General features: G+C 33.2%; 4 protein-coding genes across 4 annotated transcripts in view; all 4 read right to left on the bottom strand.

Annotated features, from left to right (window-relative positions):
• Nucleotides 1–7294, bottom strand: part of LOC149898338 (uncharacterized) — a 7466-nt gene extending 172 nt beyond the window's left edge. The window contains exons 1-3 of the mRNA XM_090115363.1: nt 6736–7294; nt 5265–5345; nt 1–3691 (exon numbers count right to left, since the gene is read on the bottom strand). The exon at nt 1–3691 is cut by the window's left edge and continues 172 nt beyond it. Of these exons, the coding sequence (XP_089971489.1) occupies nt 1078–3691; nt 5265–5345; nt 6736–6806 (2766 nt within the window). The 5' untranslated portion in view covers nt 6807–7294 and the 3' untranslated portion in view covers nt 1–1077. The remainder of the gene's footprint in view (nt 3692–5264; nt 5346–6735) is intronic.
• A 14669-nt stretch (nt 7295–21963) lies between these two features.
• On the bottom strand, nt 21964–26548 carry LOC149898337 (uncharacterized). Its single transcript, XM_090115244.1, has 4 exons — nt 26535–26548; nt 24863–24963; nt 24368–24417; nt 21964–22121 (listed from the first exon to the last, which is right to left on the bottom strand). Exons 1-4 carry the CDS (start codon nt 26544–26546, stop codon nt 21964–21966), a joined length of 321 nt encoding a protein of 106 aa, XP_089971370.1. The 5' UTR covers nt 26547–26548.
• A 20517-nt stretch (nt 26549–47065) lies between these two features.
• On the bottom strand, nt 47066–51297 carry LOC149898336 (putative G protein-coupled receptor No18). Its single transcript, XM_090115579.1, has 4 exons — nt 50853–51297; nt 49549–49777; nt 48988–49174; nt 47066–47824 (listed from the first exon to the last, which is right to left on the bottom strand). Exons 1-4 carry the CDS (start codon nt 51265–51267, stop codon nt 47252–47254), a joined length of 1404 nt encoding a protein of 467 aa, XP_089971705.1. The 5' UTR covers nt 51268–51297; the 3' UTR covers nt 47066–47251.
• Nucleotides 51298–54933: 3636 nt separating this feature from the next.
• Nucleotides 54934–56776, bottom strand: LOC149898335 (uncharacterized). The gene is made up of 2 exons (XM_090115366.1): nt 56444–56776; nt 54934–55162 (listed from the first exon to the last, which is right to left on the bottom strand). The coding sequence occupies exons 1-2, from the start codon at nt 56740–56742 to the stop codon at nt 55123–55125; spliced, it is 339 nt and encodes a 112-aa protein (XP_089971492.1). The 5' UTR covers nt 56743–56776; the 3' UTR covers nt 54934–55122.
• Between the last annotated feature and the right edge of the window lie 7999 nt (nt 56777–64775).

The following is a 64775-nucleotide window of genomic DNA, read 5'->3' as shown; positions in this document are numbered from 1 at the left end:
GAAAAATCGATCTAGTTAGGTCTCATGGAAATCGTTTTAGCCGTATTTTCACGCACAAAGATTTACCCGCGCAGTACGTTTCGTAATTTCACCGGTATTCTTATAAAGAATCTATAGGTACATATAATAAATCTGTAGAAGGGTCAATTCTGTACATTGAAAATATTGAAAAAATAAATAGCAGGGGGTGTTACTGGATCGATACCAAACCCAAATATGTGATTAAAAAAATTTTTGTCTGTCTGTCTGTCTATCTGTCTGTTTGTATGTGAAGACATCACGTGAAAACTAACGGTTCGATTTCGATGAAACTTGGTATAATATATACCTTATTATCCTGGGCGTAAAATAGGATACTTTTTATCCTGGAAAAATACGTAGAAAAAAATTATCTTAATTTTTCAGTTTTATCTATAGACGTTGTTCTGTAGAACCGCGAACACACGTTGCGTATTATTATAGGTCGAGCCGTATTTGGTCTTTATAATAGATATTTATAAGATGTCATTGTCAGAGTTACTCAAAATGGAGAAATAAACCATCCACGCGAAGACCGACATCCGCGCGGACGGAGTCGCGGGCGGAAGCTAGTATAGAAATAATTGTTACGTAGCCGAGCGGTTATAAGTAGTGTCGGTTCCGGTTTTTGCCATTCAACTACGAAATGCTTCAAAAGATTGAAAAGGCTTCTTTATAATCATCAAAAAAATTAAAATAAAATTTGGGTGAAATTTTAATAATAAAGGAAAAAATAAACAATAACAAAAATTATTTTTATAGATTTATTTTATGAATATTATTTATACATATATATTTAATCTACACTAATATTATAAAGAGGAAAACTTTGTTTGTTTGTTTGATTGTAATGAATAGGCTCATAAACTACTGGACCGATTTTGATGAAATTTGGCACAGACAATCTTTAGACCCTGAGAAAGAACATAGGCTACCTTTTATTGCGAAATATGTACCACGGGCGAAGCCGGGGCGGACCGCTAGTATTTATTAATAACAATTTTATAAATAGCTCAAAAAGATTTTAATATTGAAGAATGGAAAACAGCGAACTGGAAATTAAAATTCAATAAAATCTACTTTTCGTGTGCTAGGTCCAGGTTCATTTTCATCGACCCATATATTCCTCAATGCTGGGCTTGAGTCTCGTCTTAGAGGGCCACAGTCCTCATGGCGCTTCCCTCCGTGTTGGGGACTAGGATCTGATAACAAATCCAGATTGTTTTGTGTTACAGGTTCTTCATTTTCCTTATTTTCGGATGATTTGTTTTCTTGTGTTATATTTCTTATGCCCATACCACGCGTATGTCTAGGATTTACAATTTCGGGAAGTAGGCATTTATGGTAAAACTGTATTAACTTGGTCTCCATCTTCGATTTCCAAAATACGTCATCTTTTTCAATTATTTCTATGTGGACTGGCTCTTTTTCTCCAGCCCAAATACCAAGTAGACATCTCTGTCGTCTTGCCACATGCAATTGTCCCTGGATTTGGTAGAACCAATTACTATTTTTATTAAGTGTTACAGTGCGCGTTTTTTTATTAAATTTTAATATTTCGATTTTATTTTCCTCAATTGCTTTTTTTGTGCCAATTTTCGATGCCGAAAAAGGACATTTGACTTCAACTAGAATATCATTTCCTATGAGCCCATCTGGCGTAGCACCAATGAATGGAAAATCTTCATCTATAAAGAGTCCACAAGGCTCAATAGTCACATTTTCTTGTACTTGTATTTTGTGCAATGCTTGCTGCTCATTTTCAATGCCATAAGCAATTGATGCAACATGGCTTAAATTTTTTTTGTACAATATATTTTTTACAAGCGGTGCGGAGTCTTTTGATATTTGCCTTTTGCAAATAAGGCCAAAATTAGAGGCAGTTATAAGATTTTTTCGAATTTCTAACCATTCGCTACTGTCTCTCTGTAGTATTGTATTACGCTCAATCGCGTCCTTGTCAGCAGTAAGAATTTCTAAATTTTTTAGAAATTCTTCTTTAGCTACTTCTATTTCAGACTGGGACATATCTGGATCTAAACTGCCGGGGCCATAGTCATTTTGTTTTTGTTTCGAGTCTATCAATTTCCTGATTTTCTTTCTAACTGGACGTTCTGAGTTATTTTTTCTTTTCTGAGCTTCTTCCCTTTTCTTTTCTACAACTTCAGCTAATCCCATTCCGGGTCGATTTTTATTTGTTAATGTGTTTTGCACATGCGATATGGCTGACTTTTCATTAAATTTTATGACTGCAGCATTACACCTCCCTTGGTACCCTCGTTTCAAGGCAAAATTTATTCGCTTTCCTCCTATAAATTTCGCAATGACATTGTTGAAACATTCAACAAGATTGGTATTCACGTTTTCTATTAAACTTCGTGATTTTGCTGCCACATTAGAAATAATCGAATTCATCCGGAACAAAAATGTTGAATTTTGAATCGTTTTCAGCCCGTCGCTATAAACTTTTTCTTTGTCACAGTTATAATCCTGGCACATTCTGTGATCGCCGTATGCATGCGCTACAGAATTGATGATATCACTGTGAAGAATCGTTATAGCATTGTCCTTTCGATTTTTGTTATGGTGTATAACTGACCTTACTATTGCTTTCCTCATGGACATAATTTTCACAACTGTCAAAGTTTTTCGGTGAGCCAAAGGGTATTTTGTTTCTGAAACCAGACTACGTAATTTTTTGCACAGATTTCTCAAAATATGATTTCTACACTCAATTTTTTCCACCGTAATATTTTGGTCTTTATATGGATTTTCTTTCAGTATTTTTGCGTATGTCGAGGCGTCTCCGTCTGCAATCATTCTTTTATAAATTATGCCATACATTGAAATTGATAGTTTGAACCCCTCGGCAATTATTTGACCCTCCATAGAACACGATGAACCATCGAAGTTTTTGAAACAATTGTGCTCCTTAGGAGCGACATTTTTGTTATCTGCACGGGCGCACACGAGGCAGTATTTATTTTTTACAGCCAGAAAAATTATTTTACCGGTTTTTCTACCGATAATTGCCGCAGTTCCAGAAGCAGCTTTATAATTTGATCCGTACGATCTAGCACACCAAGAAGCATCGACGTAAACGTCAATTACCGGTATGCCATTTTTGGTGCGACCTTCTGCGATAGCCAATTTTTTTTCTTCTTCTGCTGCATCTTGCATCGATTCGGCTGCTGTTTTTTCATAACATTCGTACACTTGATCCTGGAGTTGATTGTAATATCTTGTAGAAAATACAGGAATATTCATTGCAGAAAAAAGCTCTTCGAATTGTGAGAAGCCGATCCCTGTTGCGATGATGCCAGTAGTAGCTGCGATATTCACATTAATATTTGAGTCAATATTTTCTGATTTTATAAGGCAAATTTGTTTACAAATATTGCATTCAAATTTAAATACTGAAAGTAAGCCAACCCTTTTTTCACTGATTAGCTGAAAATTTCCAGCTTTGCAGTCAAATAAGTTGTTGTGGCGTGCTTTTTCTTGTAATTGACTTAATATATAATTTATATCACAAATGCGTCTTCCTACCAATGGTTGAAACTTATCTTCGACAAGGGAATCGTCTTCGTCTTTTCTAGTTGTCTTCTGAAACTTGTCTTCTTGATTTTTAGCTGAAACGACAAGGGGATCATCTTCGTCATTTCTAGTTTTCCTGAAACAATGGAAAGTCATTAATGAAAGGGATTTGGTTTAAACTATCTGAAATTAAATTTATCGAAAAATAATAATCAATATTTGTAAACAAATATTAGGCATATAATCACATACATTCGGAAAATACTGACTCAAATGTAAATGCAAATCGCTAGTCGAACCCTGGCGTTGAGGTATTGTCTAGTCGCTGACGTATCGTAGTGATGTATTTCACTAGTCGTACGAGCGTAGATATACCGTCAAGTCGCCATCTGTATGTCCGTAGTGAGTTGACTCGCTAGTCGGATTTGAGCGTTGAGGTATTGTCTAGTCGCTGTTTTACTAACGAGTGCGTAGAAAAGTATGGTCAGTGTGGCCGAGGCAGTGTATTTTTGAAATCCCGAGATGAACTACCGTTGTATTGTTATACGAGAAAAGGCGTACGAGGACGTACGATTGTCAGTATGGCCGTGTTAGACGTAACTTTTGATTTAATATTTTTGTGGATGAATAGTCTATACTCTATACTAATATTATAAAGAGGAAAGGTTTGTAATTATGTAAGTATGTATGTATGTATGTATGTATGGTTTTCACGCATAAACTACTGGACAGATTTCAAAAATTCTTTCACCATTAGAAAGCTGCATCTTTACTGAGCAACATAGGCTATATTGCATTTTCGAAAAAATTAGAGATCCTTACCAAAAATGCAATAATGTAACCCAAGGTGTAAAAAATTCCTTAATAAAAACTCTGTCATCGCGTGCGCTGCGGAATCTATTGAAGATAGAACAAAAAAATGTTCTACGGTATTATAGAATGGATCAATATCTACAAGAAAGTCCGCGATACCATATGTCCATCTTCAGTAGTTATGTTACTACAACAACTTTTTTACGTTTTCAAAGTAAATAGAAGTGCCGACAGTAATCAAACCATGTTATCCATACACATATATTAATCCTTATCCCATTAAATGATGTTTTATTATAGACTGTTTCAATACCAGCAAAATACTTTTTAAATGAAAAAAATTGGATATTCCATTCAAAAGATATAACGAATTTTCAAAAGTGTCAATCTACAGAAAATAGTAGGTATACTGTTCAATACAAGAAGCAGGCCGTAGTGCGGGACGGGGTGAAGGTGATTTTCATGTGATTAAAAATTAAACCTATAGTCCGACCTATAGTAGACTTTTCACTGTCACGATATCGCTATCTATGCGGGTGAAACCGCAGGGCATTGCTAGTTGTCAATATAGCTATCACTGTCACCTGTCAGAACATGCTTAGCTGTCATTGCCGCTTTCCTTTGACTCGTGGCGCAATCGTACGGATCGTGCCTAGGGGCTCGGACGTTGTTTATACGACGTTTGACCCAACTACCTTCACTTTGCTAATAGTCGTTAACTAGCTGCGATTTGTTAATCAATTAGGTAGCTGTGTAGAATCGCAGTACATTCTAATTACATTTCAAACTAATATTTAACCCGGTCTCTCTTGTAATTTCTATTAATATAAATAATAGGTAAAACTGCTCCTCCCTAGTATATTGTGTAATATTATGTATACATATAATGTACTTACGCATACTGCCTCTCCTTAGAGTGCCCATCAGTAGTTTCTTTGGACATTAAAGTACCTTTTTCGGTACGAGATCTCAGAGATCTGGAATGGAATAAATAAATGAAAAAAAACGAATTACTATAAGTTAGAATGTTACTATAGGATCTAGTCTGTGTAGCGAAAGAAACCTTAGAGCATCAAACCAACCGGAGACGACACGCGCAATTCTTTTATAGTCAAAAAGTCTGCCATTATCTGCGGGGGGGGGGGGGGGGGGGACGAGTCAACACATACAAATCGTGTTAACACTTACGCATTTTTGGATTACGTCGCTACACACGCACACAACAAAATAATGAAACACCAGCATAGACTAAACACACATAAGTACAAACCTGGGTAAAAACACACACATAGACAACTAAATAAATATTTGTGACATAGTGTGTGTTTGTCTTGACATCTAAATATTTATCACTTAGATTTATCACGAATAAAAAAGTCGTGCCTGACTTCAAAACATAGCGGTTAAAAAAGTGTGAGAGATTATAAATCTATACAACATAAATTGCATTAGGTACCTATACTTATTTAATACGAGGTAAAACTGTACTTTATCGGACGTCGAGTTGAAATGCGTAAATTTTTTTGTGGTTAGCTATTGTCCTATGGAACATAAATATGAAATTTCAGTTGACGGAACCATTTACTTTTTGAGCTATCAATTTTTGAAAACCAGAAAATTACTATAGAAAGTTACTTCATGTTGTTTTTGTTACGCATATTTGTTTACAATTTGGGATATTTCGCTCCTGTTTTTACACGTTCACTGACATTAGCAAAATGGCGGTAGGATCGCGTCATTTTGTTTTATATAACCGCTATAAACGGCGCACTTTATGTGTTTTTAGGCCCGAAAAACTGACATTCTTGTTTTATTGGAAATATCTAAGGAGCTTCTCTTTTTGAATGCACGAGTAGAACACCCAGAGTTTTATTAAAAAATATTTAAAATATTGGAATTTTCGCGGCCGACTGATCTAAATAAATTCGTATAATAATAGATAATTTATTATGTTGCTAATATATGTCTAGTGTGATTACAGGCGCAAATTATCCCTTTTTGAAATTTTCGATATTATCCATAGAGGCGAAAGTTAAATTAATTGATAATCATTGAATTCGTTTGGAAATAGCCTGTACTTTGTAATTTTTAGTGTATAAATAGATATTTATAAAATGTGGTGCTCATTTTTTTTTTGTAATATATTATCCCGCTAACGCTATTGTATTTTCGTTGTTTTATTTCAAGTGAACACCCATACAATTTTGTCACGAACCGCCTCTGGTTGTTGCTCTAAGGTAAATTGTAAAATGAAAATAAAAATTATCATACAGATTTAGCTAGTCTATGTCCCTGTTAAAATAGATAATATCTAATTATTCGAATATGTATTTTTTTATTGTAAATGGGAACTTATTAAATACTTACGCAATACACTTTCTGATCTTCTTCACTTTAGGTAGGCTTCTTTTCCTAATTTTGCATTTTTTATTCGCCATTTTAATTAAATCACAACTTACAAAAAGTATTTATTTACAAACACTGTTTAAAAAAATAGGTTATTATTGTGTACTTCGATACGAGTATTTTTTTAACTAATTTCTATATATTACACTTATTTTGAATAAACTTAAATATTATATACGCGAACGGCGACTACAACGTGGTCGGGAGCAAAACTAGCACAGGTCCTCCTTCGATGACGTCCGGCTGGACTCTGGCGGCACTGACGTGGTGCGCGCGAGTCGCATTTTACGTATTATATTTTATATAGAAAAAAATAAGGGCTAAATTATAAATCTATCCAAAAATTTCCCTGTAAAACCTGATTAGTAAATGAAATGTAAAATTTTCATAAACATAGCGTTCCCCTAATTCTCATAAAACTGATTATGCTTTCAAAATCGATGTTACTTCTGATTTTTTTTTGATCGAGTTAAATGTTTAATATTGTGTTTTTATCCAAAAAAGTCACTAGATCAAACGTTTATCTGTGCTATATATTTTTTTAGGATTTTAAATATGATGATTTCTATCCAAAAACCATGATTTAGAAACATACATTTTGAACAAGGGCGCCTTAAGACCGTGAGTGCTTGAGCACGCAAAAATATAATGGTTAACAAAAATGTGTAATTATGTACATATTTATCAAGAAAATTGCTGACCGATATTCATTTGAAGGAATGAACCGTTCCTAAGTGAACGAAATAAATAGCAAAAGTATATCTTAGGTATACAATCCATTCTAATATTATAAATGCGAAAGTAACTCTGTCTGTCTGTCTGTTACTCAATCACGCTTAAACTACTGAATCAATTTGCATGAAATTTGGTATGGAGATATTTTGATACCCGAGAAAGGACATAGGCTACCTTTTATTGCGAAATATGTACCTACCACGGGCGAAGCCGGGGCGGACGGTATAACTCTAAATACATGACGTTTCAGGATTTTGATTGATGATGAAAATGATTGGTGTGAATTTAGGTCACGTTTATAATCTACTAGCTTTCCGCCCACGGTTTCGCCCGCGTTTTCAAAGAAAAACCTGCGTATCTCCCGTTCCCGTGGGATTTCCGGGATAAAACCTAGACTATGTGTTAATCCTAGTTACCCTCTATATGTGTGCTAAATTTCATTGAAATCATTCAGTAGTTTGTGCGTGAAAACCACACATACATACATACATAATTACAAACCTTTCCTCTTTATAATATTAGTATTTAATATTATTTCCTCGATATTTATACACATAATATTTCAATCCAGATAAATCACATAGCAACAGCCATAAATAAAAACAATATTTATAGAAAACCTAAAAATTATTGTCTGTAAAGGTAGTTTTACGAATATTATTTTCACAATAATATTGTTGACAATCGTAAGTCGAATCACGGATTCGCTTTTCGTATCTCGCACGTGACAGTTTTAAAAATATTATGTACGGTCAGCAAATTATGTTGCCAAGGGTTACGCTTAATTCGTTGGATTTAATCTTTGACCTTAATTATAGGATAAGGGTTGGGAAAAAGAATAAAATACCTTTGAGTTATCTATTTTTATTGAAGTGAAATTTCTTAAAGCGTAGCGTCGTGGCAATACCATCACGTCATGGAGTAAGTCGCCGTTTTTGGTATCTTTGAATCTTGTCAAAGAAGTTTCACTTCTGACACGTGTGTTCGGCACACACGCTCTTTTTCGTCAAATCTGTAAAAACAAAATTGAAACTTAAAAATTTAACACAAGACAAAATTTTAAATACATAATACCAAACAGAATTCTTTCAAAATATCACTTCGCTTTCTATATCGCACCGCTACCAGCAGCACATTATCGCTAAGGTATGTCATCAGTCATTCTGATCGCAAAAGACGTATTTATTTTCACCAAAGCATGTTTTCCCAATGGTACAAATTACACTGTTAAGGGATTTTCAACTCTATCCCGTTAGTATAAGGTTGAATATACCTCGTTGAAAAATGTTTATTAGAGGCAATGATTTAGCTTTGTAGGGTCTTGTTAACGGAAGTATCACGAAAGAAATCATTCTTTCTAAGCAATCTGTGTCTTATTTCATTGTTGAAGGCCTGTACTCCTAGCTACCTGAAATCCAATTTCCACTATCTTGCTTCCGACTCCTATACACTCCGTTCCTCTAATAACTGTCTTCTTCGTTTCCCTGTGCATGGCACTAATTTATACGGTACATCGTTTACGGTTTCGGCAATCCGCTTATGGAATGCCCTTTCGGAAACGATTCGACGCGCCCAGACGTTACGATCGTTTAAAAAGATGCTGAAAGACTACTATCTATCTATATAAGTACTGTTTATGTATACTATAATATATTCAATAAGTATGTATGAATAATATATTTAGTATAATATTATAATATTATGTTAAGTATGTTTATGTACTACTGTACTACTGTAATACTGTATATGTATATATATTATATTGTAGTTATATACATATAATGTTTTATGTATTATGCTTTGTTTTAATTCTAGTTTTTTTTCTTCTTTTTTTAAAGTTATTATTGCTAATTGGCTACCTTAAGTTATAATTTGTCTTTTGCCTGAAGGTTGCCTGGCAGAGATGGCTTTGAGCCATAAGGCCGCCATTTGGACATTTTAAATGGTTTTGTTTTATGTACTTTCATTTTATATGTTGTACAATAAAGAGTAAATAAATAAATACTTATATTAATTATCTTGTATATTACAGAAATACCTTTTCTGCATCGTAAATAATATTGTTATTTAACAAATTGATTAATTGATAAAAGTAATAATATCACTTGGTTGAGGAAAAAAAATGTTGTTATTTTTTTTATTCAGGAGTTTCGTTTGAGAATATTTAGAGAACAGATAAAAATATTTTCTTTTGTTTATAAAAATACTAGCGGTCCACCCCGGCTTCGCCCGTGGTACATATTTACGTTTTCTCTACATAAGAACCATCCTCGTACTTCAAGGAATATAATAAAAAAAGAATTATCGAAATCGGTTCAGCCGTTCTCGAGTTATGCGCTTACCAACACATTTTGCGATTCATTTTTATATATAAGAAGATTAACTCATTTAAAAATGACAAATGTTATCTTGAAAATATGAAATACTAGCGGTCCGCCCCGGCTTCGCCCGTGGTACATATTTCGTAATAAAACCGGCCAAGTGCGAGTCGGGCTCGCGCACAAAGGGTTCCGTAGCAGCAAATATAATAAATTACAGTTAAATCAACCTATCTCAAAAACTATAAGAGATACTTTGATCAAACCAAAAATCGTTGAAAGAGTTAATTAGCATGCATCACCTCTATTTTTTTTAGAATTTTATACCCCGTAGTTATAAAAATAGAGGGGGGGGGACATACTTTTTACGACTTTGAGAGCTGATATCTCAAAAACCGTTCACTTTAAGAAAAATATTTTTTAGAAAACTTTATATCATTTTAAAAGACCTTTCCATTGATACCCCACACGGGTATGTACATCGAAAAAAAAAATTTCATCCCTCAGTTACATGTATGGGGGGCCCCACCCCCAATTCTTTTTTTTACTATTTAGTGTCATATTTTTGTAGCGGTTCATACAACACATATTCCCATCAAATTTCATCACTGTAGTACTTATAGTTTCCGAGTAAATCGGCTGTGACAGACGGACAGACGGACAGACGGACAGACGGACATGACGAAACTATAAGGGTTCCGTTTTTGCCATTTTGGCTACGGAACCCTAAAAAGTGGCCTATGTCCTTTCTCGGGTATCAAAATATCTCTATACCAAACTTCATGCAAATTGGTTCAGTAGTTAAGGCGTGATTGAGTAACAGACAGACAGACAGAGTTACTTTCGCATTTATAATATTAGTATGGATATGGCTAGATGCAAAGGATAACTTATTCGAACACCTTTTCTAAAGAATGAAAAGTAAAGTGAGACCCCGAGTACAGTTGCATTTCACATCTGTTTCTCTGATCGATTTTATTTACGAGAAGGGAAGTATTATTTTGTTAGTTTCTAGAGAATAAATTTTTTTCTCTGTTTTATTTGCGAATTTTCGTGTCCAATTTGTGTGAATGTTGTTTATTTGTTACTAGCTGTGCCCTGCGGTTTTACCCGCGTTGCTCCGCTCCTGTTGGTCTTAGTGTGATGATATAGCTTATAGCCTTCCTCGATGCCTAACACCGAAATAATTTTTCAAATCGAACCAGTAGTTCCCAAGATTAGCGCGTTCAAACAAACAAACAAACTCTTCAACTTTATATGTAACTAGCGGTCCGCCCCGGCTTCGCCCGTGGTACAAAAAACACATCTTTTCTCTACATAAAAATCATCCTCGTACTTCAAGGAATATAATAAAAAAAGAATTATCGACATCGGTTCAGCCGTTCTCGAGTTATGCGCTTACCAACACATTTTGCGATTCATTTTTATATATAAGAAGATAATATAAAGTAGGTAAGTAGGTACCGATAGATTTTTACGGTTTTGGTTCTTATCCCTAATAATAGTTGTAGGTTTATTAACACGTATATGTGTTTAGCTGTCTTTCTTATAATTTTAATATTTATAATTAAACAGGGTTCCAAATATCAAATGAAACATGCATGATTTCAGAACCAAAGCCATTACAAAGGTATGAACAGACAAATCGATAAAAAAGCCAGCTAATTCCCCAGATACTAAAGTTATAGCACAATAATTAAAAACCAGGAACCATTTAACAACCCGAACAAAGTTTTCGGCAAAATAAATAAGGCCGCCCATTATTTTTTAACTTGCTCGGAAATCGGAATATTTATAGAATAACCCGTTTAAATGGTGTAAAATCAAATAAAATAATCTACCTCTAATATTTTAAATGCGAAAGTAGTTATATCTGTCTGTCTTTACGCCTGAACCAATCTACTGATTTGGATGAAATTTGATACAGATATTTCTTGAGATCTGAAAAATGACAGGATAGATTTTATCTCGGAAATCGCACAGGCTCGGGAATTATTCGGGTTTTTGTTTGACTACGCAAGCGAAGCCGATTGCTAGTAATCAATAAACGGATTATACTGAATTGATTATTATCTATTGAATTAAATTAATTCATTGACATAATTGCATTGCATGATATTGTATATTAGGATGTTTTTAACGTCTCATCTTTGTGGAACTAACATTGATAAATTGTTGTAATATTATCTAAGTTATCTATATTTAAATCTACATCTACGTCAAAACCAACGTTTTTGTGTGTATCGTCAAATCTATTTTTGTAATAATTGTATAGTTTTTATGAAAAGTAAATATTAAGCTGCAACGCAAATATGTTATTATTTTCCTCAATGAGCGATTAAAGACGCCTCCTGTATTTTAAAAACATTTGTATTTTACACTACTTATATTTTTTTATTACATGGTGGCAAATAAAACGCTTTCTATTTCTATTTTTATTTACTCATCCAAGATTTTTCTAGATGTTTAGATTTTCCAAGTCCTACTCTACCTGAAATATATAGAACTAGCTTTCCGCCCGCGGCTTCGCCCGCGTTTTCAAAGAAAAACCCGTTCCCGTAGGATTTCCGGGATAAAACCTATCCTATGTCCTTTCTCGGGTATCAAAATATCTCTATACCAAATTTCATGCAAATTGGTTCAGTAGTTTAGACGTGATTGAGTAACAGACAGACAGACAGAGTTACTTTCGCATTTATAATATTAGTATGGATTTAAGGCTTATACATGCGCTAATAACCTTGACCATACTTGACGGATCTCAAACCTCTCCCGCTGCACCTTCTTTTTTCCTCGCATTTTGTATTTAAAAAGATACCAATCAGTGAAACAAAAAATCCTCGTCAGGGACTGTTGAGTAACTGATAATTTATTAAACATAAAATTTTCAGAGCTCTAAGTCAGCAGGTTACGAAGTTTATAGAGTATTTGCGGAAAAATCGATGACCACGGCACATTTTTTTTCTAGAAATCTATTAACGTTGGAAAAAAGTCCTCGCGAGCAATTAAAGATCAAAGACCATCCTATTTTATATATTTTTTTCGGTATTGTGCTTTATGTTGTACCAGACTTTATAGAGGTTGAACATAGTCGAAATTGCCGGGTAGCGCCTTAATAAAGAAGAAAATACATGTCCATATTAATTATTAAAAAATGCAAAAGGTATATCATATCATATACATTATAACTTCAAAACAACTTATAAAGCTTGAATTTTTGAATTGAATGACGTCAATCAAGCTCATCGACTTTCCATTATGTAAAATTTATTCTACATTCATATTATAATCTGTGTTTTTTTTTCCAATTACGAAAACAAACTTAAGTTTTTATAAGTAAGATACTAGGACAGGACCTGTGTTATTAAGCAATAAATTACTAAAACGACTTTACCAGAACACGGTAAGTCGTTAAAACTTATATTGTCGAGAAAGAATGCTAATAAAAATACTTCAAGATAGAAGATTGCATCTGCAAGGTCAAGTTTAGATGCTAGACAATGAATAAATTATCATGTTTAATGCGGTCCCTAGACAGTAATGCAAAGCATGACATGCGTAACGTGGTGTCATGCATGCATGAACGCTTGAGGGTGCTTCGCTTCAGACGCTAATCGCTTCAAACTTCAAACTAAATGAATCGTACTATTGGTTATTTACAAACACATTCCTACCTACACATCCTCGCACATTAGATATTAGTGGAAAAGCACCCCAATGTTCTCTCTTCACAATGGGCAGTGTTGGCCCAACAATTAATGATCGATGTTGGCCGCCATTACGGTGATTATGAAAAAATATTTACAATGACGGCCGAACACATTTAGACCCACGACACTATCGTGATTTCCTATCGCCCAACGCTGCCCATTGTGAAGAGGGCCCATAAGTCGCTAATAATAATAATCCCTAGAATTGTATAAAAATGCACGATTTGATTGTTTTGATCATTCATGCATGCATGACAATTCACGTAAACGTATGTCATGCTTGCATAACAGTGTAGTGAATACTTTAGACTGAACTTGGTTATGTTCTTATGTTAGCTAGCTACTAGTTATTATTCTGTGGTTATGTTATAATAGTATCTAGATTAAGAAGGTCAAAGTGTGATTATTAAGTTTCGTTAGATGGAGTTGTGAACTGTGTTAAGAGTGTATGAAACTTGCGTGAAGTTATTTTTCAATAAAGTGCTTCTTCGATCAAATTGTTATTAAAAGAAAGTTTCTAACATAGAGATAAAATAACACCCCGGAAAGAAAATGCATGTACCTATTATAAGATCATGAAAATCAACGCAGCAGTTTCTGTGATACAGATTATAAATTATATACAAAAAGGGTTAATTTGACTGTGACATAGATATTTTGGCTTTGAACAAAAAAAAATATTATAACAAGTAAACGAAACTAGAGACAATTAAAAACTAAGCACTCTTGAAACATTTTTATCCATACTAAATATTAAATAATCTTCTACAATGTACTAAATAATACAGAACAATGTATATACAGTGTAAATATAATGTTACATACATTACAATAAAATAGGTACTTTCCTTTAATAAAAGTAAGTATCTTTATTTAATATCGAAATTAACAATGCCAATGTATTTATGACTAGCGGTCCACCTCGGCTTCGCCCGTGGTACATATTTCGCAATAAAAGGTAGCCTATGTTCTTTCTCAGGGTCTAAAGATTGTCTGTGCCAAATTTCATCAAAATTGGTTAAGAGGTTTATGCTTGAAAACAATACATACATACATAATTACATAATTACAAACTTTCCCTCGTTATAATATAAGTATAGATACATATATTATATAGCTTATCTACATGACTATTTCATTTCAATTAGCGTTAGTTAATTTTAATGTTTGTAACAATTTCTCAGAGTTTATAGTTTCGGTTAGTGAAATGGAAAATTGGCTCAATACGATTATATTGGAAATATTATTTTATGGCGTAATATTTTTGAGTTTAACGACTCGTACATAAAGTTGTTTGGTAAATATTATGTTATCTGAAAAATATGTAATTGCACATGCATTTAATGCATCCATATGCATTGAAATAAAATTGAAATGCCATTTTATCGTCTAGCTAAAGTTAAAAATTCATTTATGGGCCAAGGTATACTTTTTTACAACAGAATTCCTCATAGTATCAAAGAGTTTAGTAGTGCTAAATTTAAAAATTATGTGAAAAACGTATTAGCTGTTCAGAGAGCCTATTACAGCATTAAGGAATATATGGAAGATAAAAACCACAGGACAGTTCTCTGGCATATTATGATAATATACAGTTACATATTTTGTAAAATTAAATTGTAATACTGATATGATTTAAAAGAGCAACTATGGAGTTTCTTGCCGGTTCTTCTCCATAGATACTGCCTTGATACTGCTTTCCGAATCGGTGGTAAATGTAAAAAATATGTATTGACGTTTCAAAAGTGCTTCTCCAAGAAGTCTAATTGAATAAATAAATGTTTGAGTTTGAGTTTGAGTTTGAATTGTTTAAAATTACCTAGGTCTTTCTGTTTGTTTGTTCTACTAATTTCAGAGTCGGCTGGTTTGATTTTGACGAAATCTTCCAGATAGCTGATATCATGACAATACCCGTAGAATAATACGAGAAAAACGAATAAAAATTTAAGCTTAATTTCTGTTATAATGTCCAAATTATGTCGCCAACAATTTCCAAAAGAATTTACCACACAAAAAGTCGAGGACACTGACATTTGCTAAAATAGAAATGTTACAAATATTTGCAAAATTGTATCCCAAAATCTTTCCAGAAGTTAGGCGTGTAATTCTTATCCCTTTTTTATTTAACATCTTGTAAAGGTCGTTGACAATTTACGCCTTTGAATAGCTATGACAGATTTTGATGAAATTTGGCACAGATAATCTTTAGACCCTGAGAAAAAATGGTTGTCTGTAAAGTTGATTTACTGACGATAGTTGAACGTGACAACTTCCGATTGTGCTTCTTTGTCGCTCGTTCCGCGCTCTCGCTTGCACTTCAAGCATATGGAACGCCTCAGAGCGAGGTAACGCCGCATGAGTCATGTTTTTTCGTGCGTGCAGCCGGCTGTATCGAATTATAAGACGTTGTCACGTCAAAAACATACTAGGCTACCTTTTATTGCGAAATATGTACCACGGGCGAAGCCAGGGCGGACCGCTAGTTCTTGAATAATTTAAGTGTGTTCTGCATTTTGGAGTCAATATTGAACAGGTGGGCGATTCATCTATTGACTGATGTTTGCAGTCATAACTGTTTTTGACCGATATTGACTTTTGACTGTGACATACATTCCATACATACTTTATGTTGCACTAATAGTAGAAAATAAAAAATAATAGAAAACAATATTAAATAACGATATTACGATTATTTTAAAGACAATAAGTCCTTTAAACTAAACTGAAAGAGTACTAGAAATATCACAGCTCTATTTTAGTTGAGACACAAATAGAGGAAAATCCAATCTAACAGCACAATGGAAATAGCCCATGTATTTTTGTTACACGACCTAAAATCTAGAATATCTTGAATTGTAGTTGGAATGGAGTTTGTGCACGGCAAATATTGCTATGATATTTAACTGAAACTGTAGGAAATACTAGATAGGTTTATTTGTATAGAGTATCCATATGCATGCCTTTAGTATGCTCATATTGGCAATAAAAAAAATGTGTGCGTGTATTAACACACGTAAGAAGTGAAACTTATTTTTCAAAAAATAATCCATACTATCTAATATTATAAATGCGAAAGTAACTCCGTCTGTCTGTCTGTTACTCAATCACGCCTTAACTACTGAACCAATTTGCATGAAATTTGGTATAGAGATATTTTGATACCCGAGAAAGGACATAGGCTACTTTTTATCCCGGGAAATAGGATAGGTTTTATCCCGGAAATCTCACGGGAACGGGAACTATGCGGGTTTTTCTTTGACTGCGCGGGCGAAGCTGCGGGTGGAAAGCTAGTTTATTATATGCAACTTTACAGAAATACGTCGAATCACGCGTGGTAGGGATAAGAAAAATATGGCGGCGCGTAACGGAAAAATGTTACACTATTTTTTTTTCCAACCCCGATAAAGAAGTTTCACTTCAAAAATGTAATAGGTATCATTATTAAAACAAGTATTAAAAACTAAGTATAAGTTAAAATATTATAGAACGTGCTATGTTAAATTTCTGATTAATATTTCATTATTATAAACAAAAAAAAATAAAAATGGATTCGTGTATGAAAAAAAAAAACGTAACAAACACCTTACTATTTGAGGGATGTGTGTGCAAAAGTTTCAAAGAACCTTTAAATACAGGGTTGTATTTAGTAAATAAATATCAAATATCAAATTTATTTAACGTAGGAAGACGTATTTTATATTCGATGTAGAATGTACAAAATTTTTGTCAGATTCAGCACTGATAAAATAATTACTTTATAATATTATAATTTATAATAGAACATTCGTTCGGTAAAGAATAAATGCAAAATTCGATATATATTTCGAATGTATTCCTAATAAAATATATTTTTACGAGTAATCCGAACCCCACTTTCTGAACCTTGTTATAATAAATAACCTGTCTCCTCGTAATAAGTTCGCAATTATAATAAAATTCACTGAAAAATCGCCATTTCTGTCAATTACAAACATACCATACACAGGTATAAACCAGTTAAATTTAAAATTTTCAAATCCATGCCTGTCTACATGAGACTGTAGGGACATGTCTTCCAAACATAAAACTCTTGGAAAACCTAAGAAAATTGGCAGGATTTGAATAAAAAGCTGCGATGATTCACACACCAACTTTTTGGGTTCTGTGTAGTTACATTTGTGTACATATTAATGTAAAATGTGTGTAAAATTGTGTATAATAAGTCAAAAATGTCAGCTGTAGTATGCACGTTGTAAATAAATAAATAAAACGTTTTAACAGATTCATTAACAAGGTATAATGCGAGTATTAGAGAGTGCTCTACAATCGAGTGCCACTTCTTAGTTCTGAGTTTATGAACTATTATACAGGGTGAAAGGTAAGACGTTTGACGAATTTAGACAGGAGCTTCTACTCATGAAACTGAACAACTTTTGTTCTACAACTTTGCTGAATTCGTAAAATAAAATTGAACTTTGTAAGGAAACTTCGCTAATCAGCTGACCGATTTCCATACAAAGTCCAATTTCTTTTCTACGAATTCAGCAAAGTTGTAGAACAAAAGTTGTTCAGTTTCATGAGTAGAAGCTCCTGTCTAAATTCGTCAAACGTTTTACCTTTCACCTGGTATTATTGTATTCATTGATCATCCTTGCCTTAATTTTATTTGTTTATAAAGCAACTTTTCCTCCTTCCCACAACCAGTTTACATCCAAAACTATTCAGCCATTTTCATGAACAATCCAAACATACCTTTACAATATTATTAAGATAGACTTACAAATTCGGGTCAGTGGTTAAAACCATCTATATGGAAACAGTTGGAGATATTGAACAAATGAAAATAGCAAATATTGAAATAGCCGTTACTCGTGTAACATCGTGTTGTATAAATCTTAGACTAGCTATGTCCCGTGGTTTTGTACGGGTTTTGTGTATATAATTTAGGGAATTTCTTTTCAGTGTATTCCATTTTAAAATGTCTCTGCTTATTAGATATGTTATAAATAAAATTTATTATTAATACATTATAAAATATATAATACTAGTGTTCTTTTCAGCAGCTCAAATTATATACCTTCTTCGTTAGAATAACGCTATCCATTGGTGAAAACATAATGAAAATCGGTGCATTCGTTTTTGACTTTATGGTTTATTTAATACATACGTATAAAATTGTAATAGACTTATTTTTCAAGCATCTTTACATTTCCAAAATAAACTTCAATAAGGAGTAAACTTATTGAATATCTGTCCCTGCGCCGAGCAGATAACTCAGAGTCAAAGAGAAATGGCGAAATCTATGAAAATGGCAGCTTGAACTGCGATCAATTTGTTCAAGGAACATCAATATTTTATTATCATTATAAATATTGGTTTTTATGTGAATGGTGGACAATAATAAACGGCAATGAGATATATACAGACATACAAACTTTCAACTGTTAACAGTAGAGTCTTAGATCTCAGTTAACTAATTACTTTCATATTTCCCAGTAGAAATCTTACGAAATATTTTACAATATCGACGGTGAATATGAATAATTGCCCAAATTATACTTAATTCTTTACCTAAACAATATATAATACCAAAATATTACCACTATTAAATCATCGATCGAGTCATCGATACTAATATTATAAATGAACGTCTGTGTGTCCCATATACCAAGTATATAACTATTTTCACGTTTTAACTATAATTCCGATTTCGATGAAAGGAGAATCACCACGGGTGGTATCGGTAAAATTTTAGTTGTGCCACGTATTCGTGATATTGTTAATTCCTATTTGTATTTATAATGATCATATGTATCAATATTAAGTCTTAATTATACCGGATAAATTGAAATAATATTAAAAGTTTGTGTTTTGAATCATGTATGACCACGTATGGAATCGGTAAAATACTAGTTGTGTCACGTGTTCCTTATATTGTTAATTCCTATTGCACGCCTCATAAGCGAAGCGTTGAGGTGGGTACTACTGTCACTTCGCGCAAAACATCTGATTTTTCAAACTTAAAATGTCTTTATGTATCATACATTGCACTTGTAAGATAATACATACACACACATATTAAGAAAAAACACTATTTTTAACATTCATGATATTTTTGATGTCATTTTTGTTATTTAAACTAGTTAAAAAACAGTTTAAAAAAGTTCTGTCTTGGACGTCCGTGTGTCTGTATGTGCGGAGGATTTTCTTGTTAACACGATAGCGACCGAAATACTTTACTAATCGAGTCTTTTTTTTTCTCTTACGCTTGAGTATGCTCAGGAATAGAACCCTTTCATTTTTCAGGGTCTGATTCGATGTGGTTTAATTGTTATTAAATAAACAAAAATAATAATTAATAAATAATTATTAAAAAAAAATTATGAGGCGTGCACTTTTGGATTTTCCAAACTATTTGTATTTATAATGATCATATTTATCACTATTAAGTCGTAATTATACCGAATAAATAGAAATAAAAGTAAAAGTTTTTGTTTTGACACATATATCTATCTCTCTTGCAAGCGTCCTGCGTCATATTATGTCATAGTTTCTATTTGAAATGAATGTTGAATGAATGTGTTCGACGCATTGTTCGACGTTATTTATTTTGAAATAATGTTTATTACGATTTACTTTTCACATTTGTCTTGTAAATTAAAATATTACCTATGTAATAAATGTAAAACTTATCGTTCATCGTTAGTTTAAACTCGATAAAGTATTTTTTTGAAGTGTTGAAAAAAACTATTGTTTTATTTTTATTGTCGCGAACTGCGGCTTATTTACATAAAAACTTTAATCATATCTAAAAGTACTAACATCAAGCTTTAAATTGAGCTATATTTCATCTTGACACATTAAGTTTGATTGCGATACCAAGTGCCATAGTCACTTGGGCAATCTCCTTTAGCATACATATAGATTATACAGGGGAAACTTAGATCAACACAAAGCATAAGTTTTTGTTTTATTTTTTTAATTTATTAATTTTTTATTTCCCGTTTTATTTTTAAAAAGTTATTATTGTCATTTTACTTATTAGGTAAAGGGCTTTCGATATCAGTTTTAAAGTTTTTTGATATTATCTTAATTCAATAGTTACGGAATTATCGCCTGTGCACACTTAACGATTAACTACTAACTTAACGAGTTGTAAGAATATTAGGTATAATGTTTGTTACTCTTTCACGCAAAACAGCTGATCGGATCTTTATGAAATTTGGAACAGGGATAGAGTATAGTCTGGATTAGCACATAGGCTACTTTTTATCCGAGTACCACGCGAGTGAACCCGCAAGCTTCAGCTAGCTACTTATAAATTGAATAAAAACCAATAATACTCTAATATATTTATTATTCTTCAAAGGAATAGGTACAATGTACTTTTGCTATCAAAACTTGGGTCTATTTTAACTCAACTCTTCTGTTTTTAGCAGTCTTTTCCAGCTTTTCCGAAAATCATCATGTGACTGAAAAGAAAATCAATGCTTTAAAATAATTCATAAAACTGTATTAGATATTATTAACGAGCTGTGCCCCGCGGTTTTACCCGCAGCGCTCCTGTTGGTCTTAGCGTGATGATATATAGCCTATAGGGTGTAGGCTATGGCCTTCCTCGATAAATGGGCTACCTAACACCGATAGAATGTTTCAAATGGGACCAGCAGTTCCTGAGTTTAGCGCGTTCAAAAAAACAAAACTCTGCTTGTGTATACGCCATTGTAATAGTGTCATATTACTTAAAATGTAAACAAATGTCACATTTATCATTCGCTCGTAATACCTTAGTTATGGCCGTCTATATGCGGTTTCAGACTTACCTTTTATACCCACCTATTACCTACTAGCTCACTAGCTGTGCCCCGCACTTTTATCCGCATTTCTCCGCTCCTGTTGGTCTTAGCGTGATGATATTATATAGCCTATAGCCTTTTTTTTTTCAAATCGGACCAGTAGTTCCTGAGATTAGCGCGTTCAAAAAACAAACAAACTCTTCAGCTTTATAATATTAGTAGGCATAGATAAAGAAAGATAAAACTTATTCTTTACAAGTGATTAGATTTTTTTTAAATAAAAACTGAAAGACTTAGTGGATGTGTTCATCATCATTTCGTATATCAGTATTAATATCATTGTCAGGGTTCAGTTGGTTCAGACCATACACTACCGCAAAATTCGGTTCGAAATGTCACATTTTTCATTCGCTTGTAATTGTATAGGTATAATATATTAGTTATGGTCGTCTATTAGCGATTTCAGAAAAACATTTTATACGCGCGTATGTGCTCTTTTTTGGCCACTACCAAGGCACTGTAGATTTTTAGAAGCAAAAATTTATGTTAAAAAAAGTCTGTTAATTACATCTTGTTCAAATAAATATATTTTTAAATATGTTTTGTACGTGCAATAATGAAATAGATATTACTAATAAAGGAAGATGCTACTTACTTTTCACAAGTGATGCAAGGCCCCCACGGAGCTCTAACTTTTCCGGATGGACATGGTCGGATATAATTTGCTATATTATAATCATTATCAATGCTGTTGTTTAGCCCAGGTTTAGCTTCAGACTTACGCGAGTTCATATTATATTCTTCATATTCTGGAAAATAACTGCGTTAAAAACAACCGACTTCAAAAACAGAAAAGTAAAAAATAAAAACGACGTGTGGCACTCGGGGACTGCCGCGGTAAAGCTATTGCATGCTATGCCTTCAAGCCACACCTCCGCCCGTCGGAGTGGGGAGCGTGAGGTTTTTCGTCACGGAATTTCTCGATTCGGTCCCCGCGCTCAAGGCCCGCGATAGAAGCTATGCAATAGCTTAAAAAAGATTTGATATACCGGGAAGTGAATCAAAGCTACTTGCTACATTTCGCTTAAGTCATCGAAATCAGAAAAAAATGCTCATAAAATAAAAAACTACTGGGCCTATCCGAATAAAATTTTTATGGGACCAAGTCGAAACCATTCCGCATCAAACAAAAAAAGAATATAAGATAACCTCCTCCTTTTTTTTGAAGTCGGTTAATAAATAGATTTATCACTATGATTATGCTTAGGATATGACAATATTATATGAACCATTAGAAGTATTATTAGGTACTAATCGCTTCATGGTTACAGTACGACTGACCAAACAACACAATTTTATTATATTTTACTAGCAATGCCCTGCGGTTTCACCCGCATAGATAGCGATATCGTGACAGTGAAAAGTCTACTATAGGTTTAATTTTTAATCACATGAAAATCACCTTCACCCCGTCCCGCACTACGCCTGCTCATTGTATTAAACAGTATACCTACTATTTTCTGTAGATTGACACTTTTAAAAATTCGTTATATTATCTTTTGAATGGAATATCCAATTTTTTAAGCTATTGCATAGCTTCTATCGCTGGCCTTGAGCGCGGGGACCGAAGCCAGAAATTTAGTAACGAAAAACCTCACGCTCCCCACTCCGACGGGCGCGGAGGTGTGGCTCGAAGGCATAGCATGCCAATAGCTTTACCGCGGCAGTCCCCGAGTGCCACACGTCTTTTTTTAATTTAAAAATTAGTATTTTGCTGGTATTGAAACAGTCTATAATAATAAAACATCATTTAATGGGATAAGGATTAATATATGTGTATGGATAACATGGTTTGATTACTGTCGGCACTTCTATTTACTTTGAAAACGTAAAAAAGTTGTTGTAGTAACATAACTACTGAAGATGGACATATGGTATCGCGGACTTTCTTGTAGATATTGATCCATTCTATAATACCGTAGAACATTTTTTTGTTCTATCTTCAATAGATTCCGCAGCGCACGCGATGACATAATTTTTATTAAGGAATTTTTTACACCTTGGGTTACATTATTGCATTTTTGGTAAGGATCTCTATTTTTTTTTAAATGCAATATAGCCTATATTGCTCAGTGAAGATGCAGCTTTCTAATGGTGAAAGAATTTTTGAAATCGGTCCAGTAGTTTATGCGTGAAAACCATACATACATACATACATACATACTTACATAATTACAAACCTTTCCTCTTTATAATATTAGTATAGATTTGCCTTAAAGAGCGTTATCGTGTTTATACTTGGGCTATAAATAAACCAGCGGCTCTAATAAATATACCTATTCTTTATTCGCAAATTATATTCCTGTATTGTAATTTGTACAAGGAAGGAAAGAATATTGTTTATTACACTGTCATCGTTAAAAATTTCAACACACTTAAATAAAAAAAAATAAATAAATGAGATTTAATGCATAAAAACTATTAGTATGTTGTTCAATGTCGTGTTGTATAATATAAAAAAAAATGATATTAATGTCATATATTACGGTGTATATCTTTCATTTGGGTTTAAAATGCTAATTATTATATGTCTGTGATTATCCTATAATTATTAATAGTATAAATGCGAAAGTTTGTGAGGATGGATGTATGTGTATGTATGTTTGTTCTTCGTTTATTCAAGTACTACTGAACCGATTCCAATGAAATTTAGCGTACATATAGATTATACAGGGCAAATTTAGATTAACACATAGGATAGGTTTTATCCCGGAAATCCCACGGTAGCGGGAACTATGCGGGTTTTCTAGTCCCACTATAATATTATAAACATGAAAGTTTGTAAGAATATATAATGTTTGTTACTCTTTCACGCAAAAACAGCTGATCGGATCTTTATGAAATTTGGAACAGGGATAGAGTATAGCCTGGATTAGCACATAGGCTACTTTTTATCCGAGTACCACGCGAGTGAACCCGCAAGCTTCAGCTAGCTACTTATAAATTGAATAAAAACCAATAATCACTACATAGTATAAAACTATTTAAACTCAACTCTTCTGTTCTGAGCAGTCTTTTCCAGCTATTCTGAAAGTCCTCATGTATCTGAAAAGAAAATCAATGCTTTAAAATCATTCATAAAACTGTATATTTAGATTTTATTTACGAGCTGTTGCCCCGCGGTATTACCCACAGTGCTCCTGTTGGTCTTAGCGTGATGATATTATATTGCCTATTATTATTACTTAAAATGTAAACAAATGTCAAATTTTTCATTCGCTCGTTAGTTATGGCCCTTAGTTATGGCCGTCTATATGCGGTTTCAGACTTACCTTTTATACCCACCTATTACTTAATAGATCACTAGCTGTGCCCTGCAGATTTATCCGCATTTTTCCTGTTGGTCTTAGCGTGATGATATTATATAGCCTACAGCCTTTTTTTTTTTCAAATCGGACCAGTAGTTCCTGAGATTAGCGCGTTCAAAAAACAAACAAACTCTTCAGCTTTATAATATTAGTAGGTATAGATAAAGAAAGATGAAACTTACTCTTCACAAGTGATGCAAGACCCCCACGGAGCTCTAACTTCCCCGGATGGACATGATTCAATTGGTATAGTAAAGCAGGTAGAAATTGACACTAAAAAACCCTAAATTCGCAAAACATGATGTAGTGCTGCATTTTTGGTAGGTATGTTGTTTGGATCAGTTAAGGTGATGTAAATCCCAATTTGCAACTTCGAAAAAGTTGTGCTCGCTGCGTACCACGTGATAAACTGCGAAAATTTTGGACTTTTTTCACTTTTTTCTCTAAAAGTCATAAACTATGCGTTTCCAACAAGTAACATTCACCACATTAATAAAGCTAATTAAATTTGAAACAATTTAAGCCCAACCGCATCTCTCTAAACCTTATAACAACTAAGCTGTGGCTCTTCAAAGATGGTCCGTTTTTCCCGAAAATTTGAAATTTTTAGTTTTGCTCCCGTTTGAAGCAAAATATTGACAATACCGCTCGTTCTATGAGAAGGTCTTAAAAGTTAGTTTATCACGTGATGCGCAGCGAGAACCTTTTCGAAGTTGCAAATTGGGATTTACATCACTCTAGCTGATCCAAACAAAATTCCTGACGTTCTTCCCAGATTCAAGTTGAAATCCATGTGATTTCATTTATTCTTCATATTCTACAGGGTGTCCCACTATTGGTATACTAAGCGCGAAGGGACTTGTAGTTTTGCATACATTGATCACGTAAAAAATACTAAAACAACATTAAATTATATCAAAAAATTTTTGCAAAATTTTTCTTGAAAATCAATGTTTTCTTCTCTAGCTTCGCGCAGGAGGCATAAGTATACCGCTTCTCTAATGTGAGCATTTTGTCTATGAAAACATAATCTTAAACGATAGCTCACGTGCTGGTGGCAAAGTTGGGCTGGTTGCTTGTTATGGTTGTTCACATAGAGTTTTAAGAATTCATCTATTTGAAAAAAAATGCGTCTGGAATTTTATAACTATTTTTTACGTACTCAACGTATGCAAAACTATAACCTCCTTTGAGCTTAGTATACAAACAGTGGGACATCCTGTATACAGGGTGTAATCGTTAAGTGTGCACAGGCGATTATTCCGTAACTATTGCAGATACCAAAAAACTTTAAACTGATATCGAAAGCCCTTTACCTAATGAGTAAAATGACAACAATAACTTTTTAAAAATAAAACGGGAAATATCCAAAAATTTTACATCAAACACGCGCATACATTTAGTATGAGATATGCCCAACATGTAATATGAAAGGTTTTGGTTCTTTTTTGGCATTGTGCTTAAATAATATCGTAAATTTTTATGAAAATTCATTTAGAAACTGTAAATAGAGCTCGATATGGAATATAGTGGTATTCCAAAACGAGGATGTCACTCCGAACATTTGCTTGGAATAGATACAAAAATGTATGGGAAATTAAATGTACGGGCGTGTTTGATGTAAATTTTTTGGATATTTCCCGTTTTATTTTTAAAAGGTTATTATTGTCATTTTACTCATTAGGTAAAGGGCTTTCGATATCAGTTTAAAGTTTTTTGATATCTGCAATACTTACGGAATATTCGCCTGTGCACACTTAACGATTACACCCTGTATAATTATTTTTTTTCACTATGCTTATGCTTATGCTTAGGATATGAAAATACTATTTGAACCATAAGAAGTATTATTACTAATCGCTTCATGGTTACAGTACGACTGACCAAACAACACAATTTTGTTATATTTTATATGCCTTATAGAGCGTTATCGTGTTTATACTTTGGCTATAAATAAACCAGCATAAATATATTATTTATTCGCAAATTATATTCCTGTATGAGTAATATGTACGAGGAAGGATAAATATTCTTTAATTACACTGTCATCGTTAAAAAATATTAACACACTTATATTTAAAAAAAACAAATGAGATTGAATGTATAAAAACTATTAGTATGTTGTTCAATATCGTGTTGTATATTATACAAAAAAAAAACCGGCCAAGTGCGAGTCAGGCTCGCGCCCAAAGGGTTCCGTAGCAGCAAATATAATAAATTACAGTTAAATCAACCTATCTCAAAAACTATAAGAGATACTTTGATCAAACCAAAAATCGTTGAAAGAGTTAATTAGCATGCATCACCTCTATTTTTTTTAGAATTTTATACCCCGTAGTTATAAAAATAGAGGGGGGGGGACATACTTTTTACGACTTTGAGAGCTGATATCTCAAAAACCGTTCACTTTAAGAAAAATGTTTTTTAGAAAACTTTATATCATTTTAAAAGACCTTTCCATTGATACCCCACACGGGTATGTACATCGAAAAAAAAAATTTCATCCCTCAGTTACATGTATGGGGGGCCCCACCCCCAATTCTTTTTTTTACTATTTAGTGTCATATTTTTGTAGCGGTTCATACAACACATATTCCCATCAAATTTCATCACTGTAGTACTTATAGTTTCCGAGTAAATCGGCTGTGACAGACGGACAGACGGACAGACGGACAGACGGACATGACGAAACTATAAGGGTTCCGTTTTTGCCATTTTGGCTACGGAACCCTAAAAATGATATAAATGTAATTGATAACGGTGCATATCTTTCATTTGGGTTTAAAAATGCTAATTATTATGCTATATAATTACTAATAGTATAAATGCGAATGTTTGTGAGGATGGATGTATGTGTATGTATGTTAGTTCCTCTTTCATATTATTGAACCGATTACAATGAAATTTAGCTCACTTAAAGATTATGGGCAAACTTAGATTAAAACATAGGATAGGTTTTATCTCGAAAATCCCACGGTAACGGTGAAACTTTTTTAGCCGCGTGCAGAGTTAAATTACAAGGTCGCGTCATGGCAATACCGTCACGTCATGGAGGAAGGCGACGATTTTGGTATCTTTGAATCTTGCCAAAGAAGTTTCACTTCGAACACGTGTGGTCGGCACACACGCTCTTTTTTAATAATAAAAATTTTAAATAAAAGTGGGTTTATTTTAAAACATCTAAAACATTTTTTGAAGTGAAAACTTCTTTAGCGGCGTTGGGTATAAAATCTTAAACTCGCGTCAGGACACGTGGCCTGATCGAAAAAGCGTAAGACGGATTTTTTTTTAGCCCTTATATTCCATGAGTAAGACGGATACCATTCCAAAATATCAAACATGCTGAACGTTAATAATCAAGTTTTCACTTCTGCCGGCACTCCCGGAGTGCAACCCGTCTTTTTATTTACTAGCTTTGAGAGATAAATGAAATAAATGAAAGTGGGATTAAATGTATGTATTTACTATTGGTCTGTTATTCTGGCTTCTTAAAAGAAACCAATTGGCTGCCATTTGTCTACACAGGAAATAATACTGCTAGACATATCAGAACTAGCTGTGCCCCGCGGTTTTACCCGCATTGTTCCGCTCCTGTTGGTCTTATTTGCATTATTAGCGTGATGATATTATATAGGCTATAGTCTTTTTTTTTCAAATCGGATCAGTAGTTCCTGAGATTAGCGCGTTCAAAAAACAAACCTACCAACTCTTCAGCTTTATAATATTAGTAGGTATAGATAAAGAAAGATGAAACTTACTCTTCACAAGTGATGCAATGTCCCCACGGCGCTTTAACTTCCCCGGATGGACATGATTGCATATTTGTTTTAAAAAATATTGAAACGTGACTCTCTTCCCAGGTTTAGTTTGAAACCCTTGTGTTTTTATATATTCTTCATATTATTTTTTATCAACAGATTCATCACTAAGCTTAGGATATGACAATACTATATGAACCATAAGAAGTATTATTACTAATCGCTTCATGGTTCAGTAAGACTGATCAAACAACACAATTTTGTTCTATTTTATTTGCTTTTTAGAGAATTATCGTATAAAAAAGTTATGTTTCCAATAATTGGGAATATAATTAAAATGCCCTTTTTTTGTACAAGGAAGGAAGGTATATTGTTTAACTACTGTAATCGTCAAATTTTTATAACACACTTATATATTTTAACAAATAAATATAGTTTAAAAAACTAAAAAACACGCTTTCAAGATAGATACCACTAAAAAGTAAAAAATAATTATTACTCTAGGAAATAATAACCAATAAATAGTATAATTCTGAAAACAGCGTGGGTTGCTTTTCAAGAGCTATAGGTACCTGAAGAGATTATACCTGGCATGTTTATTTAGCAAGTTAGTAATATTATAAACATGAAAGTTTGAAAGAATATAATATAATGTTTGTTACTCTTTCACGCAAAAGCATCTAATCGTATCCTTATGAAATTTGGAACAGGGATAAAGTGTAGTCTGGATTAGCACATAGGCTACTTTTTATCCGAGTACCACGCGAGTGAACCCGCAAGCTAAAGCTAGTTACTTATAAATTGAATAAAAACCAATAATTCTTTAATATATTTATTATTCTTCAAAGGAATAGGTACAATGTACTTTTGCTATCAAAACTTTTCCAGCTTTTCGGAAAATCTTCATGTGACTGAAAAGAAAATCAATGCTTTAAAATCATTCATAAAACTGTATTAGATATTATTCACGAGCTGTGCCTCGCGGTATTACCCGCAGTGCTCCTGTTGGTCTAAAGCCTGATTCCCACGGCATGTTTGCTTCACAAGCATTGGCAGACGACAAGCGCTTGTCGCCATCCGTCGCGATTTGAACTGAGCGTTCCCACGGCATGTGTGCGTATGGCAAGCACTGGCGAGCGACAAGCGCGCCGATTCCCATGGCATGTGGTGTGGTGTGGCGCGGTCGGATTTGTGAAGCAAACATGTCGTGGGAATCAGGCTTTAGCGTGATGATATATATAGCCTATAGAGTATAGGCTATAACCTTCCTCGATAAATGGGCTACCTAACACCGATAGAATTTTTCAAATGGGACCAGTAGTTCCTGAGTTTAGCGCGTTCAAAAAAACAAATCTCTGTGTATACGCCATTGTAATCACAGTATTACCATATTTAGGAAATAATATTGTAATACTGTGATTGTAATAGTGTAATATTACTTAAAATGTAAACAAATGTGTCATTTTTCATTCGCTCGTAATACCTTAGTTATGGTCGTCTATATGCGGTTTTAGACTTACTTTTTATACCCACCTATTACCTACTAGCTCACTAGCTGTGCCCCGCAGTTTTATCCGCATTTTTCCGCTCCTGTTGGTCTTAGCGTGATGATATTATATAGCCTATAGCCTTTTTTTTCAAATCGGACCAGTAGTTCCTGAGATTAGCGCGTTCAAAAAACAAACAATCTCTTTAGCTTTATAATATTAGTAGGCATAGATAAAGAAAGATAAAACTTATTCTTTACAAGTAATGCAAAGACCACACGCAGCTCTAACTCTCCCGAATGGACATGATTGCATATTTGGTAAAACATTTAGTAACGTGACGTCATTTAGAATTTCATCACTCATAATATCTATTACTGTAACATCTTCATGATCAGCTATTTCTGATTTCTTAGGATACACGGAATATGAATTTACGTAAATATTATGAGACAAAATAATTGCGACTAATACGAGACACCCCTTCATGATAACAATAAACTGACTGAGATAACTTTCGTTCAGAGTTTTTCGTTGCATTTATTATCACCTTTTACATATACATAAATAATACTGTGCTCTGTGGTTTTACCCGTATTTCTGCGCTCCTATTGGTCTGAGCGTGATGATGTAATAAGCCTATAGCTCTCCTAGATAAATGGACTATCTAACACTGAAAGAATTTTTCAAATCAGACATAGTTCCTGAGCTTTATAATGTTAATGTAGTTATGAGAATCTACTAATCTCCCGAACTAGTTTAAAACTGTGTCTCGACAGCCAGAGGCTTCTTCCAATATTGATCATAGTCTTATTATGTCTATAAACTAAACTAAAAGGTCTAAAATCAAAATTAATGAAGAGGTAAGTTAAATTAATACGTAAGCGCATTTAAATAGCGCATAATAAATGAGATTTAATGCATACTAACTATTAGCACAGACTAATAATAATATACTACGTATAGTCTATTAGTATAGTATGTTGTTCTGTCAATGTCGTGTTGTATTTATTTCATTTCCCGCCCACCACCTCCTTGGTGCAGTGGTTGACGCGTGAGCGTAGAACCGAGGAGACCTGCATGCATGTGTCCCTGACCCCACTTGGGGACTACTACGGGACTTCACTTTTATATCTTTCATTTGGTTTTAAAAATCTTAATTATCCTGCTAATAGTATAAATGTGAAAGTTTGTGAGGATGGATGTATGTGTATGTATGTTTGTTCCTCTTTCATTCAAATACTACTGAACCGATTACAAAGAAAGGAGAATGAGCACGGGTGGTATCGGTAAAATTTTAGTTGTGCCACGTATTCGTGATATTGTTAATTCCTATTTGTATTTATAATGATCATATGTATCACTATTAAGTCTTAATTCTACCGGATAAATTGAAATAATTAGTCCGGGATACATCGCCCATTTTTGCAAGTGATTACTATCAAGCTAATTTTTCGTGAGTAGCTTTATTTTGATGAGATGCCCAATAATTTCATGAACGAAACTCTCGATTGTGGTAGCTTACAGAGGTAACAAGGATAAAATTTTTTGATTTGACGGTTCTCAAATATTTATTACGCAATTTGTAGGACAATATGTCTGTTGAATTATATAAGTATTAAATAAGTGAAAATAAAAAAATCAGCTGGTTACTAATCATTTATGATGACTTCGTTATCGATACACATTGGAAAGGGGGACTCTTTGATCAAACCATAGATTTTGTAGGACAAATATTTTTTCGAATAATTTAGATAATTATCTTGAGATTGAACAAAAAAAAACATTCAGTTAGTAATTAATATTTGAGAACCATCAAATCAAAATATTTTATCCTTGTTTCCTCTGGTAGCTACCACAATCGAGAGTTTCTTACATGAAATTATTGGGCATCTCATCAAAATAAAGCTACTCACGAAAAATTAGCTTGATAGTAATCACTTGCAAAAATGGGCGATGTATCCCGGACTAAATATTAAAAGTTTGTGTTTTGAATCATGTATGACCACGTATGGAATCGGTAAAATACTAGTTGTGTCACGTGTTCCTTATATTGTTAATTCCTATTTGTATTTATAATGATCATATTTATCACTATTAAGTCGTAATTATACCGAATAAATAGAAATAAAAGTAAAAGTTTTTGTTTTGACACATATATCTATCTCTCTTGCAAGCGTCCTGCGTCATATTATGTCATAGTTTCTATTTGAAATGAATGTTGAATGAATGTGTTCGACGCATTGTTCGACGTTATTTATTTTGAAATAATGTTTATTACGATTTACTTTTCACATTTGTCTTGTAAATTAAAATATTACCTATGTAATAAATGTAAAACTTATCGTTCATCGTTAGTTTAAACTCGATAAAGTATTTTTTTGAAGTGTTGAATAAAACTATTGTTTTATTTTTATTGTCGCGAACTGCGGCTTATTTACATAAAAACTTTAATCGTTTCTAAAAGTACTAACATCAAGCTTTAAATTGAGCTATATTTCATCTTGACACAATAAGTTTGATTGCGATACCAAGTGCCATAGTCACTTGGGCAATCTCCTTTGCAATACCTAACAATAGTTTAAGGATAGTCAAACATATTCCTTTTAAAAATATTTAAAAAATTTATCGAATTTTTTTGACCGCATGTTGTCACATACCGTGGGGCACAACTAGTATAAACTTTAAAAATTAATCTAACTAACTTTAAGTCATCTTATTATTTCAATAAAAGCTTCCCTAAGAAATTAAGAATGATTCATTATAACTTTAATTAAGATTCGGTTTCAGTTTTCGGTAATTACGCAAGAAAACCCTGTAAATTGTAATGTAAGCATTCTATGTACTTATATTAAAAATTAAAAGTTAAAATGTTGATATTAAGGGATCTAGAGCTTATAATTTTGCAGAATATGTATTTCATCTCGGGTTGTAATAATCTACAGGTGTCCCACTGTTGGTATACTAAGCTCAAAGGAGGTTATAGTTTTGCATACGCTGAGTTCGTAAAAAATACTTATAAAATTCCAGACGCATTTTTTTTCAAATAGATGAATTCTTAAAACTCTATGTGTACATCCATAACAAGCAACCTGGCCAACTTTGCGACCAGCACGTGGGCTATCGTTTAAGATTAAGTTTTCATAGACAAAATGCTCACATTAGCGAAGCGGTATACGTCAGCTTCGCGAAGCTAGAGAAGAAAACATGGATTTTCAGGAAAAATTTAGCAAATAACTTACTACCTAGCTAGCTTTCTACCAAAATAAAGTGCAAGTTGTTCCTTTTATAAGAATAACCCACATTGTTTTTTTAACGGAAAAAGTAACGTGAATTCCCGGAATATTTATTTATGTTGAACCGTTACACATTCTATCCATCAAAAAGCATCATCGATCATGTATATTGTATTTTTAGTGACTTTCGAAGTGAAATGGCCTGAAAACAGATGAGTCACAACTCACAAGGGTAGGTAATTATTGGTTTCAGGTGGGTGGATTCCGGGAAATAAAGAATTTCTTGGTATAAATTATTAAAAAAACTAATAAAAGTGTTTTGATATTTTCTATATGGCAGAAAGGAATAATTAGTAGTTAATAAAAGAAATTAAAGACGTGACGGTTTTTAACGCATATATACCTACTAGCTGCTCCGCGCGGTTTCACCCCCGTGGCTCCACCCCTGTTGGTCGTAGCGTGATGATATATAGCCTATAACCTTAATACCTTCCTCGATAAATGGGCTATCTAACACCGAAAGAATTTTTCAAATCGGACCAGTAGTTCCCGAGATTAGCGCGTTCAAACAAACAAACTCTTCAGCTTTATAATATTAGTATAGATTAATTACTAGTCCGCGTGGCTTCGCTCCTGTTGGTCTTAATGTAATGATATATATAGCCTATAGACTAGGCTAGGTCTTCGCGTGACGATATAGTATAGCCCATAGTCTTCTTTGATAAATGGGCTATCTAACACCGAAATAATTTTTGAAATGAAATGAAATGAGTTTATTATGGACATATTATTATGAAAAAAAAGATACAATTTAGATGAAAAAAAAGGAACTTAAAAATAATTTAAATTACTTACAAATCATTTTTCAAATCGGACAAGTAGTTCCTGATATTATCGCGTACAAACAAAGAAACAAACTCTTCAGCTTTCGAATTTTCGAATACTTTACAGCGACCGTGGTCACGGGGAGAATGAAAACACGAGAAAATACTATAGTACCTACATGGACGTATAAAAAAAGACGGACGGTATATCGCCTAAACATTAAGTGAAGCCTATAATAATAATGGCGGCGAAACATCCATGTGTGTGTGCCATGTTGCCATGGCAACAGCTGTCCTGATGACAATGGCGGCTGTATTTTTTTCTATAAATTTTGCCGTAATAATTTTGTCATTAAAACATAAAAGAAATAACGTCTTGCTTCCCTGTGGAATGTAATCCCTTTTGTTTTGTTATTTATAATTGTACTGTTGCGACACCATTTAACCACGCAAGACGGCATTTTCAATGTTTTTTGTGAAACAGTGACGCAGTTAATCAGTCGGTAGTTCACGACGTAATGGCGGCCGACTAGCTTACTATGGTGAGAGTGTGTGCGTGTTTATTGTCTTTACACGATCGCTAGCTTACTATGGTGGCTTCACGTTGTTTGTTCGTAATACCACAGTATTACCATTATTTCCTACAGTAGTGCGACGAATGTACTTGTGCAGAGAAACGGAGGGGAACTGGCGGGGGTCGGGCGACGCGGGCCGCGTAAAGCAAACACGCTTAGTTTGCTTTACCTAGCGCGAAAGGATGACGCAGTCGTATTTTTTGTGTAATAATTTTATTATACATAGGTACTTACATATTCTATTATGGCGCGCACAAACTGTTCGGTTTACGGATGTAAATCTACATTGAAATCCCAGAAGGAAACAATATTTCAGAAAGATAGTATTAATTGTATCTGTTGAATTAAAATCAAAGCTATGTATATATGTTGTCCTCATTATTTTCTAATCAGATTGTACATCCCAATGCGAATGCATTACTTAGTTAAATGTTATAATATACAATTAAGAACATCCAAAAATAAAGTGTCCACGTAAATAATATTTAGCAGTGCAATATCTGTAATTATATATTTATGAACAAATAATTACATCAGATTTAATAATCGCAATTATTTTGAATGTACATATGAATAAAGATTTCATCACAATTATTGTTTTATTTCCCATTTGTTGCAACCCTAGCGTATTTTCGTGTGGCAGCGTCATTACCTACGCTGGCGGCGGCATCGCGCGACATCAAAGGCGATTCCTTACTGTAGGAAATAATGGTAATACTGTGGTAATACGGCGTCCGTCTTTTTTTATACGTCCATGAGGCATGAGTACCTAAAACAATATTACAATTAGATAATGTTCGTATATATTAACCTCAAAGCTCCTTTTATAAATGATTCTACGCTTTTGAGTCTTTGCAGCTTTAAGTGTCTATTTCTGTCTATATATCTTTACTCTATGTATTTTTTATAAATTATAATATCCCAAAGAGGAATGCAATATTATTAATCGGTAGCATTATTTTATGGTCAATCAGGTCCATACATCCATACATACAAGCTTTGGCATTTAATTATTGAGATGCACTAAAGTCAGAAAAACATATCCTTAGATATTAATATTTTGTTGAACATCACAGGCATGTCATACTGGAACTTGTTACGAAGTTAATAAAATCGTATTGTATTCATTCAATTTATATTCCAATTAAAAACCATTGTAATGCGAACCGCGATATAGATATTAAATTATTGAAATAAACATTTTCATTCAGATGGCCATGTGATTAATATTAATTGATGCGATATTAAGGCGATGCGACATTATACTAGCTGGGCCCCGCTGTTCTACACGCATTGCTCCGCTACTGTTGGTCTTAGTGTGATGGTAATATAACCTATAATAGCTTTCCTCGATAAATGGACTATCTATATAGTGAAATACATATATACTATATAGTGAAATAATTTTACAAATCGGTGACGTGGTTTCTGAGATAAGTGCGTTCAAACAAACAAACAAACTCTTCAGCTTTATAATATTAAAGTATAGATAGATATTACCGTTTAAACGTTTAATGAACGAACCACATACAGATAAAATGAGTGACTCAACAACTCTGTTATGAACTTTATGTACAAACATATAAGTTTTGTGTTCCTAAAATCAAGCAAAATCAGTATTTTCGTGTTCGTTTAGCATACTTGCATTATTGACGGTTTTCAAACAGATATTTGCACGGTTTATTTCTGAAGCTCTAAAGCAGACTTGAGAATTAACTGCACTGTTACCTTTAACCTTTTGAAAACTGTTTTCGTTTCTAATAGATGGGAGAATAATTCCGATTAGAAAATTTTTGTTTAAGGAAAATTGATTTTCTAGAGAAACTTTTTCACGAAAAAACTGCTGCACGGATTTTAATGAAACTTTACAGCAATAAAGGTAACATTAATATAAAACATGAGTAATTAAATACTTGATTTTTTTCGCGGGTTCGTTCGCGATTAAAATTACACGTACAGAACTAAGAACAAAAAATATCAATAATACAGTCTGTTTTACATACCTATAACAAAAAGTTTCTGTGTCCACATCCATACTAATATTATAAACGCGAAAGTAACTCTGTCTGTCTGTCTGTTACTCAATCACGCCTAAACTACTGAACCAATTTGCATGAAATTTTGTGTGGAGATATTTTGATACCCGAGAAAGGACATAGGCTACCTTTTATTGCGAAATAAGTACCACGGGCGAAGCCGGGGCGGACCTCTAGTATTCTTATAAAAGCCTTGAATAAAAATTTCGTATAAATTATGTTAAAAGCATACAAAAAGTGTCATATAAGCATTATTTACATGCATGGTAACTTGGCGTAAGAACATAAAATACATAACCTTAATATACGACGAAATTAGTTTTCATAACTAATGAAGTGACATTATACTGAAAGAGACACTTGTGAAACATAAAAAGTTATATGTACGTCAGTACGTAAACTTTTAGGGTGCTTTCATATCATATGGAAAGTTGATTCTTCACATAAATGTAAGTATGTGACAGAAACATAGTCATTAGATTTTTGCCCTACGTTATACAAGGCTAGATATTGCTATTTCTAATGAATTTTTTAAGATATAATATGTAAATAAAGTATCCTTCATATAAGTTGAGAAATTACTATATTCTATGCCTTTTTCAGAGCGAATGTGCGGCATTTCTGTCTTTGCTAATAGGTACTCTACAGTCTACATGACGCTATTAGTACACTTTCCAATTTATTTTTGAAGTGAAACTTCTTAAAGCGCGTTGAGAGTAAAATGTCATGGTCGCCTCAATACCGTCTCGTCATGGAGTAAGGCGAAAATTGTAGTATCATTGAATCTTGAAGTTTCACTTCTGACACGTGTGCTCGGCACACACGCTCTTTTTTGTAATAAGAGAGTAAGTTCCGGAATTTATCTATCTATTCTTTATTTTATATGCATTTTACAACATCCAGTCAATATGAAACATCCTTCAAGCACATGTGGCCATTCAAGGAAATTAAACTTTGCGATGTTTCGCCTGACTTAGTGAAGAAATATTTTCACGGCTCTGTAACAGTGTAACTACTTCCTACAGTTAGTTTCTGTCAGATGTGTGATATTTATAAAATCTCATAATATATGATATCAAACACGAATTCAAAGCACAAAATTTCAACACAAAACTATTCCTTACGTCGGTATTTTGTAACAAAAACATTGTTTATATCTAGGTTATATTCTAAACTTGAATTTTAGTTCTGTAATACATTTTCTAATTTAAATTGACAATAAAAAAAAAACATGACGTTATAAATATATCAACATATATGAATAACTTCATCATCTTATTCATCTAAGGGCCGATTTTTCAATGCTTGGATAAAACTTATCCGTCCAATAAAGTATTAAGTACACGATAATATTAAAATGTCACGTAAACTGTCAAATACGGGCAATTAGAATACGTTTTTAAAATGGTAGTTTTATACATTATTCGACAAATATGTTTTATCCAAGCATTGAAAAATCGGCCCTAATACATCTAATACATATTATAAAGGCGAAAGTTTGTAAGGATGTATGGATGTATGGATGTATGGATGTTTGTTACTCTTTCACGTAAAAACTACTGAACCGATTACAATGAAATTTAGCACACATATAGAGGGTAACTTGGATTAACACATAGGATAGGTTTTATCCCGGAAATCCCACGGGAACGGGAACTATGCGGGTTTTCCTTTGAAAACGCGGGCGAAGCCGCGGGCGGAAATCTAGTCAGTTATATAAAGGGTCTGCATGAATAGATCATTAAATCTTTTTCCATAGGACTTTTTCCATTCCTTAATATACACGAGGAAACATACAAATCGATACTTGCTACGCAAATATTTGAACGTAAACGAACGAATATCATTTAATAAACATGTCGAATGACGTCACAGATGAAGAGCCCATGTGATATCTATCTACCTACTTTAGTAGCGCTCGCCTGTCACTGTCACACACTTGACCCTGTTCATAGGGGTCAATATATAACGATTTTTCATTCTATATTGCATAGGGTTGCCAACTGAGCAGTTATACTAAAGATATATAGGGAGTAAAGATTTAGTGCTTGTTTGTTTGATACGCAGTCAATCGCTTACAAGAATAATATATCGTTAGAATAATATATCGTTAGAAAGCTTCATAATTATTATTAAAATTTTAACTTTTATACTTATACTAATAACTTGAACCAGTCAATCGATTACAGCCACATCAAATATCTACAGACGAACAAATAATAAATATACCACCAGATTCAATTTCGACAGTTCATGCACCAAGGAATCAAGAACAGAACAAAAGGCGTAGAAGAAGGTTGAACGAATAGTACTATATACCTTTCTTACATTTTATAACATAACTACCTTTACAAAAACATGATAATAACGATTTAAATAAGGGAATTCTAAATACTTTTATTCTCGTGGGATACGAGACGGAGTATTTAAAGGTACCGAAAACATGTCGTGAAAGTGGGCATCCACAAAACTTCTATTAACTTTAGCCTATTTATATGGCTGGTCAATCTGTAACGATTTTCTGTTCTACCTTGCGAACTTAAGCTAATATTATATGGGGAAAATTGCTTTAGTTAAAATCAGATTAGTAAGTTAGATTCGTAGATATCTCAAAAGCACATACACAAGTTACATTCAAACTGTGTAATTAAAACAGGCTTACAACCTGTAATATTAAAAAGACGTGTGGCACTCGGGGACTGCCGCGGTAAAGCTATTGCATGCTATGCCTTCAAGCCACACCTCCGCGCCCGTCGGAGTGGGGAGCGTGAGGTTTTTCGTTACTAAATTTCTGGATTCGGTCCCCGCGCTCAATGCCCGCGATAGAAGCTATGCAATAGCTTAATTAAATCCTAGAGAATTATTTTAAAATATATTTTATTATTAGACAGCTACTATATACAGATTTAACAATAAGTTTCACTAGATTTTTAACTTCGACTTGGCAAGTCAAAAAAGTCCCTTGTTAATGAGATTCTTCACTGCGGTAAAATAGTATAGTAGCATGTCATTACATAGCCTCTTAAACCTTTAATTTTCAGACATAAAAACCATAACATAAACTGCATCGTCAAGAAAGACAGATGAACACACTTTTCCGCTTATTATATTTAAGGAAGGATCATATTTTGTTTTATAGCGCGGAAAAACTTGACCCTGTCGATAAGGGTGATAAATCTCAAACCATTTCTCATTCTACCTTGCGTAGGGCGGTCAACGACATCTATCTATAAATGTCATAGTGAGAAATATTTTTTGCTGGTTACGATTTAAAAAAAACTCAACCAATTGTAAAAATTATTCTACGCATAGAAAATTATATATTTTCAGAGGAAAACAGTTAATATTGTTTTTTCTCGTGTTTCTGTTGTATAGTTTTTGGAAATAATTACTTAATTAGAAATGTTTTGGTGCCGAAAATCTCGTTATTGCACCCAAAATCACCTTATGTATATACCTAAGTGAACGATCTACATATCTATTATCAAGTGTAGGGTGAAGCTTTGTACCTGGTTACCTGAACAACTAACACATATGAAACTTTAACAAAGACCTTACGAGCAGGTCTCGTGAAGTGTTGTCTCTTGGTGTGTCTTGAAGCCTGTGTAGCAACTAGCACCTACAATATTAGAATTATTGTTGTGTTTGAGGACTGTGGTGACCACTTAACATTACAACATGGACCTTTATTTACAATATTAATTTGTTTTGTGAGGTATGCATAATCTGTATAATCTGTATTTGTAACTTGCATAGACTGTAGATAAAATATTTGTTATCTGGTACGCGCGCCTTTGTTGTTTCTTCCTTTTTTAAATTAAACGTGGCACCGAACAGTTTGTTTTATTACCATTCCCGAAAATATCACAGTTTTGATGATACAAAATAAAGTTTTTGAGGCGCGTTGAGAGTAAAATTTCAAAGTTGCGTCATGGCAATAACGTCACGTCATGGAGTAAGGCGAAGATTTTGGTATCTTTGAATCTTGTCAAAGAAGTTTCACTTCTGACACTGTTTTTTTTCTATTCGAATGTAGAGCCTCAAAATCTACACATCGGATTTTAGCTTAAAACACAATTTTTAAATGGCTACAATCTTTATTTTAATTATATATTCTTGTAAAATAATAAAAGTTTTGCGTATATCCAACTTTTTAATGTAAATATAAAAAATTGGTCACATTATGTACAAATATTATACTTATGTATTCTATTAGAGCTTCTAAAGTTTCTAAAACTTAAAGCTATCTTAAACTTTAGAGAACGCTTGATCCAAGCAAGCGTGATAAATAAAATTTTCATATATTCAATCTTTATCACTTTAAGACCCTTAAAAACTGTTACGAAAGCTCTAGATTCGAATAAGATCCTATCCTATCCTACTAATAGTATAAATGCGAAAGTTTGTGTGGATGTATGTCTATGTTTGTTACTCTTTTACGCAAGTACTACTGAACCGATTACAATTAAATTCAGTACTCATATAAAGAGTAACTTGGAATAACACATAAGATAGGTTTTATTCCGGAAATCCCAGGGGAAAGGGAACTATTCAGGTTTTTTTTTTTGCAATCGCGGGCGAAGCCGCGAGCGGAAAGTACTAGTAACATTAGAATACTTTTTACAGCAAATAAAACATTACTCATTGTATTTACCACGCTCACAAAACGATATTAAATGGTGATTTATAACTTGGATTTGGGTCCGTAAATTATGTATGGATTATGAATAGAGATAATTTATCAAGTGTTATTTAAACACTAATTTCAGCCAGATTTATGTATTTATTTAAACTAAATTATCTATATCTAAATATATGTATAACTCAAAGGTAATTAATTGACTGACTGACATCAACTATCTTTATAACTATCTATCAACGCACAGCCCAAACCACTGGACAGATCGGGCTGAAATTTGTAATGCAGGAAGATGCTAACATCATTACAAACAGCATATGCCTTACTCGACTGAAGCATCAATTCTAGGCCAAATCATGTCCAATTGGTTCAAAACATTTCCAGACATTTTTTAAACACTTTAATATTTTAAACAATTAGGTTTTTATTCAGTTTACATTTATTTAAGCTATGTTCTGTAAAATTGAAATACTGTAGATACTTCCAATAATTTATTAAGAAGCTTTATATAAAAAATCTTACTTTTTTAACATTTAATTTTAGAGGAATGGGTAAATTAAAAACAGCAATACATCATAATTCATTTATTTAAATTATTTATCACAAAAACCAGTTCTAATTGACTGGGACAATTTATTAAAATAAGACTTCATAATATAATATACACATTTAACAAACTACCTATCTTATTTAGACCTCTATAAATAATTATAATAGCATGTGATCACATTCTTAGAAAAAATACTTAATTAAGTACAAATATTTCAACATTTACAAACATTTAATTTCTTATGTATATATTTTAATACATATATGATATGGGTACATTTATATTTTGATTCAATACATTGTTAAAAATATTGCTTCAGTGGTAATAATGTAATTGTTCAAAAACATACATTTCTTTGAGATTTATGATAACTATATAATAACTTACACTAATTGGAACGAAGTTCCATATCGCGCGTTAAAAGTTGTAACGACATTTTTTACTTTAGTTGTGAGCCGTGCGACGTGCGCGTGTTTGTCTGTCTGTCTCTCTCTCCCATAGAACTTCGTTCCAATCGTTTCCCTTGACACATCAAGCTTTTTTTATAAATTTACGTTCTGTACTATCACTTTACTACATATAAGTAGTTTTAATTGTCTTTGACATTGCAATTATAAATATTTCAAATAGAATACAATATAACGTGTAACATATTTAAAATTTCCTTAGCAAATAATCACTACAAGATAATGACTAGAGGTAAATAACTGTATCGGAATGTATTCCTTAACACGTTTTCTTAAGAACTAAAATCATTTGTCAACACATTTGTATACATAAACAAAAATATTGGTGCATTTTTACAACTACATATAGAGCCATTGAATCGTGAATAGAAAGTTTCAACAAATACAAGCGTATTCACTATACAGGCATTATAATTATTTACGGTATACCTATCATACAGTATTATATTATGGTTATATGTAGGAGTAAATAAACTTACACATAATATGATAGGAACCGTAAAAAACAAATTAATTTCTTATGCGTTTTTGAGAGCTTTTGTTATGCGTTATAAAAAACACTCTTGAATACTTACATACATAGAAGGTTATATTTAAGAGTAGAAAATATAAAAAAAATGTAAGTGTGCATGTGTGTTTAACAACTTATAACAACAAAGAATTCAAAAAAGGTCATACTCCAATAATTTTATGCAGTTCAAAAAATCTGAATATTCATCCATAGGCTTCATCTGATATGGATAGTGTCCAAATAAATGTGACAGAAAATTCATGTACGTTTAACGTTTTGAAGTTATAGGTACGAATATTTTATTTAGAAGACAGATATTTAGAATAAAATAATAAGATAAGGAATACAATTTTTCGCGCCAACCCTCAGCAAAGATATGCAACAAGGAATAGAAAACAAGAAATAGGCAGCAACAATCTGCCATGTCTTTTTTCTATAATTTTTATATTCTCAACTAGCGGTTCGCCCCGGCTTCGCCCGTGGTACATGTTTACGTTTTCTCTACATAAGAACCATCCTCGTACTTCAAGGAATATAATAAAAAAAGAATTATTGAAATCGGTTCAGCCGTTCTCGAGTTATGCGCTTACCAACACATTTTGCGATTCATTTTTATATTCTCAATATCTAAAAATTGACAAATCAAACGACACATACACGCTTCAAACCAAAAATGCAAAGCCATTACCCAACTTTCTGTAGTAAAAAATAACTTTCCTTTTAACCGTGCTCATTTAGTAAGCGGACTGTTAAGAAACCAACGAGCAGAAGCATTTACGGAGTTTTTTGCAACTGTATTTCAGCCATTTTACGAGTATTGGAAGAGTGAAAATATCGTAACATTTCCCCAATTTGATTGGATACAACGAAACTCTTTTAGCTTTATTGCTCCCTGAATTCATTAATCTTTTTGTTACAACAATCTCTATTAAATTAATACATACATGTGAATGAAAATTCTTTATTGCGTTACAAATATATTATAAAATAAACAAAAAACGTAACAACAGCAAAATGCACAAGGCCGCCTAGGTAGCGATCTCTACCAGGCAACCCTAACAAAAAAGGAGATAAAAAGAAGGAAATTGTTATTACTGTACAAAATAAATGTATAACCGTAATAATTGTAAAAATAAAAATAATCTATTAATAATTACGAGAGGATATCAAAATTAACTTATTATTAGAATTATTATAATGTTATAAATTAATTCCCAACTGGCAACCCGAACCGAGCGGGTGTTTATAAAAATGAGCTGAACAGCGGATTTGACACTTTCCGTTGGGCTCTCGGACGTAACGGTCGTTTTGGTTGTGCTTAGTTGTGTTAATAATTATTTTGAGTCGATTATTATTTTATTGTTGAAAGTAGACATATAAAGTCATTTTGTAAGGAATAAAACTTTTCCAGGTTAAATTTAACACGTTCGCGGACAGTAACGACCACTGGCGTATAGACAGCTAAAAGTGATACGACAGTACGTCTGTCGACGTATCAGTTTTTACTTGCATAAAATCAGTACGCCAAACGACGAGCGATTTTTCATACTATCATAAAGAACGGCATGTTGCACTGTCATCACAGGTATAATTACGACTTTTGTACTGTCACTGCATTATTTACAAAAATTCGTCAAAGGAAGGTACTTCCACGCATACATTCATATTTTTTTACCCCTCTCCCCGCGCACACTACGCCCGTGGGCGTCATGTTTGCATACGGTTAGTCGAGTACTGCGCCGCTGCGGTGATCCCGCGTGCCGCGTGTGAATTGTTGTTTAGAAATTGAGTATTTTGTTTCCAACGTAATTTAATTGTTTTACTCATACTGTATGTACTAATTCAAGTCTAGTTGCTTATGTAAACAACATATTTATGTTGCTATTGTTTGTTGTGAACACGATTTTGTTGAACTAAATTTGTAACGAATATTTTTGCAAATAGCGTCTCGAGACTCGTTCGAAAAAGAACAAAAACGTCTTCAAGACCTGTTTGATGCAGGGTCTACCCCTGAATCGAGTCCATACCCATTTGCTGATGATGGTGACTATGAATCTGACGCTGAGTACTTACGACGTTTACGCCTATATCCGTTCTGTCATATCATATGGTTTTTTGACCATGTGTTGAAACACTACGCCCCTGGGCAATGTATGAAAAAAAGTAGTGTCTCAGTAGCTGCAACCTGTAAACCAGTACTGTCCGCGAACGTGTTAAAATCGTTAAGATCAGAATTGGGATTGCCACGCGTTTTAGACCGTTTGCCATCTAAATTTAGTGCTTATTAGTTGTTGTTCAGTTCAGTTGTTCAGTGTTGAAAGAACATTATCTCAACCGTAGCGAAATAACGTCCGTTGCGTCCTGTGAGCGGGAGTCATTAAGTACCTTGGGGCTATTGATTAGTCATGGTCAGGTTAGGCCGAGTCGGGGAAGCAAAGTTGTTAAGAAAATAACTAGTTGCTATGATAATAACAGGTACAACGGGACAGTTCTCAACATGCTACGTGTTGAAGGAGGCAACAAGGGTTCCCAATGGTCCAATGTGCAATGGCACGTGCGCTGCACATCCACTGCGCCGCTGCAGTTGCTGACAACGGGCTTCCGGGCTGCTTGCAACCAATCTACGGCGCCAGGATGCCTGCGTGAACGAGGATCGACGGTAGCCACTCACCGCTGCTGTCGAAGACTTTGTGTTTGTGGTGCTATTGTTTATAGACCACTTAGAGAACATACGAGGGTATGGGTCTCTGTTTTGAAAGTTTGTGGTGCTATTGTTTATAGACCACTAGAGAACATACGAAGGTATGGGTCTCTCTGTTTTGAAAGTTTGTGGTGCTATTGTTTATAGACCACTAGAGGACATACATGGGTATGGGTCTCTGTTTTGAAAGTTTGTGGTGCTATTGTTTATAGACCACTAGAGAACGTACAAAAGGTATGGGTCTCTCTGTTTTAAATTTTTGTGGTGCTAATGTGTTTAGGCCACTTAGAGAACATGCAAAATGTATGGGTCTCTGTTTTTGCTTTTTAATACACTAAGTATTTGCTTTTTAATACACCTTGTCTATGGCCGCTTGAGTGCACGCTTGCGTCCATGGCACTGGTAATGGTAAAATAGAGATGAAGGTCATTTTTCGTTCCCCTGCATAAGATATACGCTTCAGACTATAACGCGAAACTAGGTTGATTGCTAACAAGTTTCCTTTATGTTCCTGAGACAGCGCTAAGGCGATGTTGAGTAGATTTCAAGGGATGAAGCAAGCAGGTTGGATGGATCTGATGTTACTTGCTAGTGGTAGAAGTCATGCTGCGGTCGAGGACGCCGCACTGTCAGGAACGGCCGTGTTATAAATTAATTCCCAACTGGCAACCCGAACCGAGCGGGTGTTTATAAAAATGAGCTGAACAGCGGATTTGACACTTTCCGTTGGGCTCTCGGACGTAACGGTCGTTTTGGTTGTGCTTAGTTGTGTTAATAATTATTTTGAGTCGATTATTATTTTATTGTTGAAAGTAGACATATAAAGTCATTTTGTAAGGAATAAAACTTTTCCAGGTTAAATTTAAAATCGTTAAGAATAATATATTGAGATCATAATCTTAATTTATTTACAAAACTTAAACTGATGTTATGATGTATACATTATACCATAATGTATTTAACAGTATTAATAATATTAATTACATTAAAGATTAGAAATCCTACAAACTAAAATTCCCTAAAGAAAAGCGTCAATGGATTTTGTTGAGAACTTATTCTTTACATCGATTTTTATACACATCGTGATTATAATAGATTTATTAAATGTTCTATATATTATGAATGGACAAGAATGAAATAGCTTTATTCATGGTCATAAAATTCACAATATAATTATGCAGATAACACAATTAGTGAAGTCCCGTGTCCCATACTGGGGTGGGGCAGATGCATTACGCATACATCTGTTTCACTGATCGATTTTCTTTAGGGACAAATAGGGGATCAGCCTTCCGTGTTCTGCCAGACCAAGACATTTTTTTCTTCGTCTCCACCGGATATCGAACCCAGAACCCCTCAGTTCTACGCTCACGCGTCAACCACTGCACCAAGGAGGCGGCGGTAAAAGACAATAGAGATCATTAATTGAAGTTAATGATCAATTCAAAGTTTTGATAATGAAGCTTGATTGTTAAATTATTGCAGTTCATTGTAATACTATAATTCCCAATTATGTATGCATGAGAATTGAGATCAATTGAATAAAAAAATTGCAAAAAATAATAAGCATAGCCTTAAATTAACGTAAAAGAACACTGAATTAAATTCCAAATTGTTGGAACTCGAATACCTACATGGAAAAAGTTCATTACAATAGAAAGCTTGCTTAATATACATAAAGCCCTGTCTTTAATTAACTGTTATCACGAATGAAAACAAAAAGTCAAAAAGTTCAAAATTTTTATAAGTTTAAAAATTTCATTCTTGTCCCAAATATGACCAGTACCTTAATGCTTATTCCGTTTACATTTTTTAATAGTCAGCCTCCAAAACGCCAATCTAAAGTCGGGAGAATAGAACGCGTAGATAAATGGATTGATCGCGGAATTGAACCAACCCAGCCACGTCAGTACATACATCAATACGGGATTGACGTAACCATTTGGTATGAACGGGGTCAGCAAATAGTATAAGAAGAACGGCAGCCAACAGGCCACAAAACCCCCTACCACTAGACTCAAAGTTTGAGCAGTTTTCGTCTCTCGCCTCAACGATGATACTCTATTATTCTCTATGTGGTCTTTGACTGAATGCGTTCTATGCCGACCTGAATTCCGATATTTAAAATTGGCTTTAAAGGTCACGTCGTTTGAGAATCTTGATTCTCTTTCTTTGGATTTGTAGTTTTTAGACTGTCTTCGTTTTTCGGTTCTGAAGCAGCATGGACATCTCTGCTCTTGTTGGGAGGTCTGGCTCTGTTGGGTTGAGCTTTTTGACGTTTGTTTTGACGCGTTCTGACGTAAGGAAAGTTTGTCAGAACCGGAGTCGGATTCTGTACGAATGCAGGATAGGTTTCCTTTCTGTAACAAAAATTTACTATGAATATAAGAATAAGTAATACAGGTCATAAAAGGTTATATTTTAATACAAATTTATGTATCTTAAAATCATAAAAAGTGCCGATATGTCTGTTAAATTGTAATCTATATGTACTCGTAACGGTATCACTGTATCAACCTTTCAGACATTTCACATCCATTCACTGATCAATTTTTTACGGATACGTAATTGACCTGCCATGTCCAGACGTTATACTGACCTTACGGGATCGACTGGAGGTATATATAGGTATGTAAAGAATAATATTATATCTGAGATCCATTTAAAATTGATAGCTCTACATAATGCATAAAAAGAGCGTGTTTGCCGAGCACACGTGTCAGAAGTGAAATTCCTTTGGCAAGATTCGAAGATAACAAAATCGTCTCCTCACTCCATGACGTGACGGTATTGCCATGACGCGATCTTGAAATTTACTTTCAACGCGCCTACAGAAGTTTCACTTCCAAAAGTCTTTTTCCAAGTTTAAAATGATTTATTAGTAAATTATCGTATTTCAAATAATCGGGATAAATGATAATAGCAACGTTTAAATTCAACAGTTTACAAATAAATATTTTAAACATCAAAGTTTTAACGGAATTTAAATCTCTATCCAATTCACGTGAAAAACTGATGGTTCTTTCAATAATAAATGGCTAGCGGGCAATTTTGGGAATTCTAAAAATGTATTGTTGCTCGGAAAAGAGCTATCAAGTTTAGTCGTTAAAAATTCGAGCCATTTCAGTTCTAACACGGAATTGAGCTTTTAACTAGGTATTTTAAAATGTGCAATGTGCATACCTTAGTATATCTAGGAAAAGTGTAAATTCTGCTATTTTTCCGGATCTGATATCTTTTTAATTTATGCTTCGAGTTATGAAGATCATCTATTGATATACTTTTATCTTTTTTTAACATCTTTAATTATCGTAACTCATATATTTTATACGCAACATAACAAATTACTTTATAATTCTAAGAAATAAGACACTGAAGAAAAAAACTTATAAACTATTTGAGACCATATTTTTATATCCTCCAAACAACCGTCTCTACATAGCAAATGGTATCCTTAAATCTCACTAAACACCATTTCTATGAAGAAAATACTAAATAGTTCCCCATATAAATAATAACTTACTTTATTACATTTGCTGGCTGTGCTGGCCAATTGCTGATGTCGCCTAGCAACCACACAGGATATCCTAGCATACACGTACACCATGACAATCATTGGTAGAAAGAACGACCCCATCGCTGAGAAAACAACATATCCTGGATTTTGGTTGTATCTGCACACTCCACCTTGATTGTGATCTGGCTCATACCTAAAATAAGGAAAGCTTTTAGATAAATGTTATTACAGAAGTATAAGTTTGTAATTTTCATATTATTATCTCTAAGATTATATTGATTTCCAAAAATAATGTAAGCCCAAATGCAGCTAAAACTATTCATATCTAGTTCTATAGGACATATATTATATGGATTTGGGTAAGCTTTTTAAGTAAGTAAACAAAAAATAATAACTACCTTTAAAAACTAAAAACAATTCCTTATTAAAATTTCATTTCAAAGTTGATTTAAACATAATAATCATTAAACTGTTCTATATAATCACGGCAATAAAAAATCAGAAAAATAACTAACACTCCTATTACAGTAAAATTATACGAGTAGGTATAAGTAAAACTATACGAACCATCCAAACATAGGTGGACACGTGATAGCACCAGCCGAGATCCAAACAAAAAATATCATAGTTAGGGCCAGCTTTTTCGACCTCCGTCGTCGAGAGTAAGTTAAGGGTCTGGTCACTGCCAAATATCTGTCAATGCTGATAGCGCAAAGGGATAGAATGGATGCAGTACACAATAGAATGTCCAAGCTAATCCAGATGTCACAGAGAATCCAACCAAGCTCCCATTTACCTAGAATAATAACCTAGTTTAAGATGTATACGTAAAGAATTTATACTTTTATAATTTTAAAGATGGATTTATGAAACTGAACCAAATTACTCTTACGCGACATTTTATTAAAATTGGTTTTATAGTGTTCAGATTATGGCATCACCACAACGTAACGCCATTCTTCAACTTATAAGATGCAGGTAGCGAGTAAATTGTATTATCGATTTATAAAATTGGTCTAACCTGATCATCCCGAAACATTTTAGCAAAAAAATTCAGGGTTTTGAATAATCTACTTATCATTTATACTTCATTTAACAAGTAGATTATCGAGGCTCTTTACATTTCTATACAAATCCCTAAAAAACGACAATTTACAAAAAATTTTCAATCTCGCCAAAAACTCGGAGTTCATTGACAGGCCTCAAAACATAATTCTCATTGTAGAAAAGCATTAAATAACCATTATACGTTGATTCAATTTGGTGAGGTGAAAAGCGTAGTTAATGAAACGTGAAGGCTTTGAAATGGCTATCAATCACATTTTCAAAAGACTGAAGTATCAAGTACTACCTAATGGTTGATACTCCAATGGCCCGAATGTCATACCGCTGTATAACTGATTTACGATTTACAAAGCTAATCAACTTTCATTTGAAATTGATACAGTCGATTAATGGGTTATTATGTAATATTCAGCTTCATTGTAAGCTAATTGTATTTTTGTGTATAATTTAATTCATATTGCTCGATTTATAAGAATATGAAGAATAACACAAACCTATAGAACTCGCAGATATTTTTAAAACTTAATGTACCTACGAAGCAGAATTTGAATACAATTTCTTTTATATGAAAAAATATGTTAATTATTATTCAAGAATTTCATTAATCACATTTTTATTTTATTCATATTGTTCGCTTTCCTAAAATAACATCTTATTCTAATTTAAATTTTAAATTTGCAGCATGTTTTATTTCTCTGTTAGGCGTTAATTTTATGATTCATTGAAAATTAAAATGCTATTTTAAGCAAATTTTTCTTATTCTATTTTTAATCCATAAATGTTTTTATTAATTCATTTAATCTTACCTCTTATATGAACAGCAATCGCCGGGGGCATTACAAATATCCCCACAAGCAGATCAGCCGCTGCCAAGCTAGTAACAAAGCAATTCGTAACAGTCCTCAATCTCTTAGTAGTCACTACAGCTGATATTATCAAAGTATTACCTATCACTGTTATCACTATTAAAACACACAGTATAATAACAACAGCAGCTTCAAAAGCCTCATATTCAGTTACACTACACGCTTCATCTGTTACATTACTATGACTACAGTTCGTCCTGTCTTTATCTATATTTCTTATAACGTGGTAAATATAGTTTGTTGTGTTCTGCTCTTCGTTTTCCACATTTTCGATGAATAATTCTGTGTCTGTGTGATTTGACTCGTTCCATTTCACTTGATTCTCTATTGCCTTGTAGTCTGATATTGCGATCATAGGTTACACGTTGTGATGGTGTAAGGACGTCATGTTCTGTAACAATGAAATAAAATTACTGAGGAATATTGGATATTTTGGTAAATTTACGTATTACTACGATATTAGGGTGCTTTTTCATCAATAATATGCGAGGATGTGTATCGAGGAATGTGTTTGTAAAGAACCGAACATATCGTTTCATTTATTGAAGATTGAAGCATTTAGCGTCTGAAAATCTCAATAATACTATTAGTTAATTACAAATACATTCCTGGCTACACATAGAAATCTAAATAACTTGTCATTTAGATTTCTATGTGGCTACACATCCTCGCACATTATTGGTGGAAAAGTATCCTTAGGCTTGATGCAGATGATATTGTATTTCAATCAAAATTAACATAAACAACAACAACTATGAACAGCATGTACACAAAAACGCCGACTTACACACAAGAGTAGGAGATAGACACTGTTATGGCACAAGGAACAGAAATAGAATTGAAATGCCATTTTTCCGATTAGCTAAAGTTAAAAATTCATTTATGGGTCAAGGTATACGCTTTTACAATAGAATTCCTCATAATATTAAAGAGTTCAGTAGTTCTAAATTTAAAACTTATATAAAAAATGTACTAGTTCAGAGAGCGTACTACAGTATTCAGGAATATATGGACGATAAAAACCCATGGAGGGTTGTCGCGAAAAAACCACAGGACAGTTCTTTGTCATGTTATTATAATATATGATGTTACATATGTATTTTGTAAAATTGTAAAACTGACATGATTTAAAAGAGCAACTATGGAGTTTCTTGCCGGTTCTTCTCCGTAGATACTGCTTTCCGAATCGGTGGTAAATTTTAAAATATGTAATGACGTTTCAAAAGTGCTTCTATAAGAAGTCTAATTGAATGAATAAATGTTTGAGTTTGAGTTTGAGTTTGAAACTCCACAGATTCTTTCAATTTCCGTGTGTATTGGATGCTATTTTTTGTTATTAATTTTATGCTATGAAATCACTAATATATCTAAACAAATTAGACTTCAGTCAGATATAGAGACGTGGTTTCAAAACTCGCTTCACTTTTTTAATTCTATCGCGTTCAAAAAAATCTCCAGTCAATTACATTTAACTATGCAATGAATTCATACTCGACCGACTTTTGCCTTGAAGTATCATTTTTCTCGTTTTAATTGACCGTGTTTCGTGAAGAGAGAAAATGTCAACAAAATGTATGAAGATAAAAAATCTACATTCCGGCTATTAAATTATTTTTAATCATTTAATCTTGCTGTGGCCTAAAATTTGTGTCAATTTGCATTTTAGCGACTAAGTACTTCAGTTTATTCTGGGTGAATATGAAAATTAACTGCCGAATTAAGTGGCTAATGAAACCGAAAATATTTTCTATTATGTCCCGTACAATAAAATGAATTAATTGTGTTGTTAGATTATTTTACATTTAAAAAATTCCCCATCGTCCTATACCAGGGATTACCAGGTTAGAAGTTATTCGAGGTCAAAAGTCACCATAAGGTTATATAAAAATTGTAGTAGGTAATTCTATCATCAAAAGACTTTTCATTTCATTCATAATTTAAATCTACCCTTGTATATTTTCATTTTTTTTATAAATTAACTTAAATAACGCAAGCGAATCACAAAACCCTTGCCGTCTCAAAATTACTTCACACAAAGGATAATTCTTACAAGCTTTAGCAAGAAAGCAGACATTCTGACATTAATGAAAATTTAGCAAGGCTACCTTTATTACGAATACGTAAATAATATGGTTTTTGTTTATATTGTTATATTAATTTCACTATACAGGGTGTCCCACTATTGGTATACTAAACGCGAAGAGACTTGTAGTTTAGCTTACACTGATCACGTAAAAAATACTTAAACAACAAAACTACGTTAAAAATTGTTTGCTGAATTTTTTCTGAAAATCCATGTTTTCTTCTCTATCTTCGCGCAGCCAGCATATTGTCTATGAAAACATAATCTTAAACGATAGCTCACGTGCTGGTGGTAAAGTTGGGCAGGTTGCTTGTTATGGGTGTACAAATAGAGTTTTAAGAATTCATCTATTTGAATAAAAAAATGCGTCTGGAATTTTATACGTATTTTTTACGAACTCAGCGTATGCAAAACTATAACCTCCTTTGAGCTTAGTATACCAACAGTGGGACACCCTGTATATATACCTTCTGCAACTACTTTACATTAGTTCCTATTTTGTACCTTTACCTACTGGTAAATCTTGAAAAAAAGTAGCCCGTATTTGACTCTGAGTTTTCAACTATGAATATTCCAAATATATAATCGGTGCTGTCTTTTAGCAGTGAAAGTGTGTCTTATCGTATTAACTTATTAAGTTATGACGAATTAAAAGTGCTTCTAGAAGAGTTCTAATTGACTAATGTTCGTTTCAGTTTGAAGAATAATTTTAAGGCTTTTTTAGCAGGTGTGATGGTAACAAACCCAAGTACACAAAGCTTAGGTCTTTGTGAAAGTATTGTAAGCTTTTTAAGAGGAGTAAGGGCATTAATATCAGAGTAGACGAAATATAAAAGTAGTACTAAGCAGTTATATCTGACTCCTGACATACAGGTTTTTACCTAGTTTGGGAGTCAGAGACTTCAGTATTTCAAAATGTTGTATTCTATTGTCAATAAAGAATTTTTATTTATTTATATCATTGGTGATCAAAAATGAGGATGATGAGTTAAATTGAGGAGATTGAAAAAGGAAAGAGTTATGGAGGGTTATGGAAAGAAAATAGTCAACATTTTCATATTTATTTAATAATTTTCCAACATAATAAAAGTAGATACATAAAACGGAGCGCACTTCTTATAACAAGAGTATAATTATGATAACAAAATTACAATCTCTGAAATAGGATGCTTTTTACAAGATATAATATGTTCATATATTTACGAGTTGGAGGCGATACAATAAATATTACATAATAATTAAAAAATCAGACAATGCTTAGTTTGCTTTTCCACCAATAATAATGGATGTGTAGCGAGGAATGTGTTTGTGAGAACCAATCATATCGCTTCATTTAGTTTGAAGTTTAAACGTATAGCGTTTGAAGCCATGCTATTGGTTATTTATAAACACATTCCTCGCTACACAACCTCGCACATGTGGAAAAGAAACCTTTAGGGAAGGCGGTAATTTAAATTTAAACAAATTTTATCAACCGATATCAAAAGTAGGAGATTGTGAATGCGTCGTATGAGTATTTTTGACGTGACAACGTCTTATAATTTGATAGAGCCAGCTTCACGCACGAAAAAACATGACTCATGCGGCGTTACCTCGCTCTGAGGCGTTCCTTGTAAGGCTTGCAGTGTAAGCGAGAGCGCGGAACGAGCGACAAAGAAGCACAATCGGCCTTAAGACGTTGTCACGTTCAACTATCATCAGTAAACCGACTTTACAGACAGCCAATTTTTTTATTTGTTCCGAGATCCATTCATTTTAAACTAATTTTCATAAAATATATTTTCTTAGGTCACATTATGACGTCAGAGTTAATTCATCCAATCCAACAACAAGAAAAAAATAAAGGTTACTGATATTGCTCAAAAAATATTACAGTTATTATATTTTATAGAAAAATTGTAGACTAGAATCTTAGTAGGCACCTAATATGTATAGGTTTTATCCAATTTGAAAACGAATACATAAATTAATTTACTTTAGATCATAGATCTAAACGTTTTTGAAATATTTAACCAGATACTTAAACAAAAAAAAAATAAGGTCGTTATAATTACAATAAATTGTTCAAATATATTGATCCATGTTTAATGTTTATACTTATAAGTTTTATAAATATAAGAGGAGTCTTTAGGATGTAGGGCATTGAACGCGGAACTTTTTCACATAGCTGAAAACAAATAAAAATCCTTTATTAATAACAGATTAATAACAACAAATAATATAATAAAGAAAATTAAAAATTTGCGATCTTTTATTTTGTTCTATTAAAACTTTCTCCTTCTGTACAGATAAGAAGGATCATGAATTTCCATAATTTTGAATAAATTAATATATCAAAAATATGTGCATGAGACGAAAGCCTAAAAGTAATACAATTCTGATGATTCCCCATAGTTTAAAATGTGATAAGAAGGAGAGAATTAATTATAGAAGAACAATAATAATCTATACATCTCTATATATATAAAATTCTCGTGTCACAATGTTAGTCTGCATACTCCTCCGAAACGGGTGGACCGATTCTCATGAAATTTTCTGTGCATATCGGGTAAGTCTGAGAATCGGCCAACATCTATTATTCATATGTACCACGGGCGAAGCCGGGGCGGACCGCTAGTATATATATAAAACTCAAAGGTGACTGATATAGTGATCTATCAACGCACAGCCCAAACCACTGGACGTATCGGGCTGAAATTTGGCATACAGGTAGATGTTAGGACGTAGGCATCCGCTAAGAAAGGATTCCCGAAATTCTTGCGGGAACGAGGAAAAACGGGCATGCACGTACAAAGTCGTGGGCGGAAGCTAGTATACATATAAACGCAATAAACTTTATACTACTATTGTGAAAATTTATTATTATATTAAAGTTCGAAGTCAGTAATGAAAAATAAACCAACTCAGCAAATGCTGATGTTTTGACACATTCGCAACGCTGATTTTCAGCAGTCAATCAATTAAAATTTGATATTTTTTCAAACCGAACTTAAACGCGCGACGTGTTATGCCGAAAAATATTATATCAATGTTCATAAAAAAAAATATTAACAATATATTTTGGTATAATTTTGAAAAACAACTGTAGACTTTTTAAAAAGGAAAACTATCAAGACAATGATAGATAAGTAACTATGTACATAATAATTATGTTTGTAACATTTACAATAGATACGCTATCCGAATATTATATTTATTGTGGATGACTTTATATATTTTACATTAATAGAGCCTCCGACAACAGCATATGAAACTAAACAATACATAAACAGTGTGAAAAAGGTAGGAAGAAAGATATATATGGGGAATGACTCTACTTAACAAGTTTTAATTTTAATTGAAATAACTTATTTACAGGAAAGAGCTATGTATCACGTATGATATAAGATACATTATACCGATACTATTCACGATAACAATAATCTATTTAAAATTAAATAAAACTTACTCAGTACAACTGATGCATTTACCCCACGGGGCTCTTGCGTAACCACTAGCACACGACTGTATATTTGCGATAAAATCATCGTCGTTCCCATGTCCCTGCTTCGGCACAAAACCTCCTTCATCAGAGTAATCATCATCAGACCGCTTAAAACGAGTTCCTTCTTCAGCATCGAAATCCATTAGAGTCAGATCATCTGCCCTGCCACTTAAACCAAGCAAAAATCCTTTGACATCAGGCTTATCGTTGCCTAGCGCTAGGACAGCGCTCAAAATGAGTGCCCATACGATGTATTCCTTCATATTCGCGACGACGACTGTCTGCCCATCGGTTTGTTTATACCTACTCTTTTATGAATCCGGTTATTTGTACATTCTTAATAATTTATTCACGGCCATCGTAGGAGATACAGGTTACGTTTCGACTTCGTGTGTTTTGTTCGAAAACGTATATATTGAAATAGTAGCAATTCTTCAAGGATATAAAGGCAAAAGGTTAACAGAACCGGCTCATTGATAACCCGTTCTTTCCGCATAGTACGAGAGCCTGGGGTTAAAATTGAATCGTTTTCTTTACCCGATTACTAAACATCATATTTATCGGGCAAATTGATTAATCCATGACCGTATTTAGTAGGAATATTTAGATTATTGTGCAATTTAAGTAAATTGCAATCATATCTTTTATGTATAAATACATAACAATATATTATTATTTTACTTATACTTTCTCATTTGTCCGTTCAAACTTTATCAATTTTCGTTTTCCGCGAGTAATTCAGAAATTCAACAATTTATAAAAAAAAATTTAATCATTATCTTAATATACATAATATAATACATAATATAATTCATATTATATTGTAGATTTCTCTGTAACAAATTATGTGTTTGTGAAAAAAATAACTATTATAATATATTTTATTCAAAATCATTTGTGCTCTTGTACTAAAAATTATATTATTTCGCATACAAAAGTATCTTAACTTTGTCTGGTCGGGGAGATCCCCGGGTCAAGGCTTTAATAAAAATTTAAATATAATATACAGGGTGTCCCACTATTGGCATACTAAGCGCGAACGGACTTGTAGTTTTGCATACACTGATCACGTAAAAAATACTTAAACTAAATTATATCAAAAATTTTTTCAAAATTTTTTCCTGAAAATCCATGTTTTCTTCTCTAGCTTCGCGCAGTCGGCATATACCGCTTCGCTTATGTGAGCATTTGGTCTATGAAACATAATCTTAAACGATAGGTCACGTGCTGGTAGCAAAGCTGGGCGGGTTGCTTGTTATGGGTGTACACATAGAGTTTTAAGAATTCATCTATTTGAAAAAAAAAACTGCGTCTGGAATTTTATAAGTATTTTTTACGTACTCAGCGTATGCAAAACTATAACCTCCTTTGAGCTTAGTATACCAACAGTGGGACACCCTGTATGTATCTAATTATAGTGTATGAAAGAATTGTCTTAGGCCATTCTCCCATTGCGATACGCACAGGCGATTCAAGTATCCTGCAAGTTCTCGGAGACTAGTCGCCGCGGAGTATCTCACATATATAATTGTATGTAGGCTCGCACACTACGCTACCGGTACAATGTATGTGAGATATTCCGCGGCGACTAGTCTCCGAGACTTGCAGGATACTTGAATCGCCTGTGCGTATCGCAATGGGAGAATGGCCTTAGTGAAAACGAATAAAAGTGTCATTCGTAAAAAGTATGGCAATGTGGAATATCTATTGGGGTCTCCGAATTGAGTTAATTCTGGAGTTCGAGATTAGAGCAAGATTAAAATACATTTTTCAATCTTTGTCAATGGAGATGTTGATGACCATAATGTTACTTATTATATACCAAGCGATAGTCAAAGTGTTCGGGAAATATAATTAGACCGTTTTATTTAATATATCTTTAAAAAGTATCTTTAATAATGCTTTAATAGTATTAATCGAATCCAGTCGATATGGGAGTATCATCGCGAGAAGTATTTGTATAATCATATTTAAAAAAACAACGCATATGACTGTACGGTGCCATGTTCCTAATATTAAAACAGGAAATAGCGTGTTAAATTTGAATGAATGTGAATATATATTATTGTAATTTTAATTTTCTAAGTACATTTTATTTGAAATATTAAAATTGACTTCCTAATTTCCTGCTTAAAGTTCCATATACGAAATTTCAACAAATAAATTTTGTGATCTGTTACCTAGCAGGCTTTATCCTCGTTAATACTCTGTTTAGTGTGTGGTATTTTAACGAACACAGCATAAATCTATATCATATAGTATGAATTCAACTCCAGTTTTGACTTAACTTAGAGTTTAGACACACACACTTCGATCTGTATGATCAAATACAGATACAACCAGTAGGGAAACTTCATACAACACGTTCGAAAGAGCTCACGCACACTTTTAGGCTTGTTTATGAGAATCGTAAGGATATTCACATACCTGTAGATTGTGACTTAGATCTTTATAGTTGTCGTCGAAACTCGAATAACGAGCAATGGGCCACCACTAGTGTGCACTAAGATTTATAACTTTAGAATTTTTATTTAAATACTTTCATCACCTATCTGCCTGTATGTTTGTATGTAATCGAATCCGTTCAACTCGACTTGACTCGATTTTGTCTCTTGAAAAGGACAGATTTAATTCAATCGTTGTACTTTTATGTTTAGTGTTAAAGATCAGTGACAATACAGCAATTTCACGTAAATCATGAGTTTATTTAATTAAAAGATACTTTTTAGTTTTTTCAAGACTGTACTTATTATGAGCAATATTTATATGATATTCCAGATATTTTCTAGTTACTAGATCTTTTGAAATATAACAAAAAGCTTTATATTGGGCTAGGCAACTTTAATCAAACAACATTGTTTCAATAATTTAGGCTCAATTTTTTCGGAACGAAATTCCTTATCGCGCGTTGCGAAAGGGGGCTAGACGGAGACCGTAGAGGGAGAATGTACTGTATGTAATGTTCATTCTCCCTCTATGACGGAGACGAAAAGTTGTATCAACACTTTTTGCTGTAGTTGTAAGCCGTGTGGCGTGCGCGTTTTTCTCTGTCTGTCTCTCTCCTACTTAAAACTTCGTTCCATCCAGTTGTCCCTTGACACCCCTTAAGTTTTTTTTTTATGGAAATGATATATAATAATCATATGCTAATGTTACCTAGATTTAAGACAGTCAGTATATATAATACTAGCTTTCCGCCCGCGGCTTCGCCCGCTCAGTCAAAGAAAAACCCGCATAGTTCCCGTTCCCGTGGGATTTCCTGGATTGCGTCATTTTCCCGGGATAAAAAGTAGCCTATGTCCTTTCTCGGGTATCAAAATATCTCCATACCAAATTTCATGAAAATTGGTTCAGTAGTTTAGGCGTGATTGAGTAACAGACAGACAGAGTTACTTTCGCATTTATAATATTAGTATGGATTATTTATCATAATATTTATACAACTATAGTCTATGATCTGCATAATGTATATACTAGGTATACTTGCATTCTGTAATTAATATAATTGAATAATTATCAACATTCATTTATACGCAATATAAGGTCAGTTGATAATAGCAATATGTATCGATATATCGCGTGTTTAGTTCTGTTAACAGTTCGTGTTAATACAAATCCGAATAAAAATCCAAATTCTGCAAAAATACTCGAAGAAAATTCTAATATAGTTATACCGATCGAAGGAATTTATGTAAAAGAAGACAACTATACAAATAATGATGTAGTTAACGATATTGCAGATTTTAAATATGATTATTTATATGTAGACATTGGACCAAAAGCCAAAGTTGAATATAAACGTATACCTAGAGAGACAGATGACGATTACGATGAAGGTGGCTTTATTAGTACAAATAATAATACCGACCATGATTTCCTCGACAACGTCTCAAATTGTCCTGACAAATTCACGAGGTCACCGTGGGGCAAATGCATTTCATGCGATGAGTGAGTTATCTATGCCAATTGCCAAATATAAATCTATACTAATTTTATAACGCGCTCATCTCGGGAGCTACTGGTCCAATTTGAAAGATTCTTTCTGTGTTAGGTAGCCCATTTATCGAGGAAGGCTATAGCTTTCCTATCACGCTAAGACCAACAGGAGCACTGCGGAGCACTCCAACAGGAAAACCGCGGTGCATACTGCACATAATAATATCGTGCTCGTTAATAATATCTAAGTAATACAGTTTTTTGAATATTTTTAAAGCATTGATTTTCTTTCCAGACACATGAGGATTTTCGGAAAAGCTGGAAAAGACTGCCAATAAGAACAGAAGAGTTGAGTTAAAATAGACCCAAGTTTTGATAGCAAAAGTACTTTGTACCATCCTTTGAAGAATAATAAATATATATTAAAGTACCTATTATTGGTTTTTATTCAATTTATAAGTAACTAGCTTTAGCTTGCGGGTTCACTCGCGTGGTACTGGATAAAAAGTAGCCTATGTGCTAATCCAGACAATTCTCTATCCCTGTTCTAAATTTCATAAAGATCCGATCAGCTGTTTTGCGTGAAAGAGTAACAAACATTATATATTCTTACAAACTTTCATGTTTATAATATTACTAGCTTGCTAAATAAACATGCCAGGTATAATCAACTCTTGAAAACACCCCACGCTGTTTTCAGAATTATACTATTTATTGGTTATTATTTCCTAAAGTAATAATTATTGCACGCCTCATAAGCGAAGCGTTGAGGTGGGTACTACTGTCACTTCGCGCAAAACATCTGATTTTTCAAACTTAAAATGTCTTTATGTATCATACATTGCACTTGTAAGATAATACATACACACACATATTAAGAAAAAACACTATTTTTAACATTCATGATATTTTTGATGTCATTTTTGTTATTTAAACTAGTTAAAAAACAGTTTAAAAAAGTTCTGTCTTGGACGTCCGTGTGTCTGTATGTGCGGAGGATTTTCTTGTTAACACGATACCGACCGAAATACTTTACTAATCGAGTCTTTTTTTTTCTCTTACGCTTGAGTATGCTCAGGAATAGAACCCTTTCATTTTTCAGGGTCTGATTCGATGTGGTTTAATTGTTATTAAATAAACAAAAATAATAATTAATAAATAATTATTAAAAAAATTATGAGGCGTGCACTTTTGGATTTTCCAAATTATTTTTTACTTTTTAGTGGTATCTATCTTGAAAGCGTGTTTTTTAGTTTTTTAAACTATATTTATTTGTTAAAATATATAAGTGTGTTATAAAAATTTGACGATTACAGTAATTAAACAATATACCTTCCTTCCTTGTACAAAAAAAGGCATTTTAATTATATTCCCAATTATTGGAAACAACTTTTTTATACGATAATGCTAAAAGCAAGTAAAATAGAACAAAATTGTGTTGTTTGATCAGTCTTACTGTAACCATGAAGCGATTAGTAATAATACTTCTTATGGTTCATATAGTATTGTCATATCCTAAGCATAAATTAATTAGTGATGAATCTGTTGATAAATATATACAAGAAGTATATAATATGAAAACGCAAGGGTTTCCAACTGAACCTGAGAAGAAAGTCATGCAACGTTTTATAGCAAATATGCAATCGTGTCCATCCAGGGAAGTTAAAGCTCCGTGGGGGCATTGCATCCCTTGTGAAAAGTAAGTTACATCTTTCTTTATCTATACCTACAAATATTATAAAGCTGAAGAGTTTGTTTGTTTTTTGAACGCGCTAATCTCAGGAACTACTGATCCGATTTATAAAAAAAAGACTAGGCTATAATTTTAATATCATCACGCTAAGATCAACAGGAGCGGATCAAAGCGGGTAAAACCGCGGGGCACAGCTACCAGTTAGTACTGATGTACGAAATGGTGATGAACACATCTAATAGTGGAACATAGTATGTCTTGCAGATTTAAATAATCAATGAAGTATTTTTGTTCCAGGTACAAGCGAATAACAAATCATAATGGACAAAATTGTGTAACGTAAATCATCATCATCATCATTTCAGAGATGATAACAGACCATCTCCCCTGTACCATAATGTCTAGTCAGTATTATTTCCTGTGTAGACAAATGACAGCCAATTGTTTTTTTTAACAAGCCAGATTTAATTCCACTTTCATTTATTTTATTTATCCCTCAAAGCTAGTTAAAAAAAATGTTTTAGATGTTTTAAAATAAACTCACTTTTATTTTAAATTTTTATTATTAAAAAAGAGCGTGTGTGTCGAGCACACGTGTCAGAAGTGACACTTCTTAGGCAAGATTCAAAGATACCAAAATCGTCGCCTTACTCCATGACGTGACGGTATTGCCATGATGCGACCTTGTAATTTAACTCTGAACGCGGCTAAAAAACTTTCACCGTTACCGTGGGATTTTCGAGATAAAACCTATCCTATGTGTTAAGTACGTATATATCTGTCAACTGGTTTGCCCTGTATAATCTATATGTGTGCTTAATTTCATTGTAATCGGTTCAATAGAAAGAGGAACTAACATACATACATACACATACATCCATCCTCACAAACTTTCGCATTTATACTATTAGTAATTATAGGATAATAATTAGCATTTTTAAACCCAAATGAAAGATATGCACCGTAATATTGTGGTAATATATAGCATTAATATCATTTTTTTTTTGTATAATATACAACACGATATTGAACAACATACTAATAGTTTTTATACATTAAATTTCATTTGTTTTTTTTAAATATAAGTGTGTTAATCCATACTAATATTATAAATGCGAAAGTAACTCTGTCTGTCTGTCTGTTACTCAATCACGCCCAAACTACTGAACCAATTTGCATGCAATTTGGTATGGAGATATTTTGATACCCGAGAAAGGACATAGGCTACTTTTTATTTCGAAATATGTACCACGGGCGAAGCCGGGGCGGACCGCTAGTATTTTATAACGATGACAGTGTAATTAAAGAATATTTATCCTTCCTCGTACATATATTACTATACAGGAATATAATTTGCGAATAAATAATATATTTATTAGAGCCGCTAGTTTATTTATAGCCCAAATATAAACACGATAACGCTTTATAAGGCAAACAAAATATGTATAACAAAATTTTAATTATAGTATATGAAAGTTAAAAAAAAATTTGGAGTTTCAGATTAAAGCAAAATTTAAATACATTTTTCAATCTTGGTCAATGGACATGGTCTATGATGATAATGTAACGTCTTATTATAATAGGCTTGCGACAGTCAAAGCGTTCGGGAAATATAATGATACCGTATTATTTTAATACTCCGTCCGCGCGGAAAAATTAAGAAAAATTAAGATTTATTTTTTTCTACGTATTTTTCCGGGATAAAAAGTATCCTATTATTTGCCCAGGATAATAAGGTATAATAATTACCTATACCAAGTTTCATCGAAATCGAACCGTTAGTTTTCACGTGATATAGAAACTATATTTATATTACAGAAAAGAGCCATACGCTCTATATATAATTTACGTGCTCGGGACTCACTAAGAGATCTCTTTAAGAATATTGGTATCCTCACTGTACCATCACAGTATATATTTAATAATGTTTTACATGTACACAAAAACGCGGACTTACACACAAAAGTAGGAGATAGACACTGTTATGGCACAAGGAATAGAAATAAAATTGAAATGCCATTTTATAGGTTAGCTAAAGTTAAAAATTCATTTATGGGCCAAGGTATACGTTTTTACAATAGAATTCCTCATAGTATTAAAGAGTTTAGTAGTGTTAAATTTAAAACTTATTTAAAAAATGTATTAGTTCAGAGAGCCTACTACAGCATTAAGGAATATATGGAAGATGAAAATCCATGGAGGGTTGTCGCGTAAGAATAACAGGACAGTTCTTTGGCATATTATGATAATATATAATATTATGTAGTTAGATGTAAGTAACATGTAATGTAAAATTATATTGTATATGGACATGACTTTAAAAGAGCAACTATGGAGTTTCTTGCCGGTTCTTCTCCATAGATACTGCTTTCCGAATCGGTGGTAAATTTAAAGAATGTAATGACGATTCAAAAGTGCTTCTGGAGGAAGTCTGATTGAATAAATAAATGTTTGAGTTTGAGTTTGAGTTTGAGTGATGCCTACACATACAGACAGACAGACAGACAGACAGACAGACGGACAGACAGACAGACAAAAAATTTTTTAATCACTTATTTGGGTTTGGTATCGATCCAGTAACACCCCCTGCTATTTATTTTTTCAATATTTTCAATTTACAGAATTGACCCTTCTACAGATTTATTACATGTATAGAGATCTTTAAAA

Source organism: Colias eurytheme, chromosome 23 (assembly GCF_061535395.1).
Source record: "Colias eurytheme isolate Ceu_HAF_F1 chromosome 23, ilColEury1 Martin Lab GWU primary, whole genome shotgun sequence".
NCBI lineage: Eukaryota > Metazoa > Arthropoda > Insecta > Lepidoptera > Pieridae > Colias > Colias eurytheme.
The sequence above is the reverse complement of the archived record's forward strand: the minus strand, read 5'-3'. Positions and strand labels throughout refer to the sequence as shown.

Bases quoted from the DNA above. Each gene is read 5' to 3' on its own strand.
- LOC149898335 (XM_090115366.1), bottom strand. From the start codon at position 56,742: ATGAAGGAATACATCGTATGGGCACTCATTTTGAGCGCTGTCCTAGCG. The intron at 55,163-56,443 runs GTAAGTTTTATT...ATTTGTTTTCAG, and splicing joins AAATGCATCAGTTGTACTGA to CTATGTGAAAAAGTTCCGCG.
- LOC149898336 (XM_090115579.1), bottom strand. From the start codon at position 51,267: ATGATCGCAATATCAGACTACAAGGCAATAGAGAATCAAGTGAAATGG. The intron at 49,778-50,852 runs GTAAGATTAAAT...TTATTATTCTAG, and splicing joins GATTGCTGTTCATATAAGAG to GTAAATGGGAGCTTGGTTGG. The intron at 49,175-49,548 runs GTTCGTATAGTT...TCCTTATTTTAG, and splicing joins TGTCCACCTATGTTTGGATG to GTATGAGCCAGATCACAATC.
- LOC149898337 (XM_090115244.1), bottom strand. The intron at 24,418-24,862 runs GTAAGTTTCATC...TTTTCTTTTCAG, and splicing joins TCTTGCATCACTTGTGAAGA to ATACATGAGGACTTTCAGAA. The intron at 22,122-24,367 runs GTTGAGTTTAAA...GTTATTTTCCAG, and splicing joins AGACTGCTCAGAACAGAAGA to AATATGAAGAATATAATATG.